At 39.3% G+C, this 68,884-nt stretch overlaps 6 protein-coding genes and 1 long non-coding RNA gene across 22 annotated transcripts; 4 read left to right on the top strand and 3 right to left on the bottom strand.

Moving 5' to 3' along the window:
• The first annotated feature begins 2,990 nt into the window (after nucleotides 1-2,990).
• Nucleotides 2,991-11,335, top strand: LOC103993154 (plasmodesmata-located protein 3). 6 transcript variants are annotated; one of them, XM_065120790.1, is made up of 8 exons: nucleotides 2,991-3,156; nucleotides 3,267-3,612; nucleotides 3,784-3,890; nucleotides 7,137-7,382; nucleotides 8,402-8,606; nucleotides 8,694-10,246; nucleotides 10,481-10,585; nucleotides 10,692-11,335. In XM_065120790.1, exons 6-8 carry the CDS (start codon nucleotides 9,433-9,435, stop codon nucleotides 10,697-10,699), a joined length of 927 nt encoding a protein of 308 aa, XP_064976862.1. In that variant the 5' UTR covers nucleotides 2,991-3,156; nucleotides 3,267-3,612; nucleotides 3,784-3,890; nucleotides 7,137-7,382; nucleotides 8,402-8,606; nucleotides 8,694-9,432; the 3' UTR covers nucleotides 10,700-11,335. The 6 variants fall into 6 exon arrangements, with proteins under 6 accessions (XP_064976862.1, XP_064976866.1, XP_064976861.1 ...); XM_065120794.1 differs by having other exon boundaries at nucleotides 3,709-3,890; nucleotides 7,137-7,377; XM_065120789.1 differs by having other exon boundaries at nucleotides 3,709-3,890.
• Nucleotides 11,336-25,136: 13,801 nt separating this feature from the next.
• Nucleotides 25,137-37,613, bottom strand: LOC135619114 (pre-mRNA-processing factor 19-like). The gene is made up of 18 exons (XM_065120788.1): nucleotides 37,475-37,613; nucleotides 37,285-37,370; nucleotides 37,063-37,134; nucleotides 36,256-36,318; nucleotides 35,274-35,360; nucleotides 33,494-33,638; nucleotides 33,288-33,406; nucleotides 32,949-33,065; nucleotides 31,335-31,430; nucleotides 31,162-31,221; nucleotides 30,695-30,769; nucleotides 29,332-29,436; nucleotides 29,043-29,159; nucleotides 28,871-28,948; nucleotides 28,691-28,787; nucleotides 26,041-26,092; nucleotides 25,782-25,852; nucleotides 25,137-25,669 (listed from the first exon to the last, which is right to left on the bottom strand). Exons 1-18 carry the CDS (start codon nucleotides 37,485-37,487, stop codon nucleotides 25,542-25,544), a joined length of 1,581 nt encoding a protein of 526 aa, XP_064976860.1. The 5' UTR covers nucleotides 37,488-37,613; the 3' UTR covers nucleotides 25,137-25,541.
• Nucleotides 37,614-41,771: 4,158 nt separating this feature from the next.
• LOC103993158 (uncharacterized) lies at nucleotides 41,772-48,078 on the top strand. The gene is made up of 5 exons (XM_009413119.3): nucleotides 41,772-42,015; nucleotides 44,897-45,661; nucleotides 46,642-46,833; nucleotides 46,919-47,044; nucleotides 47,801-48,078. Exons 1-5 carry the CDS (start codon nucleotides 41,971-41,973, stop codon nucleotides 47,912-47,914), a joined length of 1,242 nt encoding a protein of 413 aa, XP_009411394.3. The 5' UTR covers nucleotides 41,772-41,970; the 3' UTR covers nucleotides 47,915-48,078.
• LOC103993157 (uncharacterized) lies at nucleotides 46,423-50,880 on the bottom strand. Of its 3 annotated transcripts, XR_010489314.1 has the most exons (4): nucleotides 50,296-50,880; nucleotides 49,962-50,116; nucleotides 46,892-47,158; nucleotides 46,423-46,751 (listed from the first exon to the last, which is right to left on the bottom strand). It is a non-coding gene; the product is annotated as an uncharacterized LOC103993157 (long non-coding RNA). The 3 variants fall into 3 exon arrangements; XR_672317.3 differs by having other exon boundaries at nucleotides 46,423-47,158; nucleotides 50,281-50,880; XR_672316.3 differs by having other exon boundaries at nucleotides 46,423-47,158.
• A 2,417-nt stretch (nucleotides 50,881-53,297) lies between these two features.
• LOC135619112 (uncharacterized) lies at nucleotides 53,298-57,387 on the top strand. 3 transcript variants are annotated; one of them, XM_065120785.1, is made up of 4 exons: nucleotides 53,298-54,026; nucleotides 54,557-54,649; nucleotides 54,812-56,510; nucleotides 57,143-57,387. In XM_065120785.1, the coding sequence occupies exons 3-4, from the start codon at nucleotides 54,825-54,827 to the stop codon at nucleotides 57,302-57,304; spliced, it is 1,848 nt and encodes a 615-aa protein (XP_064976857.1). In that variant the 5' UTR covers nucleotides 53,298-54,026; nucleotides 54,557-54,649; nucleotides 54,812-54,824; the 3' UTR covers nucleotides 57,305-57,387. The 3 variants fall into 3 exon arrangements, with proteins under 3 accessions (XP_064976857.1, XP_064976855.1, XP_064976856.1); XM_065120783.1 differs by having other exon boundaries at nucleotides 53,299-54,026; nucleotides 54,547-54,649; XM_065120784.1 differs by lacking the exon at nucleotides 54,557-54,649 and having other exon boundaries at nucleotides 53,299-54,026.
• A 418-nt stretch (nucleotides 57,388-57,805) lies between these two features.
• LOC135619113 (peroxygenase-like) lies at nucleotides 57,806-60,595 on the bottom strand. 2 transcript variants are annotated; one of them, XM_065120787.1, is made up of 6 exons: nucleotides 59,423-60,595; nucleotides 58,917-59,066; nucleotides 58,700-58,785; nucleotides 58,514-58,608; nucleotides 58,317-58,442; nucleotides 57,806-58,202 (listed from the first exon to the last, which is right to left on the bottom strand). In XM_065120787.1, exons 1-6 carry the CDS (start codon nucleotides 59,523-59,525, stop codon nucleotides 58,172-58,174), a joined length of 591 nt encoding a protein of 196 aa, XP_064976859.1. In that variant the 5' UTR covers nucleotides 59,526-60,595; the 3' UTR covers nucleotides 57,806-58,171. The 2 variants fall into 2 exon arrangements, with proteins under 2 accessions (XP_064976859.1, XP_064976858.1); XM_065120786.1 differs by having other exon boundaries at nucleotides 57,806-58,197; nucleotides 59,423-60,594.
• A 453-nt stretch (nucleotides 60,596-61,048) lies between these two features.
• LOC135585909 (protein PHOSPHATE STARVATION RESPONSE 2-like) lies at nucleotides 61,049-66,563 on the top strand. Of its 6 annotated transcripts, XM_065120781.1 has the most exons (10): nucleotides 61,049-61,267; nucleotides 61,374-61,595; nucleotides 62,155-62,200; nucleotides 62,277-62,825; nucleotides 63,239-63,428; nucleotides 63,507-63,583; nucleotides 63,668-63,707; nucleotides 63,962-64,019; nucleotides 64,247-64,316; nucleotides 65,654-66,563. In XM_065120781.1, the coding sequence occupies exons 4-10, from the start codon at nucleotides 62,733-62,735 to the stop codon at nucleotides 66,017-66,019; spliced, it is 894 nt and encodes a 297-aa protein (XP_064976853.1). In that variant the 5' UTR covers nucleotides 61,049-61,267; nucleotides 61,374-61,595; nucleotides 62,155-62,200; nucleotides 62,277-62,732; the 3' UTR covers nucleotides 66,020-66,563. The 6 variants fall into 6 exon arrangements, with proteins under 6 accessions (XP_064976853.1, XP_064976851.1, XP_064976852.1 ...); XM_065120779.1 differs by lacking the exon at nucleotides 61,374-61,595; XM_065120780.1 differs by having other exon boundaries at nucleotides 61,374-62,200.
• Nucleotides 66,564-68,884: the final 2,321 nt, after the last annotated feature.

Genomic DNA, 68,884 nt, shown 5'->3' with positions numbered 1-68,884 from the left:
CGGACTGTTAAAACTTAATTACGTTATATGGAATCGATTGATCGTTGCTAGGATTCAACTCAATTTAATTGTATGTGGATATCTTTGCTTGGAACAGAATAGGAATGAATCAATACGTGCTCAAATGATAAATCGAGGTTATGCACGGAAAAAAAATAAACTAATAACTAATTTGAAAAACCAACTCGTGAGGTTGAAAGTAGACACCAACTTAGCTATTGGTCACAGTCGAACTGAAATGAAAAAAATGGATATTAAAATTAAATATTTTATATGACCATTAAGTATGTTTCCATAATGACAGTGGACATAATAGTGGCTTCTCCAGACATGGAATGCTTTAGAAGGATCCAGCCCGATACGAGTCACGTGACAATTGAAATGAGCAGTCTTGTATGAACTCCCCGGTCGAATCTCGCAATAAGGCGAATTACACACAAATTCCAAACACGTGAGGATTTGGAAAAGCAAACCAAATTAACCATCACCTTCGAATGATGACAAAAACTATGCTAACAGATGTATGCGCAATACGTATACGCGAATGACAGTTAAACCTTAGAGTAAGATCGATGCTTTCGAAAATTTTAAAGTAGCCAAGATGTAATACACGACTAATTATAGATTGGCTAACGTGGTTAGATTTCTTTAGTATTATTATTTTAAATTTTTTTATAATTATTAAAATAAAATATTTAATCTCATTTACTATAATTGTCATGAGTTTTATCGACAAAAGATACACCACGTGAATGACATAAAAACTATGAGTAAAAAAATAATTTCAATAGTGATGACGGACAGTAATACTATGGGTGGTTATCGTAATGGTGGTTGACTAGAACGATATAATGGTCCATATTATCGATGTTAATCATAACATCGATGACGAGGAAGAAGAGGGAGGCAGAGTGATGAGGTATTTGCATTGGCGCCACATCGCTTTACCTCCTCTTCCTCCTCTGATGTCACTCTGCATCTATGTCAATACTAGAGTAAGATCGATGCTTTCGAAATTTTTAAAGTCGCCAAGATGTAATGCTAACAGATGTATGCTCAATGAATGACAATTAATCCTTATAGTAAGATCGATGCTTTCGAAATTTTTAAAGTCGCCAAGATGTAATACACGACTAATTATAGATTGGCTAACGTGGTTAGATTTCTTTAGTATTATTGTTTTAAATTTTTATAATTATTAAAATAAAAATATTTAATCTCATTTACTATAATGTCATCGATTTTATCGACAAAAGATACAGCACGTATATGAATGACATAAAAACTATGAGCAAAAAGATAATTTCAATAGTAATTACGGACGATAATACTGTGGGTGGTTATTGTAACGGTGGTTGACTAGAACGATATAATGGTCTACATTATCGATGTTAATCATAACATCAATGACGAGGAAGAAAAGGGAGGCAGAGTGATGAGGTATTTGTATCGACGCCACACCGCTCTACCTCCTCTTCTTCCTCTAATGTCACTCTATATCTATGTCAACACTGGAGGAGGATGAGGCAGGTGAGGCATTTGGATCGTCGATAATGAGAAGGGAGGAGGAAGAAGAGGCAAGTGAAGCAGAATGATGTAACATAAAATACCTCACTTGCCTCCTTTTCCTTTTTCGATATCATATCGCTTTATCTCACTTGCATCTTCTTTCTCCTCTAGTGCGAACGCAAATACAAAGTAATGTCGGAGGAGGAAGAAAAGACAGAGTGATGTGACACCAACACAAATGCTTTACCTGCCTTCTCTTGCTCCTCTAACGTCGATGCAAATACAGAGCAATATTGGAGGAGAAATAGAAGGTAGAGCAGTGCGATGCGACGTAAATGTGTCACCTCCCTCTTATTCATCCTTCGACGCTAACGCAAATACCTCACCACTCTACCTCCTCCTTGTTCAGATCAATATTGACAAAGTCATCATTATATCGTTCTCCTCGATCATCACCATAACTATCACCCATGATATCATCGTCCATCATCATCGTTGAAATTATCTCTTTGCCCATCGTATATGTGTCATTCATGTACATACTATCATAAACTATATTTTTCATCGATAAAACTAATAACAAAATAGAGTTAAATGTTTCGTCGAATCTTAATGTAAATTTTTTAAGAATAGAGACTAGAGAAACCTAACTATAACGAATAATATATAATTAATTCTGTATCAAACCAATAAATAGTAAAATCATACGAACCAAGATTTAAACAAGCTCGCAGATCGAGTCATCTAAAATATGTTATTTGGGTTCAAATAAAGTATTTGAATCCCATTAAACACTTATAAATTCATTAATTGCTCATATTAAAAATTTAGATTCTTTTTTTATAAATAGTAAGTGGTGATGATAAAATTTAATATTAAATCTTATTATTAAAGTCAAAGCATTCATCAACATTGGCATATTGGCATGGCTTGCGGGTTGACCAATATTTTAGTAATAAGTGACTATCAATCGAGCAATAAGATTGACACTTTTGACTGCGAAGCAAAATGAATATCAATCCTCAATAGATAAATCATATAATTAGATTCATAATTATGCATTCGATTCTTAAAAACATAAATCAATCCCTATGGCTCTCCACCATATTATTAAAGGCCTAAGTCCGTTACCATGAAAAAGATATGCCACTTATCAATCACCCAATTTACTCATCTTAATATAGCTTTTATAAGACTAGACATCATGTGCATTTATTAAATCATTTTTGTTCATTTAAGCAACGATTGATGTTTGTCGAACATTTTCTCGATATAATTTTTCAAATATTCTAAAAAAAAATCACAATCCTTTTCTAAATCGGATAATCAGATATCTCTAAATTTGATTTTTTTAAATATATGATTTGACTATTATTACATAAATGGGAAAAAAAAATCAACATGACAGCAATATCAATGGCGTGATTCAAAATAAGATCGGTTGCGATTCCAAGATCTGCATTCTGTGAATGATGAATGACCTGAATCCGACCCGAACGATGGGTTTCCGATGATCCACTTGCACAGTTGTCCTTCCTCGATTATTTCGTCCCTTTTCCAAACGATTGTATTGTTCTGGCCGTTCGCAGCTTGGAGGAGCAAACTTTGCAGCACATACTGCCGATGCTCCGTCGAATCATCGCTCAGGTAGTTTCTGACTTCACATAAATCATTATTTGGGTCCAATCCGATGAGATATCTCACCGGGAGTGTTTCACGGATTAATGGTAAAGATCCTTTGGCCTCGAGCGCTCCAGGAAAATCGCGTTCAGGTCGCTCCGCTCGTGACTAGCGAAGCAAACTGAAGGGCCGACGAAGATATTAGAATGAAACCAGAAAGGGTGGCCGGAGAAGTTCCCGGAGACGAATCCGAATCTTTCACCGCTCTTTCCTGGGTACTTCTATCGAATTTGAACCCGGGTTTCACCCTTTTGACGATCGACCCGAAGAGAGCGGTCGATTCTCGTTCTCTCTTTCTTCGATCCGGGGTTTGATTTGAGGGGGCTCGTTCGGAGGGTAAGGACGTGGATATCGATACCCTTCGCATGCGCGATGAGGGCGAAAATGGCGTCGTTTTATCAGGGTCACGTTAATGCGACTCAGGTAACCTAATCGAATGCCTCGAAAGAATTTACTCAATTTAGTCTTTTATTTTTTTTGCACCCAATAAGTAATTTGTGAAAATGTTGTGAGTGTTAGCTGTTTGCTGTGTTCTCGATGGTACTTTTTGATATCCGGTGATAACGTCAGTTAGGGACGTACTTTGTGTGTCAGTATTATCAGATTCATCAACAGCAATCGGAGTTAGTCGATCAGTTCTACACGAATTTTAGTTCCATGGTGCGATGTGATGGGCGACGGAGTCTGCTCAAGGGATGATGGTAAATTAAATTTAAACTTGAATTTCCTCTGTGGCTAGATTGGATTTTTTTTCCTTTATTTGATATATTTGATGGCTACAATAGCTTATGTTGGCGGTTTGCTGTTCAGTAGCCTTAGGAAAAAGGGAAAAGAACAATGTATATTCCTACTTCATCTTAATTGTTGGTTGCTGATTATTCCCTGAATTATCTCAATGTTAAGGACATATGCAATTCTTGTAATATTATTTTGTATACATGTGTGCTTGTGTGTTTTTCATTTTTCTCTAAAAGAAAAATGGTGGAACCTTATTGATTTGTTAACAGTTACTCGAGATATATGCGGCAAATGTTGCAATTGAAAGGTATCATCCCCATAATTTAAGACAAATACTGGTAGTTTTTGTTAGATTAGTGCTCTTGTGGAAAACTAGGAACAAAATACCACAATGCACTAGCCAACTACTAAGTCTATGATCAATTTATATCTTAATTTTTCAAGATATTAGTGATCTCTAATATTGTAATGTTTTTTTTGCAAGTTGGTTATTGTTTTGCTTGGTTAGCAAAATATAAACATAAATCTTTTGTCAATTTCCTTTGGAAGTAATTTATGAATTACAATCTTAAAATTCTTGATCTACTTTCGAACGAAAGGCTTTTTGCTAACTTGAACAACTGTTGGGCCTTTACAGTGAAGCCCTTTTATTGTCGGAATTCTTTTGATTTAAATAAGGTCATTTAGATCTTGGCTAAGTTCTAAGTAGATATTTGTTATATTTGTTCAATCGATTGTCTTGCCGGACAACTAAGAATTTATGGAGGTAGCTAGGAAATTAATATAGTTTGGCAAGAAGTCTCCTTAACATATATGTATGCTATCTTTAATGAGTCTCCCTAATTTTATTCTTTACTAAATATTGTATCATAGGACACTGTGGATGACCATATGACAAATATCATTAGTAATATTTTTTTTCATGAAACAAGAGCTTGTCTTCTCCATTCTCTTGATTGGTTTTCAAATTAGCTAAGCTAATGGCAGATGCAGTGGCTAACCAGCAAGTTTGGTGCATGGCACAATACTCCTGGCAGTTCAATTGTTTGGTTGTGGTTTATCACCATTTAGCTATGTGTTGCCTCCATTGTGGTGGATATAAGGTTCATTGTCACTTTGTTATGAAACTAAAGATATCCATGGTTTGTGCAGCTAGCTTTAGGTTAAGGCAAATATGGATAGGGTCCTAGAATTAGGGTTAGATGTAGCTAAACTCCAGATACTTTTATCAGATTGTTAACTTTTGTTCAAGAGAGCTGGATAAGATTTCATAGACATGCAATTAGAATGTGAAATTACAGTCTTTATATGTGATTCTTTTGCAACGTTTTAAAATGCAGTTATTTCACTTACATATGAAAGTGCAGTCATAAATCTATACAACCTCAATAAACAATGTTACCATCCATGTGGAATATATCATACATATGAATATGTATACAATAAAAAAGTGATTGCATAAAGTAATTTACATTTCCTTATTATTTATGCTTCAATTATTACCATAATCTTGATACTATTAGATATGGTCCACTATGGCATTCATTACTTGAACATTTTCTCATTTTATAGAACTTATCACTTAAATTAATTTTTTAAACAGATATTAATCTCATCTTATAAATGATTGATTTGGTCTTAACATTCATATACCTATTAGTAATTTTGACTTGATTGTATAATATTAATGCTTGATTAATATTATTTTGAATAATTTTGGTTGAATCTGTATGTGCTTTCATATGCTTCCATATATTGTTTGTGCAGTAAGCAGTACCTTGACCCTGTGTGACACGGCTGCTCTTTAAATTATTGACTCTTTGTGATGATATATATATATATATATACGTATATATATATATTTATTTATATATATGTATATATACATATACATACATACATACACACACACATATATATATGTATGTATGTATAAATACATACATATATATGTATACATATATATATATAAATATGTATGTATACATATATATAAATACATATATATTTATTTATACATACATATACATATACATATATACATATATATATATACATATATATATACATATACATATACATATATATATATATACATATATATATATATGTATATGTATATATATATATGTATATATATATATATATATATATATATGTATATGTATATATATATATATATATATATATATATATATATATATATATATATATACATATTGTCCTTATTTCTGTTCTTGTATCTTATTCTCCTACATGCTCCTCCATATGCTCTACTACAGCGAACAGTCTGCTTTCCAGTATGGAAATTAGTCCAACAGACTACCATCCAAATCCATTCAGATTACTCGGACCTGTTATAATTTATTTAAACTAGACAGTGATCCATGGCGAGGACTCCTTGTAAATTGTAGCAAATATCAAAATTCTCCTTTCTGCGAACAAAATGATTACCATATTTTTTTACCATCTATAGCAGCATCTTTTGTGTCTTTTTTTATGTCTGAATGATTAACCACATCTTTTTATATAATGGCTGATCTTCCAAAGAAAAGTGGATGAGGTGTTGTTTTCGACACATTTTCTTCACCTTAACATGCCATCATTCTTTTAGTCATATTATGCTTGTCAATAAATTGTTTTATGTCAACAGATTAACCTCCTAAAAGATTGTATGGCATTCTTTACTTTTATTGATTGGAGGTCAGATGAATTCATCCTTATTTATGTTTGTGCCTGGGCCTGCCACATGTAACTCCTTTTGCTCACTGTACAATGGTTTAATATTACTTATGAATTTTGATTCTGGTTTACTTGTGTAAAATGTTATATACCTTATCTGTTTTCTGATGTCCTTTTGTGCGTTCCATGTTGTTGATGAACTCCTATCCTGGACTACTTTCCTGAGATACATATTGGCATGCGTGTTTTTTTCCCATTGTCAATACTTTGCTGGCAAAGTCTGTACTGTTTCATGAAGGTGATTTTGATCTGCTTTACTGGCAGTTGATTCACCAGCCCCGGTTTCTTTCTATATATTCTTTATAATAGTACTCTTTAGTGAAGTAATACAAGCTGTGTAGCATCATTTTGTGGATTTGCTTAATCCCAAATTTCATGGTCAGTTATGATAATTTCTTTTATTTTTCTGGAAACCTATTGCGGCTGGTAAACAATATGCCATTTTTCACCTGATTTGTTTTCTGCAGGAAGGAGCAGAGGAAGAGGTATATCAGCCTGAAATTTCAAGAGACAGTTGAGTGGTGCGGGCATAAGGTTTATAACAGCCGACCAAGAGGAAATGGTAACCTCCAGCAGGTTCCGCACCAGCAAAGGGGCATCTCGGGCAGTCAAGTTCCAAGAAACCTTGTGGAAGCTTTATCATAGATATTTAGTATGTTGGTGCAGGCATATACCATTATCTTTCTTCTCGGTTCATCAAAAGTTTCAGTGAGGTTCTTGATCTCTCCTTTTATAAAAGACTAATTTTGTGGTACCATTTAATTAGCTAGTATAGAAGCATCTCAATGTTCCAATGCTTTTGCTTTAGCTAACTTTCTTCTCTTTCCTTTTTTTTTTTGTTTATCAAAAGGTGAGGACTTATGTAGTAAAACCAGTAGACTAAGGGGGACTAAGGAGTTACTCGACTGCATGCTTTATCAACTGTAACATTATTTTGGTGCAAAATATGCATCTTTGGCGGTTTCTGGTTTCTTATACAACTTATTTAGCTTTTTTTTTGTGATGTATAGGCTGGGTGGTCTTTGAGCACTCCCTGATGCCTTCCATAATCGAGGCATTCTTGGGTGATTGGCTCATTGAATATTCTGCTGTTCGATGCCAGCAGTGTCGGTGGCTTGATTGGTAGCTACAGATATCTAGACATGCATATAGTTCCTATTCAATTTTTTTCGTGTGAAACTTAATAAGAATAAATGGCAGGACTCGCTTTCATTCTTGTATTGCCTTATTAATGATTGTGCTAGGTGTGACAAAACATCTCCCGGAGTTGTCTTGGTCTGCATGTTCAAAGATGTCCTCTATAGCTTGGTTGCATGAGTTGTTGGCTATTGACGGGTTCGGAGCGAGTCTGGGATTTTGGGTGCTTGTGTTTTATTCCGTTTTTAACAGCCTAGTGTCTTTTGTTTTTCTCTTTGCAAAGGATAACAACTCGAGCTCAGGACTTAATTATTTTTACTCGCTTAGTTCTTCTAAACCAAATTTCCAAGTCCTGCTATTTTGGAAAATAAATAAGATGTGTGAATTGATCTCAAATAAATGATCGAGTAATGTTGGTACAGCTTTAAGTTAACACGGAGATATATACGGAAGTCAATTGCTTACACTTTAATCGTATGAAGAGTCATAGTGAATGCTTGATATGAGCTTTTTGTGCAATTATTTGGTAGCTAATCTTTCTCATAGAAACTCGAAAAATCCCTACGGTGATTTGTTTTCTTTTTTTCTCCTGCAGTTCTACCAAAATTAGCGTCTCCAAACTGATACGCTCCCGGGAGAGGCAGAGGCAGAGGAGGCAGAGGCGGCCGCCGAGGAAGCGGGAGGCGAAAGTTATAGTGGCGACGTCGGGGATGCAGAAGAGGAGGCGGCGACGGCTTGGCGGTGCTGTAACAGTCTAGACATCAATCCGGTGATCGGCACCGCCCAGGTTGATGCATAAGGTAAATCTGGTTCTGCCCCTGCTGCCGGGATGCTGTTTGATGAATTGACAATGGATTCCTATCTTGTCACGTGAAATGCAATGTCAGGCGCGTACGCCATACAGCGTGACACTTCCAGAGGACGATCGAACTGTGCGACCTCTTTTATTGCGGTGCTGACTACCTGTGGCGATGCTGGATGGGCGGACGAGGCCGATATAATTACGTTGATATGATGGTATGTGCTCACGCTTGGCTGGTACGTTGGCCACTATATATATACATATTATTCGTCGGTGTCGAAAAGTGTCGAGTCGCTGAGAAGTCGACAGAGCGGAGGGACCGTGGAGCACAGGAGGGCAGTGGGAAGCGTTGGATGGAAGCCACGAGGAGGAGCATGTCTTTATTGAAGGACACAATAAGCAAGGCAGAGATTTATGTTTCTTCCCATCGTTCACACCCCACGTTCACAACACTCCATTTTTCCCAGTTCTCCTACGTCTTTTGACTGGTTTCCAAGGGTATGGTAAAACTAAACTATTATATGAAAAGAAGATGACTGGTATGTATAACTGGCTACTGGCAATTCCCTAGTCAAAAGTTCGACACAGTACTAGAAAATGTCCCGAGTATCCTCCGCAGAGCACTTATTTCAAAGCGAAAGTTGTTGAAGAGAAAAGGTAACCCACTACATCTTCCTTCGCTTAAAGGTAACTGAGAAGGAGAAGATTAGAATAAGAGCAAAAAGTAGGCGAAAGATGCACAAGAGGGACATTCCTTGACAGAGATCGAGGGAGAGAGACAGACGAGAGGGAGAGAGTGTGCGAGAGAAGGGAAACCCTGGTAGATGGGCATTTCTGGAGCCCAACACCAACACCACCGCCACCGCCACTCCCTTTCTCCTCCCCAGATCTCTAAAACCCCATTTCCACTCCTTACCATAACCCTAACACTTCTGTCTCTTCTCTTCCTCTTCCCCGCCGTCGCGGGTGACCTCTACTCCCTGGTCTACAAGGGCTGCGCCAACCAGACCCTGTCGGGTAGTGGCTCCGCATACATGCAGCCCCTCGCCGCACTCTCCTCCGCCCTCACCGCCCAGGCCGCCTCCGCCAAGTTCTACAAAACCACCACCTCCTTGGCCGGCGGCGGCCAGCCCCTCTTCGGCCTCTTCCAATGCCGCGGCGACCTCCCCCCCTCGGACTGCTCCGCCTGCGTCGGCCGAGTCCTCCTCATGTGGGCGTCCCTCTGCGGCACCGCCGCCGCCGCCCGAGTCCAGCTCAACGGGTGCTACGCTCTCTACCAGGCCTCCGGCTTCCCCCAGGTCTCCGGCACCCAGATGCTCTACAAGACCTGCGGTTCCGGGCGGGACGGTGGCGGCTTCGAGGTGAAGCGCGACACGGCCTTCTCCCAGCTCCAGAGCGGCGTCGCCGGCGGCCAGGGGTTCTTCGCCACCAGCTACGCGTCCGTATACGCCATGGCGCAGTGCGAGGGAGACCTCTCCGCCGGCGACTGCAGCGAGTGCGTCGCCCAGGCGGTTCAGAAGTCGGAGGTGGAGTGCGGCGCCGCCGCCTCCGGCCAGGTGTACCTCGACAAGTGCTACATCAGCTACAGCTATTACGCCAATGGCGTACCTCACGGCGACAACAACAGCGGCGGAGGAGGTGAATGCTCTCTTTATTCCCTTGCACTTCTTTTATATGAGATGCGGTTCGAAGTTTCCTTTATTCATTCCCTTTTGATTTGGTCATTATATAATTCCAACATCGTCTTTCCATTCCTTTAATTATGCAAAGTGAGGTTTGTAATGCTTCGATGTCGCATTGCATCTGATTACTTATTTGCTTTCTTTTGATATATCATCTTCTACATATTTGCTTCATTTTCTCGGGAATCAGGGCAAACAGAGAAGACAGTGGCCATAGTGGTGGGAGGGGCAGCAGGGGTTGGGTTCTTGGTGATCTGCTTGCTGTTTGCCAGGAGTGTACTGAAGAAGAGAGATGGTGAGGGTCACCATGAAGAAATAAATAGGTTCTTTTACTTGTCATGTTGCCTTCTTTAAAATGTGTCTAAGGAGTAACTTCTCTTGGTTTTAACAATCAATTGCAGATTATTGAAGGTTGGTGGTGACTGGTAAGTGGCGGGGCAGTAATAGAGGAGTAATTGAAGGGAGATGGAGTTTGGAGAGGGGATTGTGTCCTTGTATAGGGTTGGGCTTCACAGAGGGAATGGATGTTTGTCCATTGGGAATGGATTCGTGGCTGGAGCACAGAGCGGTCCTTTGGCTGTTTCCTTTTATATGGGTTTCATCCATCATATGTCAGAGAGGGGGAGGGAATACTGGATGACGGGTCCAATCTGCTCTCACTGTGGGGAGATGCACCTCTCTTCTTTTTCAATCATCATCATGTATATCTGTCCCTACATAGAGGGATGGAAGTGTATACAGAGATTCAAGGGATTATTTTTGACACAAGACATTCTCGAGTAAATTTTGCAGAATCCCTTACTACCTGTTTCAGGGCTTTAATATAGTGGGCAAACTTTTGGATCATACCAATCAGCATTGAAAGGTCAGTCACAGGATTATACTCTTTTAGAGCTTTGTATAGCGACAACAGTGGTCATGATAATTTGTTTGAGTAGATTGCTATTACAGCTTGCAGTAAGTTTTCATTGGTTTCTTGTATCAGAACCCTTGATGAGATGTTCTGCTTCCTCCATTGTAATTCTATTATTTGTAAATTTTTGTAGTTCTTTCTCTTCCATTTAATTTTGCTTATGGTAGCAAAAGATTTTTAGACAGGTATGAGTTTCCACAGATGGAATAGAAGAAGAAATATAATTTGATTATGTTACAAATTCCTCAATATTATTTGTTGAGTCATAAGGAATACATTAATAGTCAATCATCATCCGACACGTAAGCATCGTGTGGAAGCTGTCGCTGAAGAAAAGGGATCTAGGTTACTCTTGCCCATCTGCCTATGTGGACAAAAGTCCAAGACAAATCGTTTGGGGCTGTCTCTCCTCTATTTGCCCATGTAAAGAAAATATCAATGAGGGGATAATGAGGTAATTACAGGTTGTCATCTCGAAGGCGTGGTATATAAGGTAGTCCTCGGCATTATGCTAGAGGGCTATCTTCCCGGAAAAAAAAAATCAATACCCATTAAGTCTTCGGTGACTAATTTAAACGTCAGAGAGATAAGATCGAGAAACTTCTTCCGACATCGATCTTAGTGTAGGTGATGTCTTGGGAGCTCGATGTCCTATCTTGGAGTCACCTCAAACACTCTTGCACCTTCAAGTTTGGATCATACCGGATTAACTCAGATGTCAACGATGATTTCCCTCAATATTTTGGTGTTAGAAGAGGGGCTTAATATCGCAGGAACGTCCACTTGCCACTCCTCTTTAATGAATGCTCCAATGAGGAGGCCCTGTCTCCAACCCACATCACTTTTACTTAAGGCAGACATCTTCCATCTTTCTCTCACATTGATGCGTCCACTTTGGTGCAAACATTGATGCGATACTAACGTCTATTCAGTAATTTAGGCCTTTCACCTTCGGGGATGACCTTAAGCCACTTGTTCCCACCGAGGCGTTTCTGAACCTCACTTAACAAACAATGCCACTATCTCAATTACGATCAGTACCTCAACCGTCATTGGCTCTAGCGCCCGTTAGGATTCCCTTGCCCGACACGGTGCCAACATCTTAGGATTGCCAAAGGCTTGTGAAATCATTGATCGAGGGAGCGCCCCACTCCCTAATCGTGGAATTCAACGCATCGTCGTACCATCGCTCCGCTCTGTCCAAATCCGAAACTAAGTCAGCAGATTCGATGGATGACTCCCTGAGGGTCCAATTGTGATAAAAATTGACGAACACCTAGAAGAGATGCAGCAAGAGTTCTAGTAATCTCGAGGGGAAAGGCCGGACGACCCCACCTCGAGTTGGTTCCCATTCACCCAAAACATCTAAGTGTCAATCTTGATAAACTTTTGCGTCTCATTGCTAGAGGCTTTTGACAGTAATACCGACTCGATAAAGCACATTGTTACCTTTCGCCCCTAGATGTCACTGTATGGTACCTCAGATGCCCTGATGTGTCGTGCCTTCTCGATAATATTAAGAGACTCGATACGAGAATGATATGCTAGTTATAGGTGCCCTATAGGCTAATCACGTGAGTGATAGCACGTGTGACATGACATGATATCACGTGATAGCGTCTATTTGGTATTTTTCTCACTTTATATTGTATGTTATATATATTATGATGTCCATGAATTTATGTAATGAGAATCGGATTGTGATGAGATTATGATAATGAGACAGATTTGTCTTTAAACACGGATCCTAAATAATCGTGGTTATAGGTTACTCGAGAGGGACATCGAGATAACCGGACAGATTGGTGTGTTGTATACCCATCTATATGATGGAGGTAGTTGGTCTCATAACTTCTCATGTGAGGACACTAGGAATACAGTGCAGGTGCTCATTTGAGAATGAGTTCACTGATTCATCCGCTCATTGAATGCTGAATGGTTGATGATACCTCATTTTCAGATAATGATTTTGTCATCCTAGTAGTATACCTAGTCCTTAAACTTGAGACACCAAGGATGTCCTATATGAGTACTCCACTTTTTTATATTAGACTTATAGGTTTGAAAGTTTCAGATCTAACATAGCCGATCATTGGGAGTGGTAGCCAACTTTACGAGGGCTATTGAGTGTCGATAGAGGATCATCCACTCTCGATGTCATAAGAGGAATATCTCATATGTTTTTGCTCAAGCAAATCCCTACCAAGGTCATTCGGATTGAGAAAGAAAGAGTTCTCTAGGAGAATCCGATTAGAGTGAGACTCAAGTAGAAATCGTATGGTCTTGACAGCACCATGCTCGGTATACAATCTCTATGATATTAGATGGATGAGTGACTATAGGTATACGATAACTAAGAATAGATATGTCCAAATGATTGGATTCCTCTATATCGTCTAGGGACTATGACATAGGTATATAGTACATCTATAGTCAATAAATCGAGTGAATTATTATTGAGATAATAATTCACTGAGCCAAAAGAAGTTCCAACATGTATGACTCATGACTAACTCGATATTGGGCTTAAAGTGTCACACATATATGATAGGTGTTGTGACGAGTAGATGTTCGGATATGAGATATCTGTTGAAGCTCATATCTTATTGGATCATATGGATAAGATCTAATAAGAGCCATTGAGAGATTATTAGGTAGAGATCCACTAATCTAAGAGACTTGGGTAGTTGGATAGAGATATAGTACCTAAATAGGGCAGGATCCATTATGATTAAGTTGATAAGGGACCTCTATAAATAGGAGGGAACCAAAGGGCCATAGGCTAGGCTTTTTTGGCCGTCACCTCCTCTCCCCCTCACCTCCTCAACCAATAGCCCCTTTTTGGGGCATGTGGATAGTAAGAAGGGTCGCCCCCTTCTTGATTGCATGGTGCGCGCGAAGAGGAGATTTTTATAGTGATTTGAAGAATATCTTCGCAACCCTTGCTATGTAGATCACCAGTAGAGAGGAGGCTGCTAGACCTCCTTCATGTGGATAGGAAGAAGGGTCGCCCCCTTCTTGATTGCATGGTGCGCGCGAAGAGGAGATTGTTACAGTGATTTGAAGAGTATCTTCGTAGCCCTTGCTATGTGGATCACTAGTAGAAAGGTGGATGCTTGACCTCCTTCATCCTCTCTTATAAATATGTAGGAATTTAGGGATATATGATCTACCCAGGTAACATAACTTTCTTATACGTGTAGTTTTTCGATTTCGCGGGTTTTTGCATATCAATCTTTGTATGATGACAAGAAACCTTTTTTCTGTGGGAAATTTAAGATTTTTATTTTTTTGTTCTTCCATTACGCATGTGATGTTGACCCAGATTTCCCAACATGACACACTTGCTTGAAGCCCCTCTTGGTCGATTCTTTTATTCAGCTTGCAACGGAGTTGGAGCTTTACTTCCTTGGAAATGTGTGCTTGAGACAATCGGTAGCGATGCATCTCGGACTCAGGCAATAAGATGAAGAAACACTCTCTGACTTTGTTGCTCGATTCGCTAACGAGATTTGAGGCATATAAGAAGCTCATTCGTCTCTCATTATATAGGCCTTCTTGATGAGGCTCAAGCCCTCTCACTTTTTTTGGTCATTGGTAAAGAGACCACCGGTAATGGTGCTTGAGGTTCTCCATAGGGCCAACTAATATATTGCCACAGAGGCAATGGTCTCAAGTAAGCCCGAGGAGATGCATAAAGACCAAGACATGAGCGATTACTATCAGCTCTGAGGTCACCACAACGAAGAAGAAATGATCGACCCGTGTTACCTCGCTTGAGGTCCAAGTCGACTCCTTTAAACATAACTAAAATCAAAGTCTTTTTGCAGATAAACGAAAAAGGGCTCTTGAAAGATCCTCAACCGATAAAGTGCTGGTCATAGGTGCCCTACAAGCTAATCATGTGATTGATGGCCCGTGTGACTTGACACATAGTCTCTTTGCTTGTTATTATTATTTGACATTTTATCACTTTATATTGTCTATTGCTTGAATATATTGTGATATCCATGGATCTATACAATGAGAATCAGATCGTGATGAGATCACGATAATGAGACTGATTCACCTTTAAGCACATATCCTAAATAATCCCGGTCATAGTTTACTCGAGAGGGACATCGAGATAACCGGACACAGATCCGTTGGAGCCCATTTCTTATTAGATATCCAATAATACATAAATTATTAAATCCTATGGATGAAATCCAATTAGAGCTAATGAGGGATTATTAGGTAGAGACCCACTAATCTAAGAGGCTTGGGTAGTTGGATGAAGATCCAATACCCAATATGACATGATTCATTAGGGTTTAGTTGATAGGGGACCTCTATAAATAGGAGGAACCAAAGGACCATGAGCTAGGCTTTTTGGCTGCCACCTCATATTCTCCTCTCCCCTTCTCCCCCTCAACCTACAACCCCTATTTGGGGTGTGTGGACAACAAGAAGGGGCGACCCCGTATTGATTGTGTGGTGCGCACGAAGAAGAGATTTGAGCAGCGATTTAAGGAGCATCTTTGTAGCCCTTGTCATCATCTCTTATAGATCTGCAGGTTTTCAGGGATATACGATCTTCCTAAGTAACACATCTTTCTTATACGTATAGTTTTCAATTTCGTGGGTTTTTATGCACTAATCTTTGTACGACGATAAAATATTTTTGTGGAAATCTAAGATTTTTATTTTTGTTCTCCTGTTGCGCATGTGATGTCAACCCTAGATTTCCCAACACTGAGAAGCAATCCGAGGGAGTCGTGTTAGTGCTCTCTGACGACGATCTCCTTACCGAAGAGGGCTCGACCCGAGACATAATCTATGGACCCCTAGAATTATGCAAAGTCCCTCTCATATCTGGAGATGATAGTGTTAGGACCGGAGCGGCACTAAGAGGGGGGGGTGAATTAGTGCAGCGGATTAAAACTTCGGTTTTGATAAATCTTTCGTACTATGAAAAGCAATATTAATGGAAACCGATTTTAGAAGCTTGATAACTTAGAAACGTATGGAAGCGTAGTAACTAAGTAGAGAAGTTTGCAGTATGTAAATGGCAAGAGTAGGATGCAAACCAGATAACGCAGCAGTTTTTAAAATGGTTTGGTCAAAATGACTTACATCCACTTGCGAAGCCTTCTTCGAAGAGGCTTCCAACTTCCACTAGCAAATTTCTTGTAGGGGAAGGACTAATACCCCTCTTACAACATTTACAAGTTGTTCACACTCTTACAATTCTTTTCAACAAGATGGGAGGAGGTGAACACTTAAGCAATATGAAAAACAAGGCTTGCAAAGACTATTGCTTTTCAAAATGTTGTAATCTCAGCTGAGATTTGAGGGGTATTTATAGGCCTCAAGAGGATTCAAATTTGGGCTCCAAAATTTGAATTCTCTTTGGTTCCCGATGCTAGCGGTGCCACTGCCCAGTCAAGCGGTGCCACCGCCTGGCTCTCGGGTGCTAGGCGGTGCTACCGCCAAATCTGACGGTGCCACCGCCTACACTATTTCAGCTCACTGGTTGGGCTCCAAAATTGGCCCAAACCAGTCCGAACTAGAGCCCAATTGGCCCCTACTTGGTTTATAGGATTAACACCTAATCCTAACCCTAAGTAACGTGCTAACTACGAATTTAAAGACATTTTCTAAGCTATTACAAAGTCCATAAGTCAAGACTTCTTCCGATGAGCTTCCGGCGAACTTCCGACGGTTTTCCGATAAACTCTCGGAAACCATTTTGCGGACTCCCGACAAGCTCCTAGACTTCATGATTTGATCTTGACAAGTTCCAACGAGCTTCTTCGGCAAGCTCCTATCTTTCTCGGTAAGCTCTGCGAACTTCCAGCGAACCTTCCGATGAGCTTCCGAAAAACCCTTCGACAAGCTCCCTACTCATTCTCGGCTAGTTCCGACAGCATTCCCGATGAACCTTCGGACTTCCGTCGAACTCTCGAACTCGCAACAAATCCTTCGCGCTTGACTCCGACACTTTGTTTCTCTTTATGTCTTCATCGTTATCGTAGTTAATCCTGCACACATAAGTCAAAACTCTACTCCGATCGACAATTATTACAAAGCGAATTGACATTCTGTTGCCCGGCACGTCATTAGTTGGCGCTTCGTCCGATTCTTTGGTGCATCGTCCTCTCTTGCGGCTTATTGCCCAATCGGCGGTTGACCTCAGCAACCCCGATATCCTTGGCGTAATTCCGCACTTGGCCCGATGCCCGACGTCCGAAGCCTTCTGCCGTCCAATATCCTGACGTGATCTCCTCCGGCGCAACGTCAATTCCTCCTGCGTTAACTGTCTAATCCTGATCGAGTAGACCTGCATTACTCAAAATGCAGTTAAATATCTAAACACAATCAATTAGTTTGATCATCAAAATCCGAGATTCAACAATCTCCCCCTTTTTTATGATGACAACTAATTGATGACTAACGGAGTTAACCTTAACTCCCCGGAGTTTAACTAAACTCCCCCTATCAATATGCCATTGATAGAACACTTGGATTATCCCAAATCCAAGTAACATTCATCACTTGTTCTGATAAACATTTAAACCATCATGTAAATATATAAAATATTCAATTTAATGCATGAAGTCATCAATATACTTCTCCCCCTTTTGTCGTCAAAAAGGAGAAGTTCCTACTCTTATGTGTTTAGAGAAAAAAAGTTCCATACATTGCATGAAAAACATAGTATCAAATTTTATCGTCATGCAATCTAGCAATTAAAGATGTGTAAGTCTAGCATGTTTGCTTTTCTTGAGATAACAACTAATTGATTCTCTTTAGACTACAAGCTAGCAATTTTCATGATATGCAAGTTGCAAGCTAGCAAATTTTTGCTTCCTTTGCAATGTTTGAGCTAGCAATTTTGCTTCCGTAGCATGTTTTGTATTTTGAGACAGGCAAGATAGCACTTTTGCAAATTTTTTGTTTCTTAAGATAGGCAAGCTTGTGATGTTTAAGATAGCAAGCTCTTTCTTCTCTTTTGAGAAGTGTCATTTTTGCTTTCTTAGAAAAATGCCAAACTACCAAGAGACAATGTTTTACATAAGGCAAGCAAACAATTTGGCAAGTGTTACATTTGCATCTTCTCTTTAGATGTACAGGAAAGTAAATAATTTTTTACATTTTCTTGACATTTCAAGCTAGCAATTTTCGGTGATGTTCAAGATATCAATTTCTTCTCTTTTGAGAAGTGTAATTTTTTGCCTTTTTCTTGAATTGTGCTAGCAATCTATCTCCCCCTTTGTCATTGTAAAAAAGAAGGGAGAACTCAATGGCTAAAAATTTTAACCATTCAACAAGCCAAATATGCAAAGAATTCATGAAAGATATCAATAAGGATCAATTCGTGAATGCTAAAGATATGATTCATGGTTCATTAAAATTCTTCTTAACAAGTTCACGATCAAGATTCATATAATTCATAATAAAGCAAATTGATGTACAATCATCACACAAGGCATACAAGGCAAAGAAATCTTGTTATTTCTATATTATGAAATATATGATATCAAGGTTCATGATTCATTTGAAAAGATATAGCACAAAGAGCAACTTGAAACATTCTTATCAAGATCACATTTTAAAATATTCCAAGTATCAAGATATCAATATGACACTTCATTGAATTCTTAGAAATCAAAAGACAAGTTACACTTCATTCGAAGAATTCCTTTTTGATAAATGGAGGGAGCATAATGAACGATCTTGATTTATAAAGAACTTCATATTATAATTATCAAGATCATGATTTTAATAATTATTTTTTTTAGCAAAGAATCATAAAAACACTTTATTTTTGCATAAGAAATCTCATTATATTATGATTTATAAATTCTTTCTCTGCACATGAATCATACAAGATATAATAGCAATGATATCATGATTCATTTGGTAATAAATAGCAAGGAGAACAATTTGTTTCATGCATAAGAAATCTCAATAAGATCACATTTCATAAGAAATTTCAAGTATCAAATATCAAGTAATCATCTATGTTTCTTCTTAAGTCAAGAAGTCAAGGGAAAGTTCATGATTCGGTTAAAACAAAATTTCATTCAAGTTAATTAAAAAAAATCATAATCAAATTATCATTTTTGAGATTCATAACATGAATAACGTTATTACTATTTCATCAAAATCAATTTCGAGATTCACACAATATCATGAAATCATTAATCTCGATAAGATGGGAAAAGTATTTTCTTTTTAAGTGATTCTTTTAACACATAAAAAAAAATTCATTCATAATTCAAGTGATTTACAAGATATCATAAATGAATTTATCACTTGTATTTCATCAAAATCGAGAACTCTAGAGATAGAAAATGATTGAAGCATTTAACATGATTGAAGCATGATTCATATTTAAAATGTATCTTATGTCGTAAATACGAATCAAGCATTTGTCAAATCTGAAATCATCCTCAAAATTACATTCAATAAATTCATATATGACAAGCATAGATTTATTGAAAAATCAATAAGATAGAGGATTACATTTCATTTTTATAAATTTCTATTCATATGATTTGCTTCTTATAAGCATGCATTTGCTTTAAAAATGTCAACATTCAAGATAGAAAGGTAAATTTCGTAAAATAAATTATCAAGCATGATTCCATGATAACATCCTTTTAATATCTTGATATTCATTATCAAGTATGATTTCAAAAAGTATGTTTAAGAGAAATCATTAAGACCAAATGCATGATACACTCATTTGTTTTCAAAATATTCATCATGTTTATTTTCATGAGATTCACAAGATTGGTAAACTAAATTCATTAATCTCAATAGGATATAAAATTCATTTCCATTTCATACAATTGATTTCATGTGAGGGTGTTCAAGTCTTTTTGTGAAAACGTGTATCATCATTTAAAATCAAAACATAAGTTTTGTCATAAAGCCGTCAAGACCAAACACATCAAAAATAAAACATCATGATATCACATCTATCATCAAAAGACTATCAAGAAATTCATACATATATGCACATGCACTATGTCATCTTAATATGTCATGAGAATGTCATCTTAATTCGTCATAAAAATGATTAAACCAAAAACATGTTAAGCCAAAATGAGAGTATCAAATCAACATTTACTTCAAAAACTCATGCATGACATAAAATCATCAAAATACACGTACATGAATTAATCCTAAGCATTATCATATATCATATAACTATCATCCATAATGTTGCATACATCATTCAACATTTCAAAACATAACATGCATGAAACCTTTGCAATATACTTTTCATGATCAAATTTTTTTAATTTTTCAAAGATGCTACAAAGAAAAACTTGATATAATTTTTGAAAAATAAATTTTTATTTCATATTCCTACTATCTAAATTAAGCACTCATGAAGGGCTTTAAGTAATTTCAAAATAATTCAAGAGAGTTGAGTTACTTACCTTGTAGTCGAAGCCGGTCAAAGCCCAATTCGTCGTTTCACCTTTGGAAGTTCTTGATTCATTCTTGGTTGCCTTCCTCTTCTTTGGCCTCTTCCTCCGTTCAAGTTCATTGTTTATTTTAGATTTTTATTTAATAAACTTATTAAGATTTAGTGTTCGAAGTTCAAGTTCATCATTGTCCTCATCACTTGAGTCATCGCTCAAGTGGTATTCATTTGTCCGTAGTTCCAAATCCTTCCTGTTCTTTGGAAGGTGATTTTGTTCATCATGTTCATCATGTGTATTGTGCTTCATTTCATATGTTATCAACGAACCAACTAGTTCTTCAAGTGAAAAAATATTTAAATCTTTTGTTTCTTGTATTACGGTTATTTTAGGATCCCATCTTTTTGGAAGGGATCTTAAGATCTTGCTTACGAGATCAAAATTCGAAAAAGATTTACCGAGAACTCTTAGATTATTAACGACATCCGTGAAACGGGTGTACATGTCGCCTATAGTCTCGCTTGGTTGCATTCGAAAAAGCTCAAAATCATGCAATAAAATGTTAACTTTCGAGTCTTTGACTCTACTAGTTCCCTCGTGCGTGATTTCAAGTATTCGTCAAATATCAAAAGTCGTTTCGCACGTAGAAATCTGATTGAACTCATTTTTGTCCAAAGCGCAAAATAAGGCATTAATAGCCTTTGCGTTTAAAGAAAAATACTTCTTCTCCAAATCTGACCATTCGTTCATCAGTTTAGAGGGAAGTTGAAAATCGTTTTCAACGATATTCCATAAATCCAAATTCATAGAAATCAAGAAAGCTCTCATTCGAGTTTTTTAATAAGTATAGTCCAATTCGTTAAACAACGGTAGACGAAAAATCGATAAGCCCTCTTGAAAGCCATGAATAGTCATTTCTCTCGAGTGTAAATCCGAAATGAGAAATACCGGGCTCTGATACCAATTGTTAAGACCGGAGCGGCACTAAGAGGGGGGGGGGGTGAATTAGTGCAGCGGATTAAAACTTCGGTTTTGATAAATCTTTCGTACGATGAAAAGCAATATCAATGGAAATCGATTTTAGAAGCTTGATAACTTAGAAACGTATGGAAGCGTAGTAACTAAGTAGAGAAGTTTGCAGTATGTAAATGGCAAGAGTAGGATGCAAACCAGATAACGCAGCAGTTTTTAAAGTGGTTCGGTCAAAATGACCTACATCCACTTGCGAAGCCTTCTTCGAAGAGGCTTCCAACTTCCACTAGCAAATTTCTTGTAGGGGAAGAACTAATACCCCTCTTACAACCTTTACAAGTGGTTCACACTCTTACAATTCTTTTCAACAAGATGGGAGGAGGTGAACACTTAAGCAATATGAAAAACAAGGCTTGCAAAGACTATTCTAAGGCTCTTAACTCAAACTATTGCTTTTCAAAATGTTGTAATCTCAGTTGAGATTTGAGGGGTATTTATAGGCCTAAGAGGATTCAAATTTGGGCTCCAAAATTTGAATTCTCTTTGGTTCCCGATGCTGGCGGTGCCACCGCCCAGCCCAGGCGGTGCCACCGCCTGGCTCTCAGGTGCTAGGCGGTGCTACCGCCAAATCTGGCGGTGCCACCAGCTACACTATTTCAGCTCACTGGTTGGGCTCCAAAATTGGCCCAAACCAGTCCGAACTAGAGCCCAATTGGCCCCTACTTGGTTTATAGGATTAACACATAATCCTAACCCTAAGTAACGTGCTAACTACGAATTTAAAGACATTTTCTAAGCTATTACAAAATCCATAAGTCAAGACTTCTTTCGACGAGCTTCCGGCGAACTTCCGACGGTTTTCTGATAAACTCTCGGAAACCATTCTGCGGACTCCCGGCAAGCTCCTAGACTTCACGATTTGATCTTGACGAGTTGCAACGAGCTTCTTCGGCAAGCTCCGATCTTTCTCGGTGAGCTCCGCGAACTTCCAGCGAACCTTCCGACGAGTTTCCGAAAAACCCTTCGGCAAGCTCCCTACTCATTCTCGGCTAGTTCCGGCAGCATTCCCGATGAACCTTCGGACTTCCGTCGAACTCTCGAACTCGCAACAAATCCTTCACGATTGACTCCGACATTTTATTTCTCTTTATGTCTTCATCGTTATCGTAGTTAATCCTGCACACATAAGTCAAAACTCTACTCCGATCGACAATTATTACAAAGCGAATAGACATTCTGTTGCCCGGCACGTCATTGGTTGGCGCTTCGTCCGATTCTTTGGCGCATCGTCCTCTCTTGCGGCTTGTTGCCCAATCGATGGTTGACCTCAGCAACCCCGATATCCTTGGCGCAATTTCGCTCTTGGCCCGATGCCCGACGTCCGAAGCCTTCTGCCGTCCAATATCCTGACGTGATCTCCTCCGGCGCAACATCAATTCCTTCTGCGTTAACTGTCTAATCCTGATCGAGTAGACCTGCATTACTCAAAATGCAGTTAAACATCTAAACACAATCAATTAGTTTCATCATCAAAATCCGAGATTCAACAGATAGAGCTGCTAATTGAAGCACCTCTGGACAAAGCCTGACTCGATTAGGTTATAAAGGTCAGGGTGACACTTTTCGAGGAGAAACGAGTGCAACTCATCAACTTTCTCAAGGAGAGCGCCGAAGTGTTTGCATGGTCACCGAGAGACATGCCGTGAATTGACCTAGACGTGGCCCAATACTGCTTGAACATCTCCCTTGAGGCTCGGCCGGTGAAGGAAAAGCCTTACAAGTTTGCTCCTGATCACTAGCAAGCGATTAGTGATGAAGTAACTAAGTTGCTAGGCGTGGGGTTTATTACCGAGGTGCAGTACCCCTAGAGGCTAGCTAATATTGTACTGGTTAAAAAGTCTAACGAAAATTAAAGGATGTGTGTTGATTATACCGATCTCAACAAGGCATGTCCGAAGGATAGCTATTCTCTCCCCTGGATCGATTAGCTAGTTGATACTATCTTGGGCCACGAGCTCCTCACCTTCATGGATGCATTCTCGGGATATAATCAAATAAGGATGGCACCACAGGATCGGGAACACCTCTTTTATCACCAACCGAGGCATATATTACTATTGTATCATGTTATTTGGGTTGAAAAACGCGGACACAACATATCAAAGGATAGTGAACAAGATGTTCAAGTACTAGATCGGGAGAAACATCGAGGTCTATGTGAATGACATGATTGTTAAAAACAAAATGACATATTCATATCTAATGAACTTGGCCGAGATATTTGAAGTTCTAAAGAGATTCAGCATGCGTCTAAACCCATCCAAATGTGCTTTCAGAGTTAGTTCGAGAAAATTCTTCGAATTGTTGTAGATTCAGCATGCGTCTAATCCCTTCTTCGAAGAATCCAAAAGGACTTTCTATGGACCAATGAATGTCAAGAGGCATTCGAAGAGCTAAAGCACCTCCTCACCCAATTGTTGTAGCTCTCCTCCTCCACATCGGGGGAAACTCTAAGCCTCTTATCTTGCTAACACCGAGTAGGCTATCAGCTTGGTGTTGGTGCATGACGATTCGTGCATGAATGGTGCTGCATCGCTCTGCCTCACATGCCTCCTCTTCGTCCCTCCTCATCATCGACAACGCATATATCTCACTTACCTCCTTTTCCTCATTCGACGCCAATGTAAATGTAGAGCGATGTCGGAGGAGGAAGAAGACGCAGAGCAATGCAACGTCGACGCAAATGCCTCACCTCCCTTCTCTTCCTCTTTCGACGTAGATGTCTCACCGTTCTACCTCCTCTTTGTCCTCGTCATCGATGTTCGAAATCGACTACCGTGTCATTATCATCGACCACCACCACAATAACCTCTCACAACATCACTATCAATCACCGCCACTGAAATTATTATTTTATCAATTGTTTTCATGTCATCAATGCAAATACTATCATGTTATCTTTAATCAACTTTACCGATAACATGAGGAGAAATGAGTTTAAATATTTTACTCTAATGACTATAAATTTCAATATAAATTTTTTAAATCTAAATATCATAATGCTAAATAAATCTTACTAAAAAATTATATATAATTAACCCATCACTATTATTAAAATTATCTTTTTTTTCATCGTTTGCATTCCATTCATATTGTCACGTACTATATATTCTATCAATAAAATCGATATTAGAATAAATATGATTTTATATATATATATATATATATATATATATATATATAAAGTTTAGAAATTAAGATAAAAAGATCTAAACAATTCAAGCACACATCGGCAATGATTCCCAGAATACAACCTGACCCTATACCAAACCAGCAGCCCCAGACTTATCAAGTCTCCAAGGAACTTACAGAAAATTGGTCTTTCAGCATCATCAACACCAACCAATTGCCCGGCAAACAGTTCGGGAAATTACGGCATCGGTCATTAAGATCTGACATTGACGTGGGTTACAAGCATCTAACAGAAGACATGATGGGTTAATATGATCACGGGCACTCTCGACCACAAGCACAATCTATGTCACCCTATGATCGCATCTTTAAATAATAACACAGTTACAACTTACACACCATAAGATCATAGGCAATCTCTAACAACAAGACTCTAGCACTCGCCCTTGATCCTGACAGCCACCAGACAACGGTGGAACGGCTATCAACCTTAAAAGTTAGCTTGAATGCTCCGAGTCAAAACAAACAATACAATTTGGCATAATTTCATTGTTGGAATCGGAGTATCGCCCACCAGCAGGTGTCAATTTACTTGCATTCGAGAACTCTTTGAGTAGTGTTGATGACAGTGAGCAAATGTTTGACAGTTTGCTCCTAAATACCAGAAAATGCTGCTGCAGGCAAAACTCATTTGACAGTAACAGAGTTTTAGCAACTTGGTTCATTAATGATTTGGAGATTTTGGCTCGTCATTAATGATCTGGGGATTTTGGCTCCTCTGATTCATCCCCCGGGAGTCCAAATATCCGGAGATTTCGGTCCATGGAACCTACTGCCATGTATTTTGCATCTGCTCCAAACTTCACACACGACACTTTCCCTGCATATTGAGTAGAAATATTGAGTAGAATCGATAGAGAACACGTCACATTAGACAGGAAGGAGAAGTTAATAGGCTGCATGACATTGTGCATAGCAGCAGTGGCCTGCACCTGTTCCAGATAAATCAGGCAATATCTTGATAAGATTCCACTCGAGCTTCACATTGGCAACTTGGTACACCCTGCAAAGAGCATTTAAAAGAACAGATTAACACTTCAATTTGCACTGAACATATGCTATAGAAAATTCGCTAGACTGACACAGATACTGCTGGAACTTTTGGAAAGGGGCAACCATATCCACTGTAACATATTTATTGACAAATCACGAATGTCATGTCATCATCCAGAGGGTTATACTACAGCATACCTTACATCAGAGCCCGCAATAGCAAGATAGCTCCCACTTGAGTCAAACTCCACTGCAACAAAAACATGATTTCTGAATCAGCTATAACATCAAGACTTGTCAAGAAACAGGCAATGGTTTGATATATTTCTATCTAAAGCAATGAAGCGTCAAATCCAATGACATCAACTTAACCATAACAAATTTTCCCGGAGACACACCCAACCCCACTCTCTATGCCCCCTATCCTTTTTGAAGTAAATAGCATAGCAATTGAAAAGCATATCTTCCATGAAGAATCAAGGAAACAACAATTGCATCACTAGCAGTATGATGGAACTTTTGACATGCTACACTGGCAATAACATTCACAGTTAAAATTTAAATTCAGATACACGCGGATAAAATCATGGAATGGCAGAAGCAAATTGTAGTTGTTCCAATCCACGATATTTTTTTCAAAAAGAGAAAAATTATATTGATTATGCGTTTGGAAGATAAGATGAAACAAAATTTGGATGCAGTGTAGTTGAAAGCGCTAGGCGCCAAAAGATGCCACAGTCCCAAAATTAGAGGTGTTCAAATTGAACCAAAAAACCAAACATGAATTGAAACGGTTCATCAATAATTCAATTTTGAAGGCTAGAAATGGTTCTAGTTTGGGAGAGTATTCTTCTTTGGTTCGGTAAACCAGTTCGGACAGAAACGAACCTATTTTAATTAAGAAAAATACCAACTCAACCGAAAGGCCCTAAAAACCCTAAAATCTCGTCCCAAACTTGACGAGTTCACCACTCTTCATCTCTATGGCTCTTCCTCCTCGTCCCTTTCTTGGCCTTGCTCTCTTGTCTTAAGTATGAACCTTTTTTTTTTTGTCATCCCTCTTCGTTAACAATCCCTTTGTTAATTTGAATGAATTCCTTTGCTTCATATCCTCATCATTAAGAAAAAAGGGCTGCATGTGAAATTGTTATTCCTCTAGAGCATCTTTCAATATAAAAAATAAAAAATCGCTTGCACATAGGTCCAATTTTTTAGAATGCTTAGAATGATATTTGTGATATTAACTTTTTAAGGATGTACGTCCAATTGGATCGAAATTCTAATTTGGTTCATTTAAACTGAACTAGTTTACTGAATCAAAACAGTTCATTTAAAATGTATATTTTTAAAATTACTTAAAATTGAAAACTGGATTAACCGGTTCAATTAGGTAGGTCCGAAACGAGTCTGGTTTGGAGAACCTCTCTTTAATCGAACTGAACCATTTTTTCAGTTTGGTTCGATTCAAACCTCTTCAAACACCCTTACCTAAAATGCCCAAGGTGCTAGATGCTCAATCGAGCAAAATGAGGCATTTCCGAATACTATAATTTAAAATTTATATATCATGATTAATAAAAATAAACTAAAACTAAAATAGCACGCATACTTGCATTCATTTAAAGTACCAAACTATATTGTTCACTACAGAATGCAGCTGTTGTTCTCAACTAATCTAGTGCACAACGATGTGCAACTTTATATGCACAAAGTTGTAACTTATGCATGCAGAGTACCTCATAATGTTGTTGAAACAACATCAGGTGTCCAATGAATTCATACGACCAACTTTATGTGGGAATGCTCAAATGCTATTTCCACTAAAAGCTTTCAACCCAATCAACAATAAGTAACAAACACTCATTGTGTGCATACTAGATTCTTGTAAAACCAAATTCCAAATCGATTACCATTGATTGGGCAGAAAATATAACCTCTAGAAATTTCATAGAAAAAATCCAAAACTCCAGCATAAAAACATCCAAAGAAACAATTCCAAATACTCCAAATTTGACACATGAAAAATGAGGGAAGAGCAAGGAATGTAGGATGGTAGGAGGGCAACGGTGAACGGAGAAGAGGGGAAGAGGGATTGGGGAAGAGGGGGCAGGAGGTGGGTGGCTGCGGAGGACTACGTTGAACGTAGGAGGATTACGGTGAATCGGGCAGAGGTACGAGGGAGGGAGGAGAAAGGGATATACTCGGAGGGAAAAGAAGTCACTGTCGTTGCCGTATGAGGAAGACACTGCTGCTACTGTCGAAGGGAAGATCTGTCGTTGCCGCTAGAGGAAGATGTCATCATTGCCACGAGAGAAAGACGTCGCCACTACCGCCACCATTGTGAGAAATGTAGTGGGGAACCAGATGAATGTTTTAGTTCGACATCTGCATTAGGCCACTCGCGGGTGGTGGTTTCTGTAATAAATACCTGGTTCAATCGAACCAGATGAATGTTTTAGTTCGACTCAGGCTCGACCTAGCCTAAGTTGAACCAAGCGAGCGCTCGACCCACCCAGCGCCTGAGTCAAGTTGCCCAACCAGCCCAATAGGTGGGTGTCCGAGCCTCGCCTCCCGTCACCTGGGTGCCTAGGCGAGCGATCGGTGACTTCACTACTGAGGATCAATATGTCTCAGGCAACATTCCCGCGCCATGTTGCAACCAAGATTAGTAGGTTCCAAGTTCTTATCTTCCAAATGAGTAATCAATAGAAGTTTTCCCTTTTTGGAAAAAAAATAGTGAAATGGAACAACTACATTTGCTTTTGCTAACTATTAGAGAGAAATTATAAATTAAAAAAATCTGCCAAAACGTATTTAGGCATTTTATGACAAAGTATAGATTGCCCACCATAGTTTGTAGGAGTCTCTGGATCATAGGGAGCAAAGGATCTGAAGTTCCTTAGCTTCCTAAGATCCCAAAGCTTCACACCATCCATAGCTGCAGTCTGATCAATAACAAAACTATACATCATAACAAGGCCATATGAACTTCTATAATTGTTCCAACATCTTAAAACGAACCCCATACCGCAAGGAAATAACCATTCTCGGAGAACGACATAGCTGTCACCGATCCCACATGCCCATCAAATTTTGCAACATTTGACTGCAAACATAATCACTATTATTAGCATCAGCAGGGGCAATTAAATTGTTCATGTCTCACAAGCTAACATCCTTCAAATTTGCCAATACTGTACCTGAGATTTGACATCCCAAATTTTAACAATAGCTCCAGTGGTGCCTGTTCCAAGGATGAGCCCATCAGGATGAAAGGAAGCTGAAGTGTAGCCCTCCTCCGTTGAAGCTTCGCCAACCTGCATAAGTATGCTCTCAGTTAACCCACATTTTAGCTGTATCTGCAAGTTTTGAGGGTGCATATGCTTGTGTACATGCAAAAATATGGCAGAAGGAAAGGACATGATGAGGAAAAGCAAAGAGAATGTGAGAAAAAGAAGGGAGGATGAGTATTCGAAAATAGATAATTACCTGAGTGAGGCATGATCCAGTTGAAAGGTCATAGAAACACCAAGTATTATCCATAGAAGCAGTCACAAAGTACTTTTGAGTAGCATGTACAGTGACAGCTTGTACCTGTTGCAAAGTATAGAATCTCAATTGCAAATCTAAGACAAAAGCAATTTTGTACGACAAAAAGGAAAAAAGGTGGATAAAACATTAAAAAACAAGATTACCACACAAATTGTTAACCAACCATGCTACTAAAATCATAGACAATTACACGCTAACCAAATAATCATATTACCATAGACTGTGATTTCGCCTGCACTGACCAGTATTTACTGGTCAGCAAACCAGTACATGGACCGCCCTCGTTTTGAGCAGTCCTGTCCGATGCATTAAAACAAAAATTATCTTAGGTCTCACAATTTCTTCTCTTTCGAGACCGATGCCCTCTACTCTTCTGCAAGCCTGTCATTGTCAATCCTCCATGCATTGCTTGCTGCTTGGCGCCCACACACCGTCCATCTCTTTCTGGCATGCCTCCTTTCTTCTTCCTACACCATCTCCTCTTTTTCCTTCATCTTCCTTCTTCCTTCCCTCCTCTCCTTCCCCCAACAAAATGTCGATACATATCGGCATATCGAGTGTTTGTACGTAGGTATCGGCGGTATATACCAGTCTGGTCTGGGACTAGTACGGGTCCGACACAAGATTGCAAACCTTGTATACTATCATGTTGCTTCATTGGTAGACCAACCAATAAGTGCAGAATGGTCTGTTCATATTTCCACACTAAACCAGTAGGTTAACATTTCAATCAGGAAGCAACATCTACATCAATCTGGAACTCCTTGTATGCATCCCATGATCAAGAGAGTGAACTAATTAAATGAAATAAATCAGTCAAAACTTATGGTCCACTAAATAATTTTGACATTGATGACATTGAAATGTTTCAACTGGATTTCATATTCTTCAAATTATCATATCAGTCTTCTTAAAAAATAAAAGTAAAGAAACAAGATGGAGACTACAAAAGACATAGTGACTAGAATATAGAGCTATGCACATGAAGCTAAGTGAACAGAAATTAATAGCATGTTGATAAGTTCACATGGCATGGGCGGCATGGGCATACAAAAAGTTAGCGAATATAAGCTAATAAATGTACACCATGAATGAAAATATCATTACAATCATTTTTTTCATAGCATGCCTCAAGAGCAATGTAACATGATTTCCTACAAAGTATTAGCTAATAAGAACCTTCCCCAAAAAAATATATCTAAATTCTTCTCAAGAATGTTGGCTATAAAATTTCCCAAAACTCACAAGTTAATATTCAAAATCATCAAGAATAAACATAAAATTCCATAGATAGGCACACCTCAGCAGTATGGTCCCTCATGACATGTTGGCAATCATAATTCCCGTTTTCAGTCCCTTGCCAAACACGAACAGTCTGTAGAAGATGTGAATCAGTTTAATTATTACAAAGAAAAATCAACACTGTCAAACATCTCACGAGTTTTTTTTTTTCTGTTCAGCCTCTTCAAAAGTTCCAGAGGTAATTACAGTATCAATACTAAACTACTTCGGGCAAAGAAACTTTAGCATTAAATGCAGTTATTTGCACAATAAAAGAAAATTAAAAAGGTTGAGGCAGAGAAATGGGCCCAGGCAGCTGCAAAATAAGCATTTGTTGCATGTTTGCTTGCAAACCATATTGTGAAAGACGACAATGAAAGGCACATACATTTTATAACCAGAAAATAATTAATAGCATTTCAGACTTCAGAGATCAAGTTATGCAAAGAAAATGAGAACATATATCACTAATTGACTGTGACTGACCTTATCACTTGATCCAGTTACAATCAGTTCATTACCAGGCACAAATTTCACACTGGTAACCTATAGCAAGAACAAAGAAAACCAAGAAAAATGTTTTACTCAATAAAAATTGACAAAGGAAATAATAAGGAGAACTGAACAACAGAACACTTAGGAATGGTAGAAGCAAAAACCTTCTTTGAGTGGCCAGAGAGTGTAGATAACATCTGGCCTGATGCCCTATTGAAAAGTACTCCATTTGTATCAATCCCCCCCGTAGCAATTATATCCTGCTAACCATCCAGTATTGTTGAAATAAAACATGGTTTTCACTTATTTAAAAAAAGAACAATGCAGTTCTACAAACATAATTTGGCCCAAACACAAAATCAGCATTTACGAAAGAAAATTTAACCACAAAGCTGGTAAAGAAAATGTTAAATCTGTGAATTTATCAAAGAAAAACTAGTATGCGGTCAATATTCACAATTTTTTCTCACATCATTGGTGCAGCACAGAACATAGAGTGCCATCACTTAATTAAAATAATATTAGGTATATTCATATTTCTTAAATGGAAAGAAAATATGGAATGAAATAATCGTGGGACATAGTAATCTGATATTCATGCATTAACTATTGCCAGAATAGTAATATTTAAAAGTTATGAGAACATAAGCTTCGTATGGTTAATGTTCCATCAATAATGTAAACAAATAGCTTATTTAATTTTTTAACATTTAGTATTAATACTTATCTTGTATATTTCTTTGGTAGAAAGCAAAATGGAAGATGTAAGTTTTGGGAAACCCAAACTTCATTGTAACTCTTTTTTTCTTGTATCATTTTCGACATATGGAGGGCAAGCCTTGGTACGAGGATAAGGTTGCTTATTTGCGAGCTACGAGACCAAGGTTCGAGTTATGAAAATAACCTCATTGATATTTAAAGGTAAGGCTGCGTACATTAACCCTTCCCAGACCCCGCATTGGCGGAAACCTCATGCACTAGGTACGCCATATTTTTCTTTTATCATTTTCACAATGTGAATATCCCACAATCCAAAAACTTGCTTAACAAAACCTAAATCCAGTGCCTTGCTTTTGGCATGACTAAGCTATCTATAAATAGTTTCCATTGTGCCATTGCAACAGCCACACAGTTCTCCAATCATCCCAAGAAGACAATCAATTAAATGGCTGCATGCATACAAGAAACAGCACTATGCCTAGTAGTTCCGAACATCTATGGGATTTGTACAATAGCTGCTCAATTCTATTTGCAGATCACTCCCTAAAAATCCCAAACCATATAATGTATAGTCTTTTGAGTTTGTTTAACCACAACAATAAGATCTTTGCATCATGGTGACTTTGATTATTAATTTTTTGACAATTTTACCACTTTCTTGTTCCTTGGAGCAGAAGGAATTTTCATCATGGTAACTTTTGAAGCTCCAGAAAGAGCAAGGATGGAAAATATTTTAAATAACTATCAAGACCAGCATGGATGAGAAGCAAAGTACAGATGAAAAGAGGTATTATTTTCCTAGTAGCATTAGTTCAAGAATACACAAGTAACATGGTTGCCCTGCAAATATTCAATAGTTAAATAGGTAGAATTTCTAATAAGCACTTCAAGTTAATATTCTAGGATTTAATACACAAGTACAAAAAAATTCAGAAAATATTATTCAACTCAATGATTTTTTTGGGGCTAATATCAGAAAATATGCTAATACAAATTCATTGACAAACAGAAAATCATATGAGAAAATAGAAACTATAGCAGCCAAAGAACAAATTTACCTTGGAAGCATCAATATCAATAGAAAGAATGCCTGGCTTGTTGGTCTTGTGAAGGGGGTGACTAGAGATCTGAGTGTATCTCTCCAGCGCATCAACTGAAGCTAGTGTTGTTGGTATCTAAAATACAAAAAGAAGCATAAAATATATGTTCCAGACACTGCTTAAAGCTCAGTTATCACTTGTACATGCTTAGTGAATAACCCATATATAAACAAGGAATCCTTGCATCTGTCCATCTTTATATAAATCCATCTCTTACGGTTGTTTGTGTTTCACAGTGAAAGTTTGATTTTTCACAACAAAGCTGACCACATTCTTAGTGAAACAGAGGAAAAGTACCTGCCGCTTCTTCCGTTGTCCAGAAAGCAAAGCATTACATTCTGTAAGTTCTGCAATAATAACAGGATTAATACCAGGCCGAATTTTCTTCCCATCAGGACCCAAATCATCCTCTGCAGCTGCAAGCATGATGAAATCCTACAAGATGAAGTCAAATCCTTTTATATAATTAAAAAAATTCATAGTGAATTTTACAATGACTAAACCTCTTTTCCCATTGCTGACAGCAGTCGTCGCATTGGCAGCAGAAGCTGCTAACAAAGGAATCTGTCTCTCAGCTTGAGCCAAAAGCATTCTGGCTTCATCCCTTTCCTTCTTCAATCTTGCAATAACGCGGCATGCAGCATCATGCTGGAGTACAATGCAGTCAGTGCAGCAAAAATGATCTGCTTTATAGGCTGATAAAACAAGAAATATCACAGCAAAAAGCTGCCAATGGGGAAACAATTATAGGCAAATATTCAAAATATGTGCTAATTAAAAATATCTTATGCACAACCAAGTCAAATGAAGGTTTCTATAGGAAACAAGGGCCGCTAGTATGTGAATAACTTAACCAAAGACTCAGATATTTTCCTTCAATCAGAATTTCATTGGATCAGAACAATGCAAAGAAAATTAAAATAAATTACAAGTAATTGGTGCATGAGAAGGATGATGAAAATATAGTGAATTCAATACTTAAAGATGGACATCAGGATGCAACTTAATACAAATAACATCATGCAGTTTCTGTAACATACTGCATACAACAAACACTTGACATCCGCCCCATGTTTCAAATTTAATAACATCAGGATTAATGAAGATTGACAATGATTGTTTTAAGCAACTAAAAGAAAAAAAAAAGGAGGCTTGAAAATAATTCTGTGGCCAAAATCAAGTAACAACAACCACAAAAGATTTACAAAAACAAAACAACCTAGAGAAGTTATGGGATAAGGAGTCTAGAAAATCAGGACTTGTACCAAGGGTGGAAAGTTCCCACGACTGCATCTTACACTTCATATGTCAAATGGAATTTGAGTCTCATGATTCTTGATCAATAGTACAACATGAAAATTGATTCATCAAAATCTCAGAGAACTGTTGTATCTCCAATTAAAAGAAAGCTGCATTATAGCCTTTAAACATGCAAAGATCATGCCCAATATAGCTAGATAAGCAAGAGCCCTGCTTCCACCAAGTGATCTTTTGTGTTGGAGCCATCTGATATACAGGCTACTTCTGTTTCAAGAAAACCTTTTTCCCTTGGTTTATAAGCCTTTAATATGTCAATTTATAAGATCAAAGGTTTTCATTAACACCAAAAAAAAGAAATTTGAATCAAGTTAGAACAAATAGGAAAACAATTGATTTTGCACCAAACCTTTCCAAAGTTTGCATTTCATTTTTTCCATCTATTTTTCCTTCACTGTTGACTGTACCAATTTGCCACAAAAAGATTTGTATAGAGCCTAACATAAAGTCAGCCCAACCCCAATGTTTCACGTTAAATTTGCAAAGGAAATCCAAGAAAGATGTTGCTGGAGTTTCTAAATTAAGATTGCCAAGACAATGCTGCTAATGGGAGAGATTCTATAAGAGTACCTATGATATCTAGCATCGCCAAAATAAAGCTTAATCTACCCTCTAATAAAACATTAGACACGTTCCATCTTCACTGCTTCCTTACCTATAGTCTCATCTTCTGTTCCTCGATACATATCAGCTCAGAAAATAATGAAGCAATTTCAGTGGTGAACCAAGCATGTTTCTTTGGGACTTAATCTGCATGGTTGACAAACCACATATGTAGGTTATAGTTTCTGTATTCTCTTGCTCTGAGTCAGGAAGAACAATCTCTAATGAGCAGATAATAGCACAAGAAATGGTTGTGAAAACTAATAAACACAAGAACAAATAAAAAGCACACAAGGATACAACAAATGATTGGTCTCCAATAAAAACGATGTAACCTGTCCAAGAGCAAGAAATTAATAATACCTGATACAAGGCATGACTTAGCTCTTGCCTTGCTGTGTGTAATTGTTGCTCTAATGCAAAATTAGACAACATCAAAGCATCCCATTCCTACCATAGAAAAGTAAAAATTAACCAACGATTCAATTTTTTCAAGATCAGTAAATATTTGCTGCAAGAATCATTGATGTAGGTAATACAGAAAAAAAAAAAGGTGAAACACAAACTAAATGCAGATACAATACTCATTTGTTTTTTTAATTTTCAAAAAACATTTGGCAATAAATACTTAAAAGGGCTAATAGACAACTTTTGCATCACGATCCAGAATTACATGATCAGGCCTTGCCACAACAATGATGTAGCCTTAAGCTTTAAATTGTCCACAAGAATCACATGATAATACTACATTCTGTAGCCTGCAAGAATTGCAATCCACAAGAATTATATGATAATACTACATTATGTAGCCTGAAGTTTTAAATTGTCCCTAGTGGAAAACAAATGAAATAACTGTCAGAAAATGCTAAACTCAAGTCACATAGCACTCTGGTTACACAATTACCATATATAAACCAAAACACTTTCAACAGGAAAGATAACCCAAAAACCTCCATATATTCTTTTCTAAAAAGCCAGTCAAGCCAAGCAACTCAGCTGACACTTTAAGTTCATGCTATACATGGGCAGCATCATTTTTCAATGAAAAAATTGGTAATTCGAACAGAAATTTATACAATGAAATTTCCGCATCGTATATGTATAGACGTCTCCTAATAAGAAAAAGAAGGTGTTGCATCATGGATTTAGCAAGCACCAAGTTTAATTAAAAGTATAAAAGTAAACTCTCATTCTAGAAGTCAGAATATCAATAAACTCCGAAGTAGAACATCAACGATTTTGTCAATCATTACATTTAGATTATACTAAAAGTATCAAATTCTTCATGACACAATTAAACAAAAAAGATAAGCCATATTTAGACCAAAGAGTTAGGGAGATATACATTCTGAAACATTCCTAGCAACCCAGGGATGCTTGCAGCTTGCAGAGGTCTGGGCTTCACCACCTATCATGGAAAAAGGGGATTAGAAACAAAATATTGAATGTAACAACATGGAAAAAAACAAATCTATTTGCATCACCAATATTGTAGACAACTATGTTTATACATATCCCCCACACTTGTATGAATCTACTCTACAGGTGGTTAAACAAAAGTCACATGCACATGTACTCATAAACTATTGAGCACCATCATGTATGAATTTTTCTTTTATGTATTAGGACTTTCACAACATTAAACTAGTCATGACAAACTGTTTGAAAAGCTAAAATTCTTAACTATAACCAGAAGAATCCAAAAGAGGAACTGATTCCAGTTTCTGCAAGGCCAATTCCTCATAATCTAAGGTCCAAAATAGTAAACAATTGCTAAGCATTACGAAAGGTTTTTTTATCACATACAATCCTCTGATCTCCCCCACTAGAGGGAACACGTGGACACCATTCTGTACAGGTAAATCACAGATGTATAATCCTCCCGTGAACTGATGTACTTTTCCGAGTATGAAGCACTCAATTTACCCAAATAAACTGCATAAGTAGCACAAAAATGCTTACATCTATTGACATTCCACTTCGCCAAAAGTTACAAACAAAAAATTACATCCTTCGTAATTAGTTGCTCCTAGTGAAAATCCTGCTGCTACCTTCATGGTTCTCTTTCTTGTCTGAATCTATTCGCCAATTGCCCTAAGCAGTCACTATCAACGCAATAAACTGATGTAGTAATCAGAGTTGGTAACCGCACCTTATTTGTCTTCACGGGTATAAGATCGTCCATGGTGAGCTCCTCCTTAGTGATGGGGCATTTCCCATGACTCTAATAATCCATCAGATGGAAAGAAGAGCACATACTAGTCAAAGATCCAACAAGAAAAGGACATGTAATAGCTAGAAAAGAGACGTAGTGAATGACACATTATATGCAACTATTAAGCCATTCGACTTCCATGACAGGAGGGCGGCGTACCGCAATATGATGCTCAATCAATCGCCGCTCGAAGAGTAGCCCAGATTTCTTGGAAAGCACCGGATCCTCCGGCACTTCGCCGGAGACTACATTGAAGAGAGGGGAGTGATGTTAGAAACACCAAATCGAACGGGAAAAGAAAGAGAACAAACCCTAGGGTTTCCAGACGAAGGAAGGGACAGGGGCGTACTCGCACAGATCATGGCGGATTCGAGCTACGGCTTCGGGGTCGATTCGGCGGCGGGATGAAAGAGCGGTAGGGTTTTCGCAGTAGCTGTTGGAGAGAGAGAGAGCGAGGCGGGTTTATAGAAATTGCTCATGTTCCATTCGACTCGATTCGAGCCCTGCGGGTCAGATCTGAGATAACCACTGGATCCGATATCAATGATCGGACATCCGAAACCCGGAAATCGAAAGATCTACCCGTTAATCGCTTACCCCGTTTCAGATCTTAACGGGCGAGAAATGAGTCACGGGCCGACCCATTTTAGTCTCCCGGGTCAGAGATAAGCCCAAAAGCATTTGGGTTCGATGGAGGTCCAATACAAACCGGCTCAAAAATCAAGAGGTTCATTGTCGAAATCGGATCGAATTTGAAATCAATAGCAATCACTTGATCCATCATCGAAACCCGGTAGCTACCAACTTAATTCCGTTGGTCTTGTCCTGTTATGTTCGTATAATATGTGATATCTGTTGATGTACATACAATACAGGAATGCTTCATCGATGTCGCTGATCTTTCTGATGCGATTTTGTGGGCAATTAATGTACGCAGCATTGCCTCTGACGGATCATTCTTTAATCATCATGCATGGATTATCCCTTTGTATTGGTTCGCCTAAAGCCAATCGATTCATTTTTCTTCCGTAATTTGTTGGGGTTGATGATCGCATGATATTGAAGTTTTCTCGAATGATCATCATCCCATGCTCAAGTTAATGGAGGTGTTCTTGGGTCTAAACTCGAGTGATAAGAAACTTAAGATCAGTGTTAAAGCGAGTGAATGTTTATATCATTATTATCGTGAGGATAGTATTTATAATGTATAGTTAGAGGAAATCCTTTTTATAGTGATGACATCGGCGATTTCTCATTGCTAACTGTGTTGTCATTTATCCAGTCGCGATTGATGGTGAATATTTCCTCCATCACCTTTGAATCGATATACGATGGTTCTTAACAAGATAGTGGTGTTAATCATTGACAAGGAGGGTGATGTTTAAATCAAGTTATGGCTCTATCCTAGTAGTCTCGGATTCACTTGGAATTCCTAAAATACTTGTCGGTTCGATAAGAATATGCTTTCTAGCTGGTTCTCATTCTAAATCCTGCATGCGACAAGCTTTCTCCTCCTCCATACATTTCATATTGTCCTGGTGGTGTACTCGTTTGCTTTCAATTCTCTCAAATGCATCCTGTGCTCGAAAGCTATCAACCAGTGGCACCAACGAGCCTCGATATCACTAGTGCACCGAGGTTGATGCAGTGCCACTAGTGGGCTGTCCTCGAGCTCTTTATACGGCTTCATCTGCCAAGAGCGGCCTTGCAATGGCGACGCAGTTCCTCGAGCATCTTACGTCTAATGAAGTGATGGGAGATGTCTTGTGGTGATCTGGTGGCTTTTCTTGTCCGGCAGAGGCCCAGCACCATGCATGGCTCGTCTTGGCGAGTTATTCTAAGTTGGTCAAGTGCCTCAACATAATATAGATCGTGAACAGAAGCGCTGATGATGCTAAGACGATTGAATTGCATTGGTTGGACGAAAAATAGATGTGCAGCTTGTGATTCTTTAGAGTCATATCTGGTCTTTATGTTATCCTTTTCTTCTGCGGCATACTTTCTATAATATATTTGAATTCTCTGAGACATTATGATAATAATCATAATAAACAACAACGAGGATATAGGTTTTGTGAACAGTTCTCTTGTGTTTTTCTGGAGTCAGAAGTTGCAAGATGGATCTAAAGTGTGCATCACGTTGATGTCTAATGCCAGCGAAACCTTAATTTGCTAGCCTACAGCTTCTTTAGACTTGCTTAATCCAGAGCATCATTCGGCATTATCACCGAGAGTCCAATGTAGCATAATCTGCCAATCATCAGGTAGTGTCAAAGGAATCCAATCAGTTCACCGGGGGATATTGCGTCTTGTCGTTCGACCGGAATATATGTCTTGTGATAGGAACACGATCCAAGGTTCAAAGCTGTTGGATTTCATGTCCTGGGGAGGCACAACATCCAGCGTGCATGGTTCGTGTGGGTGGGCAAGTTTGCCATGTCTGAGAAGGCACAAAGACAGAGGGAGGAGGGAATTATACACGGCAGTTCAGGTCTGGACAGAAGCCCGCATCATGACACAAAACAAGTGGAGGATAGTGTTGTAAGAGGAAGGGCATGGAATTCCAGTGTAGGTCTAAAGGGATGGCACACACCACGCAGGGAAGATCTCGGTGGTGGTCTCTGATCTCCCTTTTACTTTTTTCTTTCACTTGCTTTGAAGGCTGTCCTATCCTACAGGGTAACTAGTCCTGATGGACTTCAGATTCTGGGATAACTGGTCGTGGCCCTAAAAGGAATTGATGCAGTGGAAGTCCTCTTTTAAGAGATTGATGGGCATTAGTTCCGCAGACGTGTGATCACTAGTCTCTGATCTTTTATCGTTTTTGGTTGCTGGAGAAGTCAGATGTCTGTCTGAGATAATCTAGTTGACATTGCATGCCATGATCTTCCTGCAAGGTGGGGGATCGCTTCAGACAACAGGAATGACATAAAATGATATTCTCCTGTAAAGGTTCCATGTGTCCCCTTATGTTTCACACTCTACGCTTCTGCTCTTGCTGAGGTATTGAATTCCTGCATGGTAAATGCAGCAGTCATTCGATCCATACCATATTGCATGGTGGATTGGTTGGACAGGCTTCGCTGGTGCTGCTGCTTGACAAGATAAATGATGCATGATTCCTGTCTGCAAACCTGACGCGTTGGGCTCTCGTTGATTAGTGTCTTGCGTAAATTAGTCTTTAGTGGTGGCAATGGACAGAAGACAAAAAGCACATATATGAGAATAACTCTCTTTCTTATGGAGAGATGTGTAGACACAAAATATTTAGAGGTGTACGTAAGAATAAAAGTAAAAAATGAAAATAAAATTAAAGGATGAAGAAACTTATGTCCGAAAGCGAAAACATATTTAAGATGTCACAAACAAAAGACCATGTGTCTTCCGGTCGGCTACAGACACGAGATCATGGAAGCTCATATTCGAATGGGTGCCGAAGGAGCCTTCGCGGCGATCTCCTGCACGAGGGTGTCATGTCACCATATCGGTAAAAGTGCTTTGCATGGTTTTGCAGGGAATCCTCTAACGTGCATGTCATCTCGTCGTAGCAGTAAAAGTGTTTCCCAATTACAATGACTAATGGACTACAGCCTATAGGATCTCGAGCCTCTGTGGATCCCACGTGGTCTCCACGGCCGCTTCTATAAAAAAGGCAGTAGAAACGACGAGGTTCCATTTTACCAGGCCACCTGCAGGAGGGCGAAATCGTCATTTGACGCGCGAGTGAACTCCTAAGACGCGCGGGGTACACTGCACTACGGCCTATAAGGTCTCGGCCCTTGTGGATCCCACGTGGTCTCCACCCCCGCTCCCAATCACAGGGCAGCAGTGATGGGCTTGCATTTTATTACGTCACCCGCAGGAGGGCAAAATCGTCATTTGGCACACGAGTGAACTCGTAATACGCGGGGGTTAGAGCACTGTAGCCCATAAGATCACGACCCTTTGTGGATCCCACGTGGTCTCCACCGCCGCTTCCAATCACAAGGCAGTAGCGACGGGCTTCCATTTTATTACGACACCCGCAGGAGGGCAAAAGCGTCATTCGGTACACAGGTGAACTCGTAAGACGCGGGGGTTACTGCACTATAACCCATAAGAGCTCGACCCTCTGTGGATCCCAGGTGGTCTCCACCGCCGCTTCCAATCACAAGGCAGTAGTGACGGGCTTTTATTTTATTAGGGCACCTGTTATAGGGTAGAATCGTCATTTGTCACACGAGTGAACTCCTTATACACGGGTGTAGCCAAAATAGGAAAGGCACGCCCGGCGCAGAGTTAGCCAACTCATCGTCGACACGTGCACTTGTAGTGCCACGTGGCTAACAGACCATGTCTCCGTTATCCCGCGGCAGGCGGGTTCTCCCTGGCCCCCCGTTAGCCTCGCGGCGCCACCGCTGACGGCGTGTGCCCGTACAATAAACGGGGCCGTTACTTGTCCTCTCTCCGTGCTTCCCTCCCTCGGCCTCCTCCTTATTTGATCTCTTCCCCTCGCTCTATATTTAGCAACGGGAATAACCCCCACCCACTAAATTCACACTCCCCTCGATCCATCGTCTTCCTTTTCCTACCCCTTCCCCTCTTATATATACGGACGAAGGTCCATGGTTTGGCTTAGGATTTCCCTTTTCTTCTATCCATCTTCTTTTCCCTTCTTTTTGCACTTCAATCCTTTCGAGAGACCAACATGGTTTGATCTCAGGCTAGGAGTAGGGTTCAAAGACAAGAAGAGAATAAAGCTTCTTTTATCTCTCTATATATATATATTCTTCGTTGTCCTTATATATAATACAATAATAATCATAATAATAATTGCGAGAGTTGGTGGAGGAGGAGGAGGCCGGCATGCAGCAGGACGTGATCAATACAACGTCAGAGCAGCTCTCCGTTGTAAGTAACTTGTGCCTTTTGGTTTCTTGACCTGTTTCCTTCTACATGTTCGCTTGATAGTTCTTGAGAAGGTTTGACATTCTTGTCAAAGTTAAGCCCGTACAAAGGATGATGGATTGCTGTTTTTAGATTCACCAGGGAATTACCAGAAGCTCGATCTTCATGAAAGCATCCTTGGGAGATTTTAGTTAGAATTCATCGGCATTTACCTGTTCTTTTCCCCGGTTTAGGTCTCAAATCCGCAAGTGTAATCTCATATCATAACGGAGACGCTCTCTGCGTGTGGCTGTCCAAAGGTAGCTGCAGCTGTTTCCTACTCCTTACGCAGCTAATTCACATTTCCAAGATGCAGGAGACTTCCATGCTTTCACAGCCTGATTGTTCTATCCAAAGCCAATCATTGCCCTTCATTTATCCATGACAAAAATCTGCTTTCCTTGTTTCTGAGTTGTTCCCCATATGCATGACCCCCCTAATTTTTTTGGCTTATATGTCTTTCATGCGCATTCCATCGAGTGTGTCAAATCCCAAACTATAAGCCCATTTTGCTGAAACTGCACTCATCACTCCACCTAATTAAATGCCAGTGACTATGTTCAGGATCTCAAGGGTAAATCAGCTGGTCACCAGCAGACTGATGCTGAAAATAGAACGAGAATCCATGACACAGCTACCGATTTGATCGTCAGCGAAGCTGCAGACAACCTTTGAACGGATCAAAGAATTAAAACAATTAATTATGATCCCAGTTGTCAGACAATTCATCAGAAATTTGGGACAACAGTTCACCTTTCATCTTAGAGGTGCTCCTTCTGCTGCTTTCCCTTCACATGGCGCGCAGTAGAAGGTGCATGAGGTACGGTAAAGGAACCGTCTCCGTATTATCTTAGACGAGACCAAGAGCACTTTCATGTCGAGGAATATTTGATATTTGACTTTACTTATGTCTCGATTAGCTTCGATGCCCTAAAACTAAAGATGGTTCTCGATTCCTATACGTGTCAGCTTTGTAGAATGCATATGTTGCACTCTTTGGAGTTATGCAATGCAAACAAGTGATGTTGAGGAACCGATGCACCGTTGGCTGGTGGGCTAGCACGGCCTAGTCCACGAGTCGATATCGGGAGTTTATGATCGGTGGGGGTGAGGCGCCGATGTACGGCACGTCGGGATGCTAACACCGTCTGAGTGAAGGCGGCTCTCGGTCGAGATACTGGCATCGTCTTCGGGGAGGGCGTCTCTCGGTCGGGGCGATCGCACTTCCGGGGACGGCCATGCTCCTGCACAGAAGGCCCTCGTCGGGGGTTTCCGACTTTGGCCCCTCGATGATTAAGTTAGAGATTAGTTTCCTTTTTTCTTTTTTTCCTCCCCTAGTCAAATATCGGTCATGGGCTTTTATATTACTATGCGAGGATCGGTTGTACGTGGGTTTGGCGTGGCGACCGATCCCCGAGTGGCGAGGTGGTACCTTTGTGCGATCATCGTCCCGGAATGCGTAGAACGGCGCCAGGCAACGTCATCCCGAGCTTTTCGTGACTGAAAGTACCATGGGGTTCCTCGGCATGACTTATGTCTTGGTACGTGAAAGCCCCCCCTCGTCCTCGTGCTGATACGGTAGCGACGCGGGTATTGACGTAGCTGGAGTCTAAAATATATCTTATCAAAATAATTTTTTACGTTGAAATCTTGACTAGATTACTATAAAACCTCATATTTATCCACCAAAAAGAAAAAGAAATAGAAGAGAAAAAATGGTGAAAGAAAGATCTCTCAAAAATTAATGTTTGTTTTCGTTGTGTCGCTTGGATCTTTAGACTAGTGGTCAACAGCGTTCCATCTCCTCAATCAGCCTCTCGTCTCCCTCCACCTCTAAAGTTATCTATGGAAAACCAGCAGGTGGCTTAACGAGAGTTATCCTTCTGGATGGATCGGTGGAGTCACTGTTATATTTGCCACGTCCATATGGTCTTTCCATGGCCAACCCTACGACTCTCACTATGGCCATTTGCACTCCACCAGCACATGTCAACCCCTGCTACTTTTGAAGTCAACAGCATGGCGGCTTCTGGTGCCTGCCTCGTCAACACGGTTCCCTGTCCGCTCATGGCAAAGAGAGTTGCCTTCTTCCTCTCTCACCCCTTTCAACGACAACGCCATATACATAATCGATGTGTATCCTTCGGTTGAGCTGCTTGGGTGACGTATTAGCAAACCTATCCCTTCAACTAGTAATTAGAAACATTCTCTTACTAATGCTTATATTATACGCAGCATGATATGTAATTTCGAAAGGTACTGTTTGATATGGACGATACATACCGATCGGACGCAACCATCCACTACCGAACAGATCATGCTATAGTGCTATCATAATACACTGTAGCAATGTTATAGTGCTACAGTAAGAAAAAATCGGTCGGTAGATCCTGGTGTACCGTTCGGTACATTCTGATATATCGCTCGGTACGTCGGTACTATATCATACCGAGTCAATCTCGAAATATTAATACGATACGATATTGTATACCTTGATACGCACTACTTTATTGTTGTTGTTAACATCTTAATTCTAAATTCAAGTTTGTTCATTCTTATGTAATTTCTAGTGGTAAATGTTAGACTAAAATTATTTTAACATGATTATTCTACTATATATTGGAAATTCTTTTCTTTGTTGATGGAAAAGACTCTTAAATGTCTATTTTCATGTGATTTATTAGAATGTTTCTTTAAGCAATAATTCATCGTCAACGGAGAAGCTTTGAAGTGTCCCTTTCTTTGCATGTTCTTTTTGTTGAGAGGCAAAAAAAAAATCTTACTGTTGTAATAGTTTCCGCACTTCTTGTAGCTCCTCCTTTTAAAATGGCCTGTTTGGAAGCAGGAGGAGGGCATCTCCAGCCCCATCGCCGCCCAAATACTCGACTTCTGCGACGGCGACGTCGGTGGGGATCTCTTCCCACCGCCCGACATCGCCCTCCTCCGGTTCACCGACGACGCGAACGCCGAGGCGTCCGCCACCACGCCTCTCCCTTGCTACACCGACGACACCTCCTTCTCACCCTTCCCCTCCCCCATCGACTCCGCCACCCTCTCTGCCCTCCTCGACGCCCCCAGTGCGCAGCTGCCCGACACCGAGGCTGACGTCCTCCCCGCCGACTCCTCGCCGCTGAGCCCTCCCCTGGCCATGTTCCCCGCACCGCCGTCTTACGCAGGGGAACACCACCTGGACCCCTTCGACGACCAGATATCGATGGGCGACGCGGCCACGAGCGGGTACCGACCGTACTCGCCTGATCCCGCGGCGGTCCGGGGCCCACCAAGCTGCCACCAGCAGCGTCCGACGGCAAGCGAGGAGGAATACTACGCCGCTGCGGCGGTGACGGCGATGCAGCAGACACCCGGGTTCGCGGGGATGGAGCCGTGCGTCCTCCTCGAAGGGGGCGGCGTCGGGGCGTTGTACTACCGGGGTGGAATGGCGGGCGAAGAGGGGCGGGACGGGTTCTTTTATGCGGGCGGGATGATGGCGGCGGCGCCCGGCGCGGGCTTCGTGGGACCACCTGACGTGGCGGATTACCATAGGATGGATGGTGTTTTGGGATTGTACGCTCAGGATACCCAGCGAGCGTATAGCTCCGCCGATTTGCAGGTACCCACGTCAAACTCGATACGATATCCTTTCCTTTTTTTGACTCTCATCTCTTTGGTTATTTTTCAGCTATATTACTTTTTAATGCCATTATCTCTTGCATTGCACGCATATCAACCATGCGTATGTACAATTAGAAGGACGATTCCATTCCAAAGAGAGAGAGAGAGAGAGAGAGAGAGAGAGAGAGAGAGAGAAATCCATGACTAAATTCTATCAATATCATATTTTTATTATTCATACAAAAAATAATAGAAGGTGCACATATCTCAAGCCTCCCATACAAAAAAATATTCTTCACTCAAAGATGTTGAGTGAAGAACACCCTTAGTCTGCACTTGCAAATTTGTGGTTCTCGATAGAGGACCAAGATTGATGTATTCCATATGTTTAGGTCACATTTCTGGCTCCTGTTAAAACTTTAAAGGACCCTATTCAAGATCATTTTGATATGGATGCTATAGTTACATTATTAGGTCGACACATGACTGTGACATTAATACATGAACAACATTATTCTGGGATGTGTCATAGTCTTCGATAAAGTTCTTTTTCTTTTGGGGGCATCTATAGGACTGAGATAATGTAATCTAAAAGCCCAGAACAGGAGGATTCTCCCAGTTATCATATGCAAACCAATGATTGAAAGTGAGAGCTCAAGACCATTGACTACAGAATTTTTCTGCAGCTCTTTTGACAAAACAGTCATTAGATGCTTGAACTGTTGATCCATTATCCCACACAATCCATAAATTATAACAGATAAAATCGGGAATCAAAACCCGCATTTTTCATCTGACCACATCACTAAAGAACAGAAGAATAGATCCAGCTTATCCAGTATCTGATGACAATTGGTCTGAACCTGGTGCTGTAGTCATGACTTTTTTTTTTTTTTCCCCCTAAAGACAGTAAATATGGATAACATACCTTGGCTTCTTTATATAAAGTTAGTATACAGTTTCATTTGCCTTATAAAGGTAATTCGAGGAGGCAGCCAACGTCTGATGGCCGGAGGCAGTGGCAAACCGATGCTGCTGCCAGCATCCGACATCCCGGTCATGGATGATACCACCTTCAAAGTAGGCCGCTTGTCCGTCGAGGAGAGGAAGGAGAAGATCCACAGATACATGAAGAAGAGAAATGAAAGAAACTTCAGCAAAAAGATCAAGGTAAAATGCATGGTTAAAAAATTAATTGAAATACAGATTAAATGATTTAACAGCTAACCACCAAAACTGATCACAATGCTTGCAGTATGCTTGTAGGAAAACTCTAGCAGACAGCCGACCAAGAGTCCGTGGACGGTTTGCTAGGAATGATGAATTTGGGGAGATAACAAAACCCAGTTCCAGCAACCATGAATTCGATGATGACGAAGAAGTAAGCACACACTTTTTCCATTTTTTATTGCTGCTCCACGTATCTATTCCTAGAAAGCTCCTCACAGTTTAGAAATCTGCATTTTCCTCATGCGCCCTTCAGAAATATTGAGATCTATCAAGAAAGATAAAAATCTGACTCAAAAGAGTAGCATAAAAGATATTGATGACCTAAGTTTTACTTGATGTGAGAACAGAATTTATCGGTCATAACGTAGACTGATCTAAGGTTAGCTTGCATGTAGAAATGAAAAAATGCTATGAGATTCATGATTAGATTTCAGAAAATCAACCAGAAATTATTGTCGGTTAGCTTTACATTAAAAATGATAAATGAATAATGCTTTCATAATATGGTGCTTTACTTCTAGTAGTTTTTCCTTCACATTTACTATTAGCTCACTCACTTTAGTGTCTTTAATACTGATACTTGGAACATGAAAAATTCTGAACATCAAATAGCACCATCCAGTGCATATAAAAAGGAAAACAAATTGCGAAAATAACTACCACCATAATCATTGTCTGGAAGAGCTTAGAAGCTTAAAAGAACATCAAGTTGCAAACAAAAGAAGATTCAATTTTTAGACCCGATCAGAATTAGAAAGATCGGCTACTTTGTAAAATAGCTCCAATCTAAATTCACAGCCTGATAAATCAGAGATAACAAGCTTCCGCAGAATGATCCATAGTAGTTCCTTCTTCGTGCTGAGTGGGCATCCTTATTAATTCTAACAACATACTGCTTATTCTGTAGGTGGTTGTGAAGGAAGAAGAGGACATACTTGACTCCTTGGACATCCTTGCACATATTAGTGGCGTTAACTCCTTCAAATACAACTTCACTCTTGAGTCATGGATACGACCATGAGTCCTAGACATGATAAGTTTGACTCTTATTTGCTGTTTTCTTTTATAGCCATTCAACAGCTGATGTAGCCATTATATCCATGCAATAAAATGAATGGCATGGAAACTGATGTTACTGCCACAAAATTTCTTCCCATTTTATAATTGTTTCAACACCAAGATACATAGATAGGCATCATGATGAAAAATCATCGTGGAACTTATGTCTGCAAACTTTCAGAAATCATTCATTACTATTAAGTCATGGTGAAACAAAACAATAAATCAGTTGATAAGCCTCTCATGAACTCAAATCAAACCATATATCCTGTTAACTTGTTAACAGGTTCCCTGATGATATTAGGGATGCTGACACCAGATTGAACTTTTGTAACCACACTATCATTAATATCTTATGCCAGGTAACAAGAAGCATGAGCATTTAGTACCCATTTTAATCTTACAGAAATAACCTTTAGAGATAATAAATGATGTCTGATTTTATCCTTGCTTTCCATAGAAAAAAGTTTCCCATGTACATGAGTTATATCTGTTCAAGAATAGAAGTTCTAGAACAATATTTTTCAACATCAAAGTCCAGTTTGATCGTGATGCAGGCAGAGCAAGTTATAGGAAGCTATCGAAAGAATATCCAACCACAGCATACTCAAAATTAACTTTAGTGACTTATGCCCCTTAAAAGAAACTGCAGTGACTGATGAAGTATTTTGGACCCTTAACAACTAAGGTAGTAGAGCAGATTATCCAACAAGTCCTCTGCAGGCAAACAAATAGTCAAAAGTTTGAAAAAGGAAAAAACACATTCTAACATGTTAAAGAAGTTATTGCCGATGTTTGCTAAGAATAATTACGATGTGCAACTTGTAACAATAAATTTTTGGTACAACATGCACAAGTCAGTAGATGGTGAGAATACTCTGTCTAATCAAGTGCATATTTAAGAGGTTTTCTGGCCTCTATAATAGATTCAGTTCTGACATACTTTATTTCAGGAATGCCTCCAGTTCTTTAAATACCTCCTCTTTTTCTTGTGTTCTGTTTATTTTCCAGTATAAATTATGTTTTGGTTTTATGACAGTTGTGTGACTGTAATCCTTCAACTTTCAATAAAAACATGCATAAGCCTGCAAGGAGACATTGACCTGTCAACACAACAAAAGCTTTTGCATCTGAAGGTACCAGACAGATAAGAACTTGGTCAACTGTAACAAGAATGAACAGACCAAATTCAGGGGAATTTTAAATGTCTGAAGGGGACACAAAGGAAGGTCTGTTCCAGTGCAACTGAATTTCTCATGAAGTAGGCAGGGAACTATTTAGCCTGGCTATAAAAGACAATCAAACGAACTACCAAAAGCAGACTAAAAAGGAATAGGAAAGACATAATTGGAAGATACAATTAAAGGACATAGTTAACTATAACCAAAGGACTTATCTGAAAACAGTATAATCTGATTAGCTAGAAAAGTCGAATAGATCATTTCAATTATCTTGTTGAAATTGACATAATTGGGTAGGAAAGGCATTACTGCAAAATCAAAGGTAAAAAACACTCCTGCTGCTGTCCAAGTGAGATGAAGGCACATTAGCCTTGTCTCTTAGATGTGTCACTTGGCAATTTACCCCAAAAGGACATTCAACAGATCAAGTCCTAGAAGAAGAAAAAGGCTGGTTGTATCCAGGGTATAGGTGTTCTGGGTAGTTTATCCTGTTTCTCAATTCATACAAGTATTAGGCGACACTACTTGTCAGGAAACCATGATGATTCTCTTGTTTTACTTGCAGATCTTGATTTCAGAAAGTTAGTTTGATCAATGATCACGATTTTCGGTTTAAATTTAAGCACAAATTGCAAAGTTGGAAGTTCCACCACTTTCCTCATCTAGAGAGCATTTTACTCAATTACTTGTGATGACTAGCTAATCCTTTGGTTGAATATTTTGAAGAAAGTCTTAATTCAAAGTTGAAAGGTCTCCTTATTGGACCTAACTGAAATAAGGAAATAACTATTTGTAATCAAATATTATACTCAAGAAACATTCACTTACATGGTAAATAGATATCCATCAATTAAGCAATCTCCCCTGCAAATGACCCCAGTGACATTGTCAATGAAAACTCACGGAAAAAGAGTTCAGTACATGATACATTTATTTTTGCAGCACATTTTCCAATCATCAGTGATGGAAACAAGAGAACGAGCCTGAGAAAAAACATAAGCATGGATTATACTTTTTCATTTTACAACAACGAATATATTTTTAGTTCAAAACTATAGAAAACTTGACCATTATACGTTAACTAAACTAAATTAACTGGATTACCTCATTTACAGGACAAGTAAAGGCAATTCAGACAAACACGAACCTGAAGCCATCTCACCTATCAGAACTCCCTCCGGCAAAGGAAATTGTTCCGCACGGAAAACTCTGGCACGTCCATGAAACCCATCAAGATCCAATCTTTATGCAGCTCAAACGAATCCCATGACTCGACATGCCTCTCACAAATCAACACTCAAGCTGGTACTTCGTGCCCTGCTCGATCAAAAGCCAGCGTTTAATGCCTCTCCCGAATGTCGCTGCCTCAACCGGAAATCCCTGTGCATCTATGCAATCTCTGAGCACCATATTTAACTCCAAACCCATGAATCCGTCAGGAACTTTCACAGTGTTCGTCATGATCTTGTATCCACCTTTCAGAAACCCTATCACCAGGGAACCATCAGCGACGGGCGGGGATTTCGCGTACTCGAGCAGATTGACGACGCCAAGGCAAGCCACGGCCTAACGAGGGATTTGGTGCCCTCGATTTCGCCGTTAGCGAGCTTGATCACGATGAAGAGGGGCTTGTGGGATTGTGATCGGACTAGGAAAAGGGAGCCGAAGGGTTTAAAATTTAGATCGAGGGAAGGAGAGGGGTTAGGGAAGAGAGGCTTCCGTTCTTAGCAGTCCATGGAGAATTGGCGTTCGCTTCGAGGGAGACAATTGTACACATAAATATACACAGATATCCTCTAAAGTCAATAATTTATGTATTTATCTCTTTATATATATATATATACATATATATATATATACATATACATATATACATATACATATATATATATACATATATATATATATACATACATACATACATATATATATATATATACATACATATATATATATATATACATACATATATATATATATATATACATACATATATATATATATATATACATATATATATATATATATATATATATATATACATACATATATATATATATACATACATATATATATATATATATATATATATATATATATATATTCTGATACAAACAATATGGGCGATTTTTTTTGGAAAAAAAATCTATTCTTGGGTTTTTTTTTTGCAAGATGCTTAGCTTTATAAATTTTTTATTTAGTACTCTTTTTATTGATACCCTAAATATCTGTTATCACCTCCTCCTCATATCGTCGACCATTATCTTTTTTCATTATTACTACCTATGATTTGTTATACTCTCACGTCATATATATTTTCACTCCTTGTTTTATCCTCTTCACTTTCACGTTACCCTTGTCACTTAACTCAACTCGTTATCGGAAGGAAAGATATCAACAAAAAAAACTCATATGAAGAAAAAGAAAGGATATAACTCATTTTTCTATAGAATAATATCAAATCCAATGACATGTAGAGAGCAATATAAAGAACAAGAGGATTGAAGGCAACAACCAAAAAGAGTGTGAGTCGATGACACAACGATTGAGCAAGAGCAGGTGATAAGAAGTATTTAGGTCATAAAAACAATTAATTAAAAAAATTAAAAACCAAAGTATCTTTCAAAAAAAAAAATCTAACAGAGGTTTTTCAAAAAAATCATCATAGCAATATTACCTACTAATAATTTTAATATTTACCCACTAAAATTATCTATAATATATTATTATAAAATTTAAAAAACTTAAAATAATCCAAACAAGATTGCATGTACTAATAATTTTAATATTTACCCACTAAATTTACCAATAATATAAGTTATACAATTTAAAAACACTTGTACATGTTCTCAAAGTCAACTCCTGTTAGGTACAAAGGTCATTGTTTGTGATCTGAGTCGGAGCACAGGAGGAAGGCATCATGCCCGTTGGTGGGACATCGAGTGAAACCCACACGACCAGTCATGTGGAGCTCATCGTCTTCCTCCCATGCGTCGTACTACTCCCCACTTCAACACTGACGCTTTTCTTCTTCTTCTTTTCTTAACGCTTTCATGAGCATCAGTCGAGAAAAACTACCTCTTCGTGACGTCCAAGCAACGTCGCGAACCTTCACTCGTGCTTGCCCCTCTGTCGCACAAGGTGTTCGACGCAAGTGTTCAAACTTCGCAAGGTTGATCTCACTCTGAAGCAGGTTAGGAATCAAAGACTATGGTGGCAAGTGAAAGGAACACTTGCTTCCCATGTCAAACACGAGCCATGTGGGCTTAGGGAAGGCAGCGAGTCATGTCACAGCATCCCTACGGGAAATCGCGTTCAACAGCTCATTGCTTATTCAACTTCGTCCTACGGTAACGACGACGAAGTGCACATCGCTGTCAGAGTCCACCAACAGCACCAGTTGAACAAGTGCATCTGTGCGCAGTGAAACCATCCATCTGTTGGCCACTTACTGCCTCCCACCATCGCCGTGACGGACAGGCAAAAGACGTTTGAGATGGTGGTGGGCTTATTCACTATCATTATCTTTCTACATGGGGATTACTTCGTCTTAGTGTATGTCGTCTTGCTTTAGATTTGGTTCATCGACGTTGTATCATCGTATCGGGTGGAGATGTTCATGAACCGATCACCAGACGGAGCTTTGAATGCTCGCGGCGCATGAAAGTTTGACCAAGTAGGAAAGAAATAATAGAGTGATCAATAACAAGAAAAGGCGACGCCATGCGGGAATAGAGCGGTGGGTCGCGTTAGGGGAACAGAAAACGACACGCCGTTCGCGTATGTTTGGATGTTACCGTGTTCTTCGCACTCTCCATTGACATCGATAACTCTAAACTATTCTCTTATTTTGACAATTAGAAGGCGATGAGCCTGGGACCACTCCATTGTTCTTCACACGCTTCTCTCTCTCTCTCTCTCTCTCTCTCTGTGCAGTGGTGAAGTACAAGAAAGAAAGAAAAGGACAGACAACTCGAGATCGTGTGTCTACCGTTCTTTTCGACGGATAAGGAAATTACAGAAAAAACTAGTTTTTGAGCAATTTAAAGAGGAAAAGATTGAATTTTGGATCACAGGTCGTCGGAGACCCGTCCGTGATTTGAACAGGGAAAAAAAAGGGTTTTTTACCTTAAACTTACATCGATTGACAGACCAAGATGTCACTTCCAATCGAAGGGAAAAACACGCAAAGATACAGGTTTTTATATTTGTTTCAGCGAAAAAGATGCTTTTTTTTTTGGATTCGAAAAAGTCTCACTCGAGCGGTTCGATCACATGGGGTGACGAGCAGACGGGGACGACGCCTCTGATTCGTTTTTCTTTTATTTCTTGGTTGCTTCCTTCTTTCGTGTTATCTTTCTTCTCCTACGCTGCTGCTGCTATTAATAATGACGGGAGTAACGGTGGTTCGGGGGGTTGCAGGTTCTTTCGGGGAAGAGCAATAGCTGCGAACGCGTTACGCATAAAAAGAAAGTAAAAGAGCTGCCTTTTTTTCTCCTCTCTGCGGCTCTTCTGGTCTTTGTTTGCCAAACCATTTCTTTGTCTCTGCTCGATACACCTCTTTTTCCAGTCTTTTTTTCTTTAGTTTGGTTCCACAACACCTCTCTTTTGTAATCTTCTCCGAGGTGAAGAAAACCACCTTTTTCTCTTCTCGTCTCCTCTTCTGCTTCTTTTCTTCCTCTTTTCTCCGAGTACTCTTACAAAGAAGAATAACTTCTCTTTGGTTCTCCGGGCCTTGTTCTCTTCTTACCATGTCCGGTGAGATTTGGCACTCGAAGAAGGAGAAAGATGGTTGATTTTTCAGGAACTTCCAGTATAACTCATCAATCTTCGCATGAGAAGCAGGCAGTCGGTCCAAGTTATTCGGAGAATGAAATGCCATTAATCTCCAAGGTGAGTCTCCTGATGCCCTGTTCTTATCATTTTCTTGATATATCTGCTTGCCATAAGCCCGCTGTAAGATTGAACTGTTCAAACATTCATTCCCTTGAACATTCATGGACTTCAACAACAGCCGTGTCTTCTCTATCTGGATTTTTAGTTCAGAACAGTGCGAGCCAAAAGCATAAAACTCTGTTGCTTTAATGTGTTCTTATTGCCATATTGAATTCAGTTCATGTGGCCAAGACATTCACGAAGCTTATGGTGTAGGATTCAATCAACTCAAGAAGATTTAATACTATTCAGTAACACTTCCATTGGATTCTCATTTTCTATTTCCTAAATTAATTTATTTCTCAAATTAGATTTTTGCCTTAATTGGTTATTTTATTTCTTTGCTTGTGTTATTTAATAGCAAATATTAATTAGCAACTGAAATCTATTGGCAGATTTATGTGGACAAGCTAGAAATAAAAACCAAATAAAATAATTATTTATTTAATTTTTTAAAAAAAATTCCTCTCCAATTTAGTGGTGGGCAGACACCTCTCACCTCTCCTCCATTAACGATGGACAAAGAGGGTCTACAAGCGAGAGAGGATCCAGAGGAAGGAAGACTGTCATCTTGGAGAGAGGTAGGTACTTAAATGGGATAGCCACATATCATAAGCTGAAGAATTACCAAATCCATGTTTTCTATTCAATCCTTCAAATTTGTTGAGCATATGCTTCATTTTTATTTTTACTAGCAGAGGAAGCCAAGTTATTCTTAGTGGCTAATGATTGTATGCATGTAGCTTGAAGGAGAAGATGGAAGATGTATTCCCAGTTGGCCAAGAATCATTAGAGGGTAAACACAAGAAGAATAATGCTGGGGTTGAGAACGACAACCACTACACGCTGTCGGAATGCAAATTGGACTGTGAGCATGTCACCAGCAAGCTACCGTTGATTTTGGATATCAAGCAACCCAAAAGATGTCGAAGATGCTGCCAGTTGCATAAATCTTGTTCTTGCACCAATCAATTCGTCCTGTCGAATTCTTTCGATTTCTCCAGTGGAACTCAGGAGGCGGACTTCGGTTTGGAGACTCTCCGTATTTTTTGCCGGAAGAGTTCCTCGTTGACTCTCCCGGGCCTCAAGTCAAACTCTAAACAGCAAAGGAAATCACGAAGCACACACAGCGTGACTGATCTCGTGGCTGAATGTTCTCCTGTAGCTCGATCAGGAAATATAGTTGTGAGTCCTTGGAACAGACGGGTATTTGATTCGATAGAAGCAACTTTGAGATCGAGAGGCCTCATGAAAAGCCCAGTAATTCTTGGAACAACTTCACCAGATGATGACATGAAACGGGTTAGGACAAAATCAATCAGCTTAAGCGATGCGAAATCCCCCGAGTCGATATCCTTTCATTCTGGGCTTCAGAATTCAACATCGGGCAGTCCCAGAATAGTGGCCACACCTTGCAGAAGGCAAAGTTCCGAGTTAAGCATCTCCCAGGAGATGACTTCTTCTTGCTCAGATACATCGTACCGGACCGATTCATCTGCAGGCTTCAATTCTGCACTGCTTCACTGTGTTTGGGAGGATGGAAATCCTTACTTTGTGTTCTCTGTGGGCGAGGATCAAGCTGATGTATACATGGCCAGTCCTCATAAGACCAAGTCTTCAGCTGACAGGGCCCTGGATTACATCTATCTGTTCCATGCATGCAAGAACAACAGAAAGAAATCAGAGTTCCATCTTCATAATGGCTCAATATTTGTTGCTAAGATGAAGGTGCGAAGTTCTCTAGTTCTCAATTCCAGCAGAACTAAATTTGTAGAGTCTGAGTTTGTTCTGTCTGCTGCTAAAGAGGACTCATTCAATGAAATGCAAAGACCCTCTCCTTGTTTCACCAAAAGCAAGGGGATGACCGGAAGGTTGTCTGAGATATTTAGGCGAAGTCATCGGTACAAATCCAACTCCATCAAAAGAGTCGGTGGTGGATCAAGCTGTCAGGTTGAGGACCTGCCACAAACGTATGCGAGCGAGTTAGGAATCATCGATGAAACAGGCTGCCCAAAGCTCCCATCTGATGATATTCCACACAACCTCGAGTTGGCAGCAATAGTCGTGCAAGATTTTGGGTACCAAAGCAAACATTTAGCAAGCTTTGATGGTTGGGGCCTCAAGTTTCTTGAGAAAGCTGGAACTGATTCTTCTCAAGGTCCTCCATCTTCTTCTGCTAGATACAAGGAAAACTACACGGAACACATGAACTCAGACAGGAATGTGAGCGTTCTACTCCCAGCCGGATTTCATGGTGGTCCAATGGCCAGAGCTGGTGGCCCTTCCAGTCTCACCGAGAGATGGAGGTCCAATGGACATTGCGACTGTGGTGGATGGGATGTTGGGTGTCCTCTGACAATACTTAGCAACAACAACTCCATCTATTCTTCAGGACTAGCAGAAACAGAAGATGATTGTAAGCCTCTCCGCCTTTTCATAGAGGTGAGTTAGTAGTATGCATTCCAGAACTGCCTGCCTTATATTTGTTCACGTAGTTGTATTGGTAGAGAACTTGTCAGAACTATAGTACTTCAATAGCATCCTAGACCATCTCATGCATGTCTCCCCAAGCCTTTTTTTTTCATGCTTTTGGACCTGATTGTGTCAAGGTGACTTGCATCTCTATCTTCTAATTTCAAAACCATCCTTCCCTTGTGTCATCATGTCATCATTTTCCTGCTCAATTCTCCCCTAGTTGTGATCTGATCATGATACTTGTCTGATGCTTCTTTCAAGTCCAGGGAATTTGTAATTGTCTGGAGAAATGCACTCTTGATCTGACTGTTTGTGTTTTAGTTGACTTGGCCTCTAATGCATTGCATGTATTAAGCCATGATTTGCTTGCCTCATATCTGAATTCTGCTTTCCCCTCAACCTTGCCCAGTAATTTTGATGTTTCTGAAGTAGAGCATAAGGCAAAGGTAAATTGTTAGTGACGGGAGATAAAATGCACTTTGTAGAGCTGCAGTCAGAAAACAACAAAAAGAAAAAGGAAAAAGAAACTGAGAGATGCTTTGCTATCTACCACAGTACACTGCAAAGATACTAATATGGCATAAATTGCTGTTTCCCAGGGTGCAAAGCAAGATGGACTCACTTTCAGTTTCAGAATGTTCAGTGTGAGCAGAGACGTCTACATCGTTTACTTCCAGCCAACTCTTTCAGCTCTGCAGTCGTTCTCCATAGGAGTAGCAATGATCCATTCAGAGTCCTCAGATCTGTGTCCACAATGGTGACAAGCATCATACTACGTTAACCCTCTTTTTCTTTTGTGACGTTTCCATATCCAAGTGATAATACAGATGTGTAGCATTCTTTATCCCCTTGCATTTTTCTAGACTGATGCTCTTTAGGTTCTCGTTAGTTCAATCACAATGTAGCTTGGAGCAGTATCTTTTGGATGACTTTTCGAGTCTCTTTGATCTCCTATCACTCAGTGGGCTACCAACTTTCATCGAGAAGATTGGTGACATTCGATGACCAGAAACATTCCTTTTTGACTAACACATAAGATCCAAATGCCCAGTTCTTGCAATCGGCCTATCAAAACTTGGTCATCATCATCTTTACTCCCACTATTCGTAGCAGATGAATCGCACATCAAACAGATAGAACCACAAGATGATAGCACTTCAACTAGTCATGCTTGTCTTTCTTGTTGCATCATATACTTTGGACCGTGCCTCTGCACCGACTTCATAGCTTCCTACATCTTTCTCGTGTAAAGGTTAGGAACATGGATGCAATATTAACATGGCTTCCAGATTCCGAGCGTCACAGATTACACTAATAAACACAATCCAGAGGACTCGGAATATTAACATCGAGAAAAGTCTCGAACGTTCTCAGAGGATGAACAGAGACTCCCAACATTGTAGCATTTAAAATTACAAACACTAGCTCACAACCAGCGTCCAGAAGTTGTCGGGACATTATTACTAAGAAATTATTAACACACTGCTGCTACAGAAGATGAGCCTAATATGTCTTCTCGTATGCCTCTCGCTGGCTGGCGCAGTACTCGAACAAGCTTCCATCGAAGCATCGCCTGATGGCTTCTCTCGGCAGGAAACCCTCCTCGTCTCTGGCAAGCAGGTAGAGGATTAACCATTCCAACTTCGCTGTGATCCTGCACTAAAACACATGATACAACATGAGACATGATGATGTGAGTCCTCCAGCTGGAGGTTCCTATCTAAATCACAAGAGAACAGAGTCTTTTTGGAAGATGATTAGAAGATGCCTCACCCCCCAAAGATGTCATAGGTAACTCGTTGGCCTTCTGTCATTCGCCACAATTCAGCAAAAGTAAGCCGGTTGGGATCTGTCCGGGCATATTTACTGAATATATTCTCAAAATTCACGGGGACAAATCTGAAACCAACGACGTACATTAGCAGTACATAAATATACATATACCGACTTTGTAAAAGAAATTGGAATACCTTCCTTCGGCATCAAAAGTTCCCGAATCACTGCCATGCTTGCATCTATGGATGTTGTGGATGTATATCGGAAAGAAGGGAGACGGAATCCAACCCTGCCAACGGTTAACTTTTATTGTGCATGCAAACCAAATGACATTAAATAGTAGACTAATATTATCCGATGAATCTGTCTCATTAGCTTACCGGAAGAGATGGGTAGCTCAGGGCTCCATTGATTAGAATTGCCATGATCAATGACAGTATAGGGTTGAAACCGATCGCTCGAGACCCTGTTTTCTTGATGTCAGTCGAGTGAAAGAAAAAGAACAGTCTACCAATTTCTTTCTATTAATCCGGCAGATCCAATCTACCACTGACCTGCCATGAAAGACTAGCTAGCATGCTCTTATACGTATCATACCTGCGTAGGTTTCCCAAGGGTACACGATCCCGTTATCATCCAAGTCGAAGAAGGCAACGTGCTGCTGAAGAACACTCAGATGATGATGCTTGTGCTCTTTTGTACCTTCAGGATGATACACGTCCGGAGCAGCTAATCCTCTCGACAGATCTGTAGTTCAAGTTTCACCCAGGCTTCATTGAGAAGTACTCAAGAACACGTTTTCGAGAACATACACTTACAGTAGAACACGAACACAATGTAGATACTAGATGTAACGTTAGAACTCCATGAACACAAGTTTGATGCTCTCATAGAAGTATACTTGCATGGCTTGGACAAACACTCATGTCAGTGCACCCTTCCTTTACCTTTTGCGAGCAATTAGCGGACTTAGCTTGGAAGGACATCATGATTCAACCGAAGCTTCCATTGCCCTCGGCATTAGGGGGCCACTTTAAACCATCGAAACTACTGCAGAAATGATGAGCTCACTCAGACGACAGACATAAAAGAGAAGCACTCACAAGGCTTAGGAAGGTGTTCCTCCAGGTCAGTCCGTATCCTCCTCTCCAGCGTCACCGGCGCCTGCGTCGCCATCGTCAACATCGCGTCCTTCGACTCCGTCATCCTCGCTCACCCCCTCCACCCCGCTCTCACGCTCACACAAAACAGGGCACAATCCCCACAATGCAATGACTCCCGTTAACCGGGAAGTACGGGCTCCTGATATAGAGAGCAAAAGAGAAAGGGTTGAAGAGAGATCAGGCATATGAGCGGACACGAGGAGCGCCCGACGCCCTCAACGTGGGCGTGTGCATGGCAGCCGTTCCCGAAGGACGCGAAGCGGTGGCGCGCCATTCCTGACAACTGCACGAACCCCGTGCGCCACCTGTCCCCGCCGCCCCTGGCACGGCAAATCGATCGGTCACATATGACGTATCTGATCATGGTGCTGATTGCCATGTGTCGGTTAGGAAGGACTCGTGGCTGTGTGAGAAACCCGTCTGCTGTCTCTCTGCTTCTCATTTTTCCAAGCGACTCTCCGACAGCACGTACCATGTTACAAACTCCCAGCTCCGGCGGCCGCCGCTTCCACCCTCCGCCCCTGGCTAGCTGCGTCCCGTGGTTACTGGCGAGGGACAATGTCATCGGCTTCAGCACGCATTACGGAAGGATGCTCGGCCGTCACTTGTCTTGCCTCCGGTCGATATCGAGGAACGTCGAAGTGTTGGCGCGTCTGGCACGAGGTGCTGGGGAGCCCAGTCTACTTTGTTGGGTGGAGTCGAAGGAGGCCAAGCGAATCCTCATCGGGCGACGTCCGCCGCCGGAGCTCCCCTGTCCATTCCCCAACCATGCAGAAATAAAACTTCACCTTCCCAAAGACTGGGAGTCGACAGTTTCCTGTCTCGTTAATATGCTCCGGAGATTGATGATAATCACAGAAAATACATTCGTGCCTCGCTTGATCGCTTTCTGCAACCAGTAATTTCTGCAAACACTTGTTATGGATTTCAACTGCGGTCTGGAACGTATGTTTGCTCATGACGAGAGATAGTGAGAGGATCCTTGTTGGATGTCCGGGGGAAACCCGTGACGGACACAAGAATCTCGTGCGACGAGAGCGCAGGCAGAGGCGGTGGGTGGCGCTGCCGGAAATGCACGGGCCCCTTGGATGACCGAGGGCGAGAAAGCCATCCCAATCAACGTGGCCTTCCCAACGAAGCCAACCTAACCAATCGGCGGAGACGAGAATCGCGTGCGACGCGATCGAAAAGGAAGGGACTGTTATCACAAAAACTCATGAGTTAATTATCCTATTAATTTATTAAAAATAAAAAAAATCATTAAACTGATACCATAATTTACGCTGCTGACTCAAATAAAATAAAATAAAATATTATAACTATTAGTATATGCAAAATACAACAAATAAAATAAAGGAAAGAAAAACAAATAGTCGACTTCACCATTATGTCAGCCTCTCGAGTGATGGTTGGATAAATGAATTCTGGGCCCGTGGGGTCCGCCCGGTGTGACTAAGCTCCCTCTCTGGTTCAGAAATGCGGGTACACATCACAGGGTATAGAAGTATTATTCTATTAACTAAATCGTTTGAATCAGAATTTGTTTCTTCTTTTATAACCTCGCAGCTGCTGCGCCACCCCATCTCTCTCGCCACCGGAATTCTTTGTCGCTCCCCCTTCTCCGGTGAAATCCTTCGCCTTTACGTTTACGGTGATAACGATCCCCCTCCCTTGGTCAGTTGAGGAGTTTAGATTTCGTCAGGACCCATCAGATTTGGCAACTGATGCTCTTTTTGTTTAGTCCCATTTGGTTGATTCGTTCGTGACTGGAAAACTCATTTCAAGGTAGTTTTTTATGGAAACTCTAGAAAACATAGCTTTAGAGATTTTTCTCCTTATCCTTTACGTGCACAAGATTGGAATTTAAGAGTAATTGTTTGGTTTTGTTTAGGTGGCATGTAAAGTTCCCTTTTTGATTTCGAGTTTTCCCATTTGGCCCTCTAATCGGTAGCGCCAAAAACCTTCTTATACGTTTTAGTGAAGTAAAAGCCTCATCTTGATTTCTTTTAAGAATGGAAAGGAATATTGATATGTATTGGAATTAGATTTCTTGTTATTGACGCTTTCACTTCATCAGGATTGAGGAGACTCACTTCGCTTTGCGTGCAGCGAGGTAGTATTCGATATGTAAATTCGTTGATTCCTGTTCGTTAATGAAATATAGTGATACTTATATACTCCTTTTGAAGCATGTTGGCTGTGGTGAAACCATCTTCCATTGGACGAATCTTCGTTTATTGCTAGTAATGTTTTTTGGGTGCAGTGTTGGTTGGTTTATGATTTTGGTATTATGAACTGGTGCAGCATCTTGAGCTATGCTGCACTTGTGCATGTGCACAGTTAAACAGACTTTTAGTATAGCTCCTCTGCAAAAGAAAATTTTTAGTATGTCATGTTTTGTGGGGATTTGCTTGCATTATCTATCCATTCTTTTACATTCATTGTGTTAGGATTGCTTCTACTATGTCTTGTCAACAGCAGTGCTATGCCTAATGTAATGCATGCTTTTGTTATAGTCATTCCTGTTGTTGGATAATTTTCCTATGCTTTTCTTGGAGTCAGAATTGTTAGTTGATTCTGAGATGAGAATCTTATAAACTTATCACCACACGTACTATATGTTTAGTAGCCTACACCATATACATTCGTCTAATTCTGTTACTTCTTGTTAGGGAAGTATTTCATGTTTCCATGAAGATTCCGAAATGAAGGATAAAGGTTTGCAAGCTGTCATTGAAGATATAAGAATTATTTCAGAATGCTGTTCTTATATAAGATAGCAATTTGTCTGCAGACAATTTGTGGATGGAAAGAAACGGTAGTTACGGACTATATCTTCATCATTACCTCTTCTACCAACCACCTCAGTAGAGAACTTCCCTGAGCCTCACAACCAGTCTCAGTTGAGGCTGTTAAAAAACAATCTGCTGTCTCCTCAACATAGATCATTTGTTTCTGATAGTGGGATCGTTGGATCTTTGCATTCATCCTCTTGCAGGCTTTCTTCAGAATATCATGGATCTTCTTTGTCACTTCAAATGAGGCATCCTCCAGTTGCTACACAATCACCAAAAGTTGGTCTCTATGCATTCATCTAAATTTTTATATACAGGAACATTTCAACCTATGATGACTAATTTTTTCGAGAGAGACTACCAAAATAAATTTGTCTCCAGATACACTTCATGATACTCTTGATTATCCAGACAATAATTTTTCTTTGAGCAATCAAATATTAGGAAATTCCACCATGGTCTCTAATGATCCTAGTAAGCAAAAGGAGTGGTGGACAGATATAATAGATGAAGATTGCAGGGAAACTGCTGTTGAATCTCAGCCAATGGTATGCGATTTTCTTTTTGTTGGAACCTTCATCAAATTGCAAAAAATTTCAATACTATATTTTCCTTTTTCTTGTGTTTATTAATCTCCATTCATATCAAAGCTGTACAAATTGGATAAATCTTGCTATTTGATAATGGATATTTCTTGGTCATTGTCTACAATTCTTTTGTTTAAAAAAGATGATAGCATTTTGAGCTGCAATATGAAGGATAGTCAAGTCCTAATTTATTGTGCCACTCGACATTTATTAGGCAACCCAAATATGTTAAGTAAATGATTGATGTGGACAACCAACTAGCCTTTGGTGGGTGTCGTAGGGATGATGAAAAATATGTTTATAAAGCCATGTTAAACATAATTATGTTTCATGTCCTTTCTGCTTCTGATTTGATATTTTTAGTTGTTGTATAGGTTGTACACCCAACATCATCCCAATCGTCATCTAGTTTATCAGTGCACCAGCCACCAATCCATCATTCTGTTCCATCCAATTCAGGAGAGGTTTGTGCTGTCACTAGTGCAGCCAAGCCACGCATGCGCTGGAATCCTGAGCTCCATGAATGCTTTGTAAATGCTGTCAATCAGCTTGGTGGTAGTGAAAGTGTGTCATTCTTTTCATTCTTCTTTTGTCCAAAGCATGTTAAATATTGATTGACTGGTAATTGCTTTTTAACTTCAGAAGCCACTCCGAAAGGTGTACTAAAGCTCATGAAAGTTGAAGGCTTGACAATATACCATGTGAAGAGCCACCTGCAGGTTTGTGGTTTTCGTTGTTATATACCTTCAGTTTGTGTGCCATTTCTTTCTTTACTTCTAAGATTTTTTCTCCTCCTATTTCAGAAATATAGAACAACTCGGTACAGGCCAGACTCATCAGAAGGTAAATCAGTATTGGATGTGGCATTCACAACATCAAAAACAAAATGTTATACTATTATACATGTTTCTTCTTTAATCATTTGATTTTTATCATTGATAAAGCAAATGAAAACTTGAGTGATCAGCATCTTCTTCATATACAACTACCTGCCAGCAGCATTGAACCTTTTTTAACTTTCGTTACCTTTGATGAGCTTTAGTAGCATCAGCTGTATGAATAACATAAGAATGCAATGGTTGTTTTGATACAAACAGGGCCATCCAACAAGAAGACTACTTTGAAAGAAGAATTGCCTTCTCTAGACCTCAAGACGTGAGCATTATCTCTCTCGACCTCAAGACATGAATACTATCTTAAGAGTTAAAGCAGTAATGTTAATTCATTCTCTTTTGACAATTGTGGAACACTATGGTGTCAAGACACTGAACAACTCAAAGTCAGAACTTGGAAGTTACAGCTTTTTGTCTTCTGAGTTATGTTTAATAGGATGTACTCTGTTTGATTTGAATTTTTGATGTTACCTTTCATTTTGATGGCAGAAGTTTTGATCTCACTGAAGCTCTCCGGCTCCAGGTGGTTGTCCAAAAACAGCTTCATGAGCAACTTGAGGTACATTTTCATGGTTGACTTTTATTGCACCTTTTTCTAAGCTTGAGATAAACAGGTATACTTGAATCTAAAAGATTTTTCACTGCAAATTTGAGTTGAGTCGTGGATTCATTTTCTAGAACTCATCTCCTGTAAATCAATGTAGTTTGTGAACATCTTTCTATTGGAATTTATGATTTGTTATGGAGTTGCATTGTCAATGCAATTTTATGAAACAGTTGTATGGATTGTAAACACGAGGTTCTTTTTATGAAACATAAGTAAGAGCTTTTCTGAGAAACTAAACATAATCTTGCTCTTTCCACATTGTGTTTTCTTTCCTATCTCTGGATTAGCTGTATCCAACTACATGCAATCCATAGTATCAGCAGGACTGTGCCTTAGGGTTGATCACTTTCTCTTTTCATAAGCTATTTGTAGTTAAGGGTGGCATTTTCTGCCACTTGCGACTTTTGCATTTCCTTCAGCCATCTATCATCCATGTCATCTTGAGAGCAGGATTCTTCTCATTACTGAAGATGCAAAATCTGCAGAAAACTTGTGAAAGTTGTAAACACCATGTGAATCCTCTTAAAGTTATTAAACTTTCACGAAGACTCTTGAACGTTCGTGAACATCCTGTTTACCATATCTGACTAATTCGTTTGTAATGGATACTGATAATCAGGCAAAAAACACTTGACCAACTGTAGATGGATACACATTTTATTTTGTATGATGAATGCAAACCAACTGTATATCGGGATGTTAATATAAATTATCCCATCTCCTCCATGTTAATAATGTGCTTAGCCTCTATATATAATAAGAAACAGAGATCTATCCTCGCCATGTTACTGTAGAAAACGTATAGGTAATTATGTTAAAACTCCCATCTATGTGATTTCATTTAAACTCTGGTAATGTGTGCCAAAGGACTGTCTTATCTTGGAGATATTTTCATCTTAAACAACTAACAGAGCCTTAAACCTCGACCCTTCATAGTTGGGTGTGAGGATACCATTTAGGTTTTTTTTTACACCATTTAGTTAGTTGTGCAACTAAAAGGTACAACTGTGTTTCCTAACATAACTTACATCCTTACATTCACAAAAGGCTCATTAGATCTTCATATGTATCCCAAGTTTTGGGGAATGCATCTACAGATCCCTGTGAAACACCACACTTCTCAGAACAAAATAAATTCTGGTGTGCACAGCAGTCACCTTTTCTGATGACAGTAAATCTCAACGATAGTATGTTTGGTTTGTTTTTCTCGGTTGTTAGACATGTGAGAACAGATTTTTTAGGTGAATTCTTACCAACAAAGATAATTTGCTATATGACTTTTACTGCAGATTCAGAGAAATCTGCAGCTGAGAATTGAAGAGCAAGGAAGATTTCTTCAGATGATTCTTGAGAAGCAATGCAAGTCCAACATTGACAAACTCCAGATTACTTCTACTGTGGAAGGACTAACCACAGCCTCTGATATAATGCATTCAATTGACAAGTTTGAACTCCGAGAGAATGATCGATACATAGCTGGAAGTAGCAACGGCAGTGCAGAAACAAAAGAGGGCTCATGGCAAGTCGGTATGAGGCATAAGATGCCTGAAGCTGAACCTTCAGCCGAGAAAGAAGCAGATGCTGTTGATGGCTCCCATTCTTCAGCCTGCAAGCCTGCAAAAGGCCAGGTTGGGGAGACAAAAACACCACCATGAGTTTGTGACTAATTATTGTAAGATCTTTCATATGGCTTTGTTGAGTATCATTAATCATCAGATGATCATTAACCATTGTACTGTCCTGAATTATGTTAGTATTGTGTTTAGGATCAGATAACCTAGGTCTAGGGAAGTGAGTATCATCAATCATCACTATTGTTCATACTCATTGTACTGTCCTGGATCATGCAAGTAAAGTATTCTGGAGCACAACTCCGAAGAAATCTTGGCAAGCAAAGTTGGAAAAAAAAATTCAAAAAATATGCATCCGAAGAGAATCGAACCTACGTTTAGATGGTGGCTAGGTACTAGATTGACTCTTGTATTTCTCTCTGAATTGAACCCTGTTTGTTGTTGTTGATTTTCTTGCCACGGGTTGCGCTCGTTGTCGGTAACCGGAGCGCCATTGTCCAACCTAGTGGTTATAAAGAGTCATAGCTATTGCCTTCTTGTTGGGCCTCGCTGGTTGCATTGTCACATATGATCGTCGTACACTCGTAACATTTTTGTCAATGGATTGTTCGTCGTTTTTGCTTGTTTTTATCTATATTTGTTAGCGTGTTTTGCCTTGTCTTTATAAAACGTGTTTTTGCTTGAAAAATATTAGGAACCGTTTGCAAGGCTGCAGAATGATCACTCACTATAATGAGCTAAATTGTTCCAAAATGGCTTAGCTTTCGCGTGCCATGACCTATTTTCTATAGGTTGCAATGCAGAAAAAAAATGTCACTCATCTTAGCACCATAGAATCTTTCAAGTGGCACTTGGCTAGATGATGCTTTAAGGTAGTGTTGAGCATTGATTGGATTTATAAGTTCGTATGTTAGGCCTATGAGAACTTACTACTATACTCAACACCCGGTGAGCAGTCGTTTATGGATTCATTTGTCTTCTAAAATCATTATTTTTTTTTCTCTCTTACACACCGAGTGTTTGCTGAATTGTTTGTAAAGTTACCCTCTTCGTGAGACGTTAAGACTTATCCGCCTTTTTGAATTAATCAATTTATTTTTTTACAGGTCCTTCAGGATTTGAGTGAGGTTGCAACTACATTGACCCTTTATGGACGGATAACATAAGGGTGCTTCATGACTTAGACAATTCCAGTTAAGTCTGTGAAAGGATGGTAGCCTTTGCCAATAGGAAAGAATGTTGTCGTCACCATCCTAGTGAGTGTTGATGGTTGCAATCATTGTTGCTAGGGTAGGAGCTCAACCTTACCATCCGTTGAACTTTGGTGGTCGTGGTCAATGCTATCGAGGTAGGACGTCGCTATAAGCATTGCTAACGGGGCAGAAGGTCACTGTCACCTTCTCGTTAGACAATGTTATACTCGAGTTACACTTGATCAATGGTGATGGTACTAGTTATATCCAATGGTTTATTAACTATTGGCGATGGTGTTGCCTCAAATCAAATCAAGTAGTAGTATCGCATAAAACTATAGTATCCTTTTTGAACAATTTAATTCCTAAAATCATCTAAAAATAAAAAAAATGATACTAAAATATTAGAATTATATTAGGTTTGTTGAAAATTCCTTAAGTTATACTTACGTTGTAACACAAATGTATCATTCCTTGAGAATGATACATTTGTGTTACACTCGATTATATATTCAAAATATAAATATCATGGATAAAAATCATCTAAAAATAAAAAAAATATTATACATACTAAAACTATATTAAGATATTTATAGTGGAGTTTTGATAAGTTTGATGAAAATATTTGGAGTTACACTTGGGTTACACTCTGGTTATACTCAATTATAGATTCAAAACATAAATCTTTTATTTAGATAATTAATCACTCTAAAATTAAAATAAATTAGGAAAACTAGTATTAAACATACTAGAATTTTATTAGGATATTTAAAGAGGAGTTTTGATAGATTTGATAAAAATTATTGAGTTACACTCGCATTAAACTCGAGTTACACTTTAGTTAATTCGATCACAGATTCAACTAAAAATATCATATTTAGATAATTAGTCACTTTAAATTAAAAAAAATAATTAAAAAATTGATAATAAACTTATTATAATCATATTAGGACTTGTGATTATATATATATATATCCTTAAACAAACGATCTTTTTGACGTTTAACTATAATGTCCCAAAATCCTTTAGGTAACTTTTTTTTTTCCTAAAAATGGATTATAATTTAAGGCTCCATATATTTTCAACTTATACATCCTACGGACTGTCGATAGGGTAGCTCTTGATCGATCCTTACGTGTCGCAAAATGGATTACGGAAGAATGGATCATCAGATGATCTAAATGAACGATCATTCATACCTAGGGTCATAGGATGATCCACTATATGATCTTTAAGTATCTTATGTAATCTTTTAATTTTATTTTATTCATATACTTAACATATTCTTGATCCTCACTTACATATGTCCTATAAATAGTTTAACATATTTAGTACAACTTTTTATAATTATCTCTTATTTTAAGATTATTAATTAATAAAATAATAGATTTTTTTTAATCTTGAATCTATGATAAGTGTAGCAGAGTGTAACAATAGTGTAACTAAAGTTTAAATATTAAAATTTTCTCCAAACCTCTCCAAAAAAATAATAGTATTTTCTAGCATGTTTTGTATCATCTTTTATTTTTTTTCTAATTTATGGGTCATTAATTAGTGAAATATAGGAGTTCTACGTTACATTACATCATATAATGTAAATCAAGTATAACCCGATTATAACTTGAGTTTAAATTAAGTGTAAATATATTCAATTATTTTTAAATATACTTAAACTTTTTTAAAACTATAATAACATATTTTGTATTAATTTTTATATTTTTTATTTTAAAATTAATAAATAGTGAAACAAGAGATT

This window comes from Musa acuminata, chromosome BXJ2-8 (assembly GCF_036884655.1).
Source record: "Musa acuminata AAA Group cultivar baxijiao chromosome BXJ2-8, Cavendish_Baxijiao_AAA, whole genome shotgun sequence".
In the NCBI taxonomy this organism is placed as follows: Eukaryota; Viridiplantae; Streptophyta; class Magnoliopsida; order Zingiberales; family Musaceae; genus Musa; species Musa acuminata.
The sequence above is the reverse complement of the archived record's forward strand: the minus strand, read 5'-3'. Positions and strand labels throughout refer to the sequence as shown.

Excerpts from the sequence above, each read along its gene's own strand:
- LOC103993154 (XM_065120791.1), top strand. The coding sequence starts at position 9,433 with ATGGGCATTTCTGGAGCCCAACACCAACACCACCGCCACCGCCACTCC. Across the intron at positions 10,247-10,480 it reads CAACAACAGCGGCGGAGGAG|GGCAAACAGAGAAGACAGTG; the intron begins GTGAATGCTCTC and ends CTCGGGAATCAG.
- LOC135619114 (XM_065120788.1), bottom strand. Across the intron at positions 33,639-35,273 it reads TAAGTCATGCCTTGTATCAG|CATGATGCTGCATGCCGCGT; the intron begins GTATTATTAATT and ends ATTGTACTCCAG. Across the intron at positions 25,670-25,781 it reads GCCTGATTTATCTGGAACAG|GGAAAGTGTCGTGTGTGAAG; the intron begins GTGCAGGCCACT and ends CTCAATATGCAG.
- LOC103993158 (XM_009413119.3), top strand. The coding sequence starts at position 41,971 with ATGCAGCAGGACGTGATCAATACAACGTCAGAGCAGCTCTCCGTT. Across the intron at positions 46,834-46,918 it reads ACTTCAGCAAAAAGATCAAG|TATGCTTGTAGGAAAACTCT; the intron begins GTAAAATGCATG and ends CAATGCTTGCAG. Across the intron at positions 47,045-47,800 it reads AATTCGATGATGACGAAGAA|GTGGTTGTGAAGGAAGAAGA; the intron begins GTAAGCACACAC and ends CTTATTCTGTAG.
- LOC135619112 (XM_065120785.1), top strand. The coding sequence starts at position 54,825 with ATGGAAGATGTATTCCCAGTTGGCCAAGAATCATTAGAGGGTAAACAC. Across the intron at positions 56,511-57,142 it reads CTCTCCGCCTTTTCATAGAG|GGTGCAAAGCAAGATGGACT; the intron begins GTGAGTTAGTAG and ends GCTGTTTCCCAG.
- LOC135619113 (XM_065120786.1), bottom strand. The coding sequence starts at position 59,525 with ATGACGGAGTCGAAGGACGCGATGTTGACGATGGCGACGCAGGCGCCG. Across the intron at positions 58,786-58,916 it reads CCCTTGGGAAACCTACGCAG|GGTCTCGAGCGATCGGTTTC; the intron begins GTATGATACGTA and ends TCAAGAAAACAG. Across the intron at positions 58,443-58,513 it reads ACTTTTGATGCCGAAGGAAG|ATTTGTCCCCGTGAATTTTG; the intron begins GTATTCCAATTT and ends CGTTGGTTTCAG.
- LOC135585909 (XM_065120779.1), top strand. The coding sequence starts at position 62,733 with ATGGTCTCTAATGATCCTAGTAAGCAAAAGGAGTGGTGGACAGATATA. Across the intron at positions 63,429-63,506 it reads TCAGCTTGGTGGTAGTGAAA|AAGCCACTCCGAAAGGTGTA; the intron begins GTGTGTCATTCT and ends TTTTAACTTCAG. Across the intron at positions 63,708-63,961 it reads CAGGCCAGACTCATCAGAAG|GGCCATCCAACAAGAAGACT; the intron begins GTAAATCAGTAT and ends TGATACAAACAG.